We start from the raw sequence: 72,089 nt of genomic DNA, 5'->3' as shown, positions 1-72,089 counted from the left end.
TTCGCGAGCATCACATTCCTCAGGCCCTCATCGATCGCAAGAGAGAAGAGTTCTATAGTTTCACCCAGAGTAAGATGGCTGTTGATGCTTACAGCAGAGAGTTCGAGAACCTCGCCCGCTATGCTTCAGAAGAGGTGTCCACGAACGCCAAGAAGTAGACTAGGTTCTGGAAGGGTCTCAACCCCAAGTTGCGTCACGATCTCCACCTGCATCATTGTGATACATTCCAAGCTCTCGTGAACAAGGCCATTAGTGCAGAGACAACTCAGCTCACTTACGAGGAGTCTCGTAAGCACACCCGTGATTTGGGATCCTCCACTGGATCTAGTTCGCAGAAGCGCCGGATTTGGGTTCCAAACTCCGCTCTTCCTTACATATATTCACCAAGACCATCTTATGTGGTGCCTTACTCAGCTCAGTCATATGCTCCACCCAGGCCTATTGGTAGAGCGCTTGTCAATGCGGGTCCACGTCCAACCTCAGGGACATGCTTCACATGCGGGAAGCCAGGACACTATGCACGTGACTGCTCTCAGACTAGTTACGTTCCACCCTAGCCCGAGAAGTCCGTAGTATGTGTTAAGCCATCAAGCAAGATGATCAGTGCCAAGCTAGCTCGCACTAAACATGGAAGTTTGCATCACGTCTCAACTAAAAACGCTCATGATGATCCGGATGTCGTTCTTGGTACACTCCTTGTCAATTGTCATCCAGCATCAGTTCTGTTCAATATTGGAGCATCTCACTCCTTCATTTCTGAAGGCTATGCTCGTTTGCACGACATGTCATTCTGTGATATGCCAACTCCACTTGAAATCCAAACCCCAAGGTCTATATGGAAAACCACCAGAATAAGCTATGGTAATGAAATCCTTGTTGATGGACTTGTATTCCTTGCATCACTTTTAGCCCTCAAGTCCTCATATATTAACATCATCTTGGGTATGGACTAGATGACAGCTCATCATGCTAAGATTGATTGTTACACCAGATTTGTTCAGCTTACACACCCATCTGGCAAGGTAGTCACCGTCTCCACTAGAGTTGCAAAGCATAGCTCTATTCTCTTAATGCCAACCCTCTTCCAGACCTTGAAGATATTCCGGTAGTCCGTGACATTCCGGATGTCTTTCCAGAGGAACTGCCAGGTGTTCCACCTGACAGAGATGTAGAGTTCGTCATAGATCTTATCCCAGGAACCGCTCCAATCTCTAGTAGACCTTATAAAATGGCACCCTTAGAACTAGCCGAGCTTAAGAAACAACTTGATGAGTCCATGCAAAAGGGTTTGATCCGTCCTAGTTCTTCTCCTTGGGCTTGCCCCATCCTCTTCGTCAAGAAGAAGGATGGTACGGACCGGATGGATGTAGATTATCATCCCGTTAATTTGGTCACGATCAAGAACAAATATCCGCTCCCTAGGATCAACGACCTGTATGATCAGCTCGTTGGGTCCTCAGTCTTCTCCAAGATGGATTTGAGGTTAGGCTACCACCAAATCAAGATTAGAAATGGGGTAATCCCCAAGACAACCTTTGTCACTCGTTATGGCCAGTACGAGTACACCGTCATGTCCAACGCTCCAGCTACTTTCTCCAGCTTGATGAACTCGATCTGCATGGTGTACTTAGATAAATCCATCGTGGTTTACCTTGATGATATTCTTTTTTACTCGAAGAATGAGGAAGGGCATGCTGAACATTATAGACCTATGTTAGAAAAACTCAGAGAGCACCTCCTTTATGCCAAGTTCTCCAAGTGTGAATTTTGGTTGCCAGAAGTGACCTACCTAGGCCACGTAATCTCTGGTAAGGGCATTGCTATCAATCGCAAGAGAATTAAGGCCGTTCTTGTTTGGACTCCACCTGAAACCGTTAAACAAGTTAGGAGTTTCCTTAGTCTAGCTAGCTATTGTCGCCGCTTTGTTGAAAACTTCTCGAAAGTAGCCAAACCCCTCACGGAACTTCTCAAGAAGGATAAAAAGTTTGAGTGGTACCCACAGTGTGAGTACAGTTTTCAGGAACTGAAAAGACACCTAACTTCTGCTCCCATACTTGTGCCACCGGATTTCACTAAAGACTTTGTTATCTACTGCGACGCCTCACGACAGGGACTATGCTGCATTCTTATGCAAGATCGTCATGCAATTGCCTATGCATCTCGACAGTTGCATCCACATGAGGAGAATTATCCTACACATGATCTAGAGCTTGCAACCGTAGTCTATGCACTCAAGACCTGGCGACATTACCTTCTTGGTAAACGTTGTGGGATCTACACCAATCACCAGAGTCTCAAGTATATCTTCACCAAACCAGATTTGAACCTTAGGCAAAGACGTTGGTTGGAGGTGATCTCAGATTATGATCTAGGGTTTACCTACACTCCAGGCAAAGCCAATGTTATGGACAATGCGCTAAGTCGTAAATCCTATTGCAACAATCTCATGTTGCAGCAAGGCCAACCACTACTCCATGAGGAATTATGTAAGCTTAACCTTCACATTGCTCCTCACGGATTCCTTTCTACCTTGGTGGCGAAACCTGACCTAGAGGATCGGATTATCGCTGCTCAAAAGCAGGACACGGGAATTTCCCGGATCAAGAGAAACATTAAGAAGGGAGTTGGTGGATGTTTCTCTATGGATGATCGAGGTGTTGCTTTCTTTGAAAACCGCTTGGTGGTTCCCAAGAATCAACATCTGTGAAAATTGATTCTTAAGGAGGCGCATGAATCTCCTCTCACGATTCACCCCGGTAGTACTAAGATGTATCAAGACCTACGCCAGAGGTTCTGGTGGACTAGGATGAAGAGAGAAATTGCTCAATTTATTGCTAACTGTGATGTTTGTCTTCGCGTTAAGGCAGAGCATCAAAGACTTGCTGGCACCCTTCAGCCTTTAGCTATTCCTGAATGGAAATGGGATAAAGTTCATATGGACTTCATCACCGGCTTTCCCAGGACCAAGAGAGGGAATAATGCTATCTTCGTAGTCATTGATCGTCTCTCCAAAGTGGCGCACTTCCTACCTGTTCGAGAGAGTATCACTGCTAGTCATCTCGCTGACTTATATATTTTTCGAATAGTGTCACTTCATGGTGTTCCACTAGAGATCAATTCAGACTGTGGTAGGCTTTTCACTTCTTATTTCTGGGAGAGTTTCCAAACTGCCATGGGAATCCATCTTTCCTCCAGTACCGCTTTCCACCCTCAGTCGAGTGGTCAGGTGTAAAGGGTCAATAAAATTCTCGAAGACATGCTTAGAGCTCGCGTTATCTCATTCGGTATGGATTGGGAGAAATGTCTTCCTTTTGCCGAGTTTGCTTATAACAATAGCTATCAATCCAGTCTCAAGAAAGCTCCTTTTGAGATTCTCTATGGACGAAGATGTCAAACACCCTTGAACTGGTCAGAAACCGGTGAAAGACAATTCTTTGGGCTAGACATGATCCAGGAGACAGAAGAGCACGTTCGCATCATTCGTGAGAATTTGAAAACAGCCCAGTCTCGTCAAAAGAGCCAGTATGATCGTCATCATAAGGATATGACTTATGAAGTTGGAGACAAAGCTTACCTTCGGGTTACTCCTTTGAAGGGTACCCATCATTTCGGTATCAATGGAAAGTTGGCTCCTCGTTACATTGGTCCTTTTTGCATTCTCACTAAACGAGGAGAGGTTGCCTACCAGTTGGAACTACCCCCAAATCTTTCTAGAGTGCATGATGTCTTCCACGTGTCTCAACTCAGGCGTTGCTTCTCGGATCCTATCCGTGGAGTGGACCACGAAACGCTTGATCTCCAAGATAACCTCACATACCGAGAGTACCCGGTTCGCATTCTTGATCAAGCAGAGCGTGTCACCCGATGTCAGAACATCAAGTTTCTCAAGGTTCAATGGTCTCATCATTCTGAGAGAAAAGCTACTTGGGAGCGAGAAGATCGTCTTCAACTGGAGTACCCCACTTTCTTCCCATCGACCCCTGAATCTTGGGACGAGATTCTTCCAAGTGGGGGAGAGTTGTCACATCCCTAGTTCTGGTATGCTCAAGGCGAGCTAGTCATGTGTGCATCATGTTTAAATTCCATTTAAATTTGAAATGGGGATTTGTGAAACCCTCAGAATCATTTCTGGAAATGACCCAGATAAAAATTGCTCCAAAAAGGTCCAAGAAAATGTTCATGTTGCTCTCTGAAAATATTGGACAGAGATAAAAATCAAACCAATATTTTTACGAGCTCATAAGTATTTATTTTGGGCATTTGAAATTAATGCAGTAATTATTTGCTTTGGATATATATTGTTATATATATAAAATATTGTCCAAAAATTATGCCAGTTGTTGAGGAGCTCTGGAATAATACCACTAGCCCCTACAAAAATTGGCATAAGAAAATAAAATGGTTTAGTATTTTTATTAAATTAAAACAAATGTCAGAAAATAGAAAAGAAAAACAAATTGGAAAAAATGGGAGCTTACTTCCCTGTGCAGCCCATCACTGTGCAGCCTGGCCTGGACTAGCGGCCCAGCATGCCGGCCCAGCCAGCTGGCCGTGCCAGCCGTCCCCTTCATCGCGCCAGGAGGACAAGGGCACGCGCTCGGTGCGCACGGCCATGCGTCCGGGCGCCTCCTGCCAGTCTGCCTCACCCCCCTCGTCGCCCTGGACGACCTGGACGACGCCACGACACACCCGGACCTCTCTCACTCTCTCTCGTTCTCCCCCTCTCCTGGTCTCTCTCCCACGCGCACGGCCGAACGCTGCCATCGCCACCGACCACCGTTGCCATAGCTACCGCCGTCCCTTCGCTCCTCCGTCGTGCCTAGAAGCTCTGCCACGTCGCCGGCTACCTCTCTGTCAAGCCTCGCCCCCCGGGAGGCCCTGGAGCGCCTCCATCGATGTCGTCTTCATCTCCGGCCACCGGAGATCGTCTTCGCCGCCCCGTCATCTCCAGTGCGTCCCCGAGCTCGCCGTCAAGGCCGTCGAGTCCGTTGTGAGCTTTTGCTCCGTTCCCCTCTCTCCGTTCCTCCGTTCTCGCGCCATAGCTCCCTCTCCCACCACGACGGTAGCACCTCGCCGCCGTCCATGTCGCCGCCGTCGCGCTAGCTGTCATAGCTCACGCCCATGCATGCCAACGTGGTCAATACGTCTCCAGGAGACGAACACATCCAACCCCGGCCCATGTCGTGCACCGTAGCCCCTTCTCCCCTCCTTGCCGAACTACGGACGCCGCCCAAGTGGTCGCCACCATCGATATAGGCCATCTCCGGTGAAACGGAGGGCACTAGTGGATGCGCGCGAGCACCACCTCCTCAGAGATGGTCTCCGCGGCCCATTTGGTCGCCAGAGACGCAATCCCGCAGGCCGCTGCCACGTCTGGCCTCGCCGGTGTCGAGTCGCCGGTGCGGTTAGCCCCGGTTGACCGGGTTTGACCCTGTATGACCAGGGTTTGACCACCCTGGGTCACTGACGCGTGGGGCCAACCCCATTTCAGATCTGTACCTATTATGTTTTCATGAATATATGTGTGTTCTTGATCCTATCTTGCAAGTCTATAGTCACCTATTATGTGTTATGATCCAACAACCCTGAAGTGACAATAATTGGGATACTTCTCGGTGATGGCCATAGTTTGAGGAGTTCATGTATTCACTATGTGTTAATGCTTTGGTCCAGTTCTCTATTAAAAGGATGCCTTAATATCCCTTAGTTTCGGCTAGGACCCCGCTACCATGGGAGGGTAGGACAAAAGATGTCATGCAAGTTCTTTTCCATAAGCACGTATGACTATATTCGGAATACATGCCTACGATGAATTGGAGATAGTTCTGTGTCACCCTATGTTATAGCTATTGCATGTGGAATCGCATCCGACATAATTATCCATCACTGATCGATTGCCTACGAGCTTTTCATATACTGTCCTTTTCTTATTTACTTTTCTGTTGCCATTGTTACAATCACTACAAAATCCAAAAATATTACTTTTGCTATCATTACCATTACTATCATACTACTTTGCTACTAAATACTTTGCTACAGATACTAAGTTATCCAGGTGTGGTTGAATTGACAACTCAACTGCTAATACTCAAGAATATTCTTTGGCTCCCCTTGTGTCGAATCAATAAATTTGGTTTGAATACTCTACCCTAGAAAGCTGTTGTGATCCCCTACACTTGTGGGTTATCAAGACTAATTTCTGGCACCATTGCCGGGGAGCATAGCTCTATTCTCTGAATCACTTGGGATTTATATCTGTTGATCACTATGAAGAACTTGAAAGATGAAAGAACTAAAATTTATCCCTCAACTACGAGGGGAGGTAAGGAACTGCCATCTAGCTCTACACTAGATTCTCCTTCTGTTGTTAATAAGCTTGTGACACCTAAACCTGCTACTGCTATGAATTCTGATATGTCGCATGTTATTGATGATGCCACTTCTGCTATGCATGATACTTATGATGAAACTACTTCTGTGTGTGATACTACTTTGCCATTAGGTGAATTTCTTGATGAACAACTTGTTAGGGCTAGAGAGAATGAAATTATTGAAGATGCTATTATTGATGATAGTGATGATGAAAGTTCTCCGAATGATTATGAATTGCCTGTTGTTCCTGAGGGTTATGTCATGGATGAAGAAACTGGTAGAGATTTTCTTGCTTGTAATGATATATCAGACCTTAAGAAATTGTTAGCTAAGCTGAAACAAAAGACTTTAAATGCTAAAATGAAACATGACCCTTCTTTTGCCACTTCACCTATCTTTGTTACTGATAAGGAATATGAATTCTCTGTTGATCCTGAGATTATTACTTTAGTTGAATCCGATCCTTTCCATGGCACTGAATCTGAGACTGTTGTGGCACATCTTACCAAGTTAAATGATATAGCCACTCTGTTTACTAATGATGAGACGTCTCGCTATTATTACATACTTAAGATATTTCCTTTCTCATTAAAGGGTGATGCTAAGACTTGGTTTAATTCTCTTGATCCTGGTTGTGTGCGTAGTCCCCAGGATATGATTTATTACTTCTCTACTAAGTATTTTCCTGCTCATAAGAAACAAGCTTCCTTGCGGGAAATATATAATTTTGTGCAAATCGAAGAAGAGAGTCTCCCACAAGCTTGGGGGAGGCTTCGCCTATTACTTAATGCTTTGCCTGATCATCCACTTAAAAAAATTGAAATACTTGATATCTTCTATAATGGACTAACTGATGCTTCCAAGGACCACTTGGATAGTTGTGCTGGTTGTGTTTTCAGGGAAAGAACAGTCGACGAAGCTGAATTTCTATTGAACAATATGTTGACTAATGAGAATAGTTGGACTCTTCCTGAGCCAATTCCTGAGGCAATTCCTAAACTAATTGAGCCAACTCCTGAGCCTATACCTAAACCTACTCCGAAGAAGAGAGGTGTTCTATTCCTCAGTCCTGAAGATATGCAAGAGGCAAAGAAATCAATGAAAGAGAAAGGTATTAAAGCTGAAGACATTAAGAATTTACCTCCTATTGAAGAAATACATGGTCTTAATATACCGCCTGTTGAAGAATCACATCGTCTTGATAACCCGACACAGGTAGTGAAGGTAAATCCTTTCTATAGATATGATAAAGATGAAATCCCATCTACTAAATTTCACAGTCCATGCTTAGATGAATTTCGATGATTTCATGGACAGACAAGCAAATTTCAATGATTATGTTAGTAGACAATTGAAGAATAATGCCTATATGATAGGACGCTTGAATGATTATATAGCTAGAGTTAAAGGTGAACTTAAACTCACTAGTAAACATGCTTCTATGGTTGCTACTCAAGCTGAACAAGTACTTAAAGCTCAGAATTAATTGCTAGTTGAATGAAAAAATAAACATGACTTTGCTGTTAGAGTGGCTACTAGAACTGGTAAAATGACTCAGGAACCTTTGTATCCCGAAGGCCACCCTAAGATAATTGAACAAGATTCTCAGAATAATAACCTAGATGCTCCTAGTTCTTCTAAGAAGAAGAAAAAGAAGAAGGATAGGACTTTGCATGCTTGTAGTGAACATAATGTAGAAACACCTGAGAATCCTAATAATACTTCTTTCTCTGATGTTGAAACACAATCCGGAGATGAACATGAACCTGATGATAATGCTAATAATGATGTTCATGTGGATGTTGAACCAAGTAATAACAATGATATAGAAACTGAACCTGTTGTTGGTCTTGATAAGCCACAATCAAGAAACCAACGTTATGATAAGAGAGATTTTGTTGCTAGGAAGCATGGTAGAGCAAGAGAAACATGGGTTCAGAAACCCATGCCTTTTCCTCCTAAACCATCCAAGACAAAGGATGATGAGGACTTTGAGTGTTTTGCTGAAATGATTAGACCTATTTTCTTGCGCATGCGCTTAACTGATATGCTTAAAACAAACCCTTATTTGAAATATATGAAAGATATCATCACAAATAAGAGGAAAATACCAGAAGTTGAGATTTCCACCATGCTTGCCAACTATACATTTAAGGGTGGAATACCTAAGAAACTCGATGATCCCGGAGTACCCACTATACCATGCTCCATAAAAAGAAATTATGTTAAAACTGCTTTATGTGATTTAGGAGCCAGTGTTAGTGTTATGCCTCTTTCCTTGTACCGTAGACTTGAATTAAGTTAGTTGACACCCACTGAGATATCCTTGCAAATGGAAGATAAATCGACCGCTATACCTGTCGGCATTTGTGAGGACGTGCCTGTTGTTGTTGCGAACGTCACTATCTTAACAGACTTTGTCATTCTTGATATTCCTGAGGATGACAGTATGTCGATTATCCTTGGTAGACCCTTTTTAAATACTACATGAGCTGTTATTGATTGCAACAAAGGCAATGTCACCTTTCATGTTAATGGAAATGAGCATACGGTATATTTTCCGAGGAAACAACCTCAAGTTCATAGCATAAATTCTATTGAGAAAATTCCATCAATTATTATCGAAGGTTTTGAATTTCCTCTCCCTACTGGAAAGAAAAAGTATGATATTCTTATTATTGGGATGTTCATATCCCTGTTGAGGTAACCTAGTATCACTTTGAAATTTCTCCAATTCCATGTTATTCGGAATGAGTTGGTTAACAAGACTTGATCAACCTTGTTAGTGGATTCATTTTTGATGATCATGAGATGGATGAAATTAGAAGGCACAACCTTCTGTACCCTCTTTTTACTTTCTGTTATTTATAATAAATAAAGCAAAAATAGTATTATCTATCTATTTTCTCAATTACCCATGCAATAAAAATATATCCCGAAAATAAAAGTGCTCCAAATGCCCTGCGAATTTAGTATGAATTTTTATGGAATATTTGAGGATTTCAGGCACTGAAATCACTGCAGGAGGGGCAAGCACCAGGCCACGAGAGTGGAGGGCGTGCCCACACCCCCTGGGAGCGCCTCTATCCCGTGGGCCCCTAGTGGCCCCCCTCCATTTATGCCAGCACCCACACACTCCATCTTCTTCCCAAAAAAATCCCCATCCAGCTCAAGCACGAGTTCTAGCTCATTTTGCTATGATTTTCGATCTTCTTGCTCAAAGCTCCATTCACAAAACTGTTTTGGGAGATTGTTGCTTGGCATGTGACTCCTCCATTGGTCCAAATAATTTTTGTTGTAGTGCTTTATTCATTGGAAATCCTTTCTGTCTTGGTGACCCTATTCTTGAGCTTGCATGTTAAATTTATGAGGTCCCAAGTAATTCTAATGCATGATATAGGCTCTAGGCACTTGTAGGAATAGTTGCTATCAATCTTGTTTAGTTTTATTCACTTTTATTTAGAAGTTACTAAAATTAAGAAATATTGCAGAAAAAGAAATATGTTCAGGAAAATGTACCAAGGTGGTTCCTCAGTAAAGAAAGGACCTAGGATTGCTATGCGTGAGCAAGACGATGAGCCACCAAGGGAAGCTGAAGTGCGGTCTTGTGAATGGCCGTCAGAAGAATTTATGGTCAATGCAGGCATTAAGGATGAATTTGATACATATGTGCGTAATGCCGATCTTGAGGGCTTCATACAAGATAAGTGTCCTCAGTACTACTATCTAACTGATTCGTTCGTGAGAAGGTTTAAATTTTCATCTTCGTGTAATTCTCATAGTGTCTTGTTTGATATTTATGACAAATCATATACCATGGACTTAGAAAATTTTACTACTGCTTGCAAACTCCCGCAGTGGGGAAGTGTTAATGATCCCCACAAATCTGAATTTAGAGATTTCCTTGCTTGTATTACTGTGGGAGAATCCAGGGATATTACACAAGCTACCATAGGGAGCATTCATTTTCCTGCTATACATTATTTTGCTCTCTTCATTGGTAGATGCATTAATGGTAAAGATGAAGCATGTCATGTGTGTGTCCCTGGTCTTTGTGTCCTCAAGAGTGTCGTGTTAGGTTATATAGATTATAACTTGGGGGCAATAGTTGCACGTAGGTTGCATAAAAATGGTAGAGCTGGAGATTTATTTGGAGGAATTTATGCGACCCGTGTGGCCAATTATCTTGGTATAGCCCCACGAGAGGGTGATGTGATGTTGCCTCCTGCTTATTTAGATTATGACGCTATGGTGAAACATCATTTTCTTAAGAGGAATGAACAATTCCTCCAGTATCGACTAATCTTTGACAAACATAGCTCTGTCCATGTTACTCTTCCTGCTCCTTTCCCTTTTGATTACCAGGCAAAAGGAAGATATGTTGTTACCAGGGAGGAAGCAGCTGAACACGAGGGGAGAGCGGAGGCGGCTAGACAACATGCCGCAGCTCAGGAGGCATTTGCTACTGCTTCTCAGTACGACCCCAGTTACAACTACGGATATCAGCCAGGCTATCATGGCCATAGACCAACTTAGGCCAAAAGCCTAAGCTTGGGGGAGTACGTATTTCTCACTAACTTTACATTCATGTTCACACACTATCCTAGTCGTCGGTGCTCATACTCTTTCGTTGTATTATCCATGCTAGTTTAATTTTATTTTTCTAGTTTTCTTCTTGTGTGTTTGATAAACCTTAAGAAAAACCAAAAAAAATTAGTTAGTTTAATTTCCATGCTTGCAGTAGAAATTAAATTGAAAACCCAAAAAGATTTCTCGTTCTTCTTTTTACTTGTTGGGAGCTTTCCCGTGTAAATAGTTTTATTTTCTTTTCTTACCTTTGGAGGGTTGAGATTAGAAGACCATATTGAAAATGTTTAGTGGCTCTCATATGCATAGTTGTTTATTTAATTTAGAGCCATATTACTTTGTCTTCTCTCTCGAGTTGAATGCTTGCAGATTCCAGCTTAGTCCAATGCATGTGCACTATTATTATTATACACATCGTTCGGTCATGCATGTGAAAGGCAATAATGATGATATATGATGGACTGATTGTGATGAGAGAAGCTGGTATGAACTCGACCTCTCTTGTTTTTTTAAATATGATGAGTTCATCATTCTTGATTCAGCTTGTTGTGAAGTAAACATATTTGCAATAACATTTAGAGATTATAATTGCTTGTGCCATGCTTGATTAGCTATGAGTTATAATGGTTTACCTTGCATGCCAACATGATATTAGAATGATTATGATGTGGTATGATGGGATGGTATCCTCCTTTGAATGAATTGAGTGACTCGACTTGGCACATGTTCACGCATGTAGTTGAAACAAATCAACATAGCCTTCATGATATTTATGTTCATCATGGATTATATCCTACTCATGTTTGTATTCAGTGTGAATTACACTACTAGAAAAAGGGCTACTAGTGGCGCACCTGTTTTCGCTACTAATGGTGCACTACAGGTGCGCCACTAGCACCACGCCATTAGATTTTTTTTCTAATGGTGCACCCGTGGTGCGCCATTAGTATCTGGTATACTAATGGCGCACTGCTGGTGCACCATTAGAATAGCCCACGGTGCGTCATTAGTATCTGGTATACTAATGGCGCACCACATAGAAGTGCGCCATTAGTAACAATTTTTTTTCAATTTTTTTGTTTTTTTCTTAATCTGAGGGCAATATGGCTTAATCTCGGGTCAATATGCTTAATCTCAGGTCAAATTGCACTGTGTGGTCAAACTTCCCAAAAGGTCACCCATCCTCACACTACTCCAGCCCAAGCACGCTTAACTTCAGAGTTCTATCCAACCCCAGCAACAACTTACTTCACAGGCACTTGTTGATATATCTAGCATATCAATCCTATTATACCTTGTTGATGTCTAGGAGTTTGTTCATGTTCATGACTATGATGACATTTTGAAAAATATTTCAAACTTCCCGGTCATATTACGTATCATTTTCTGAAATTTTTTTAAAGAAAATTCAAAACCATTTTTTTCTGTTACTAGTGGCACACCACATCCACGGTGCGTCACTAGTAAGTTTGAATTTTTTTGAATTTTTTTGCCTCTAGATCTTGAAAGACCCGTAAATTTTTCTGTTAGGTTTTTGGGGATTTTGAAAATGTTTAATGGGTGTAACTTTTCGGATGTAACTTTTCGAGTAGATGATTTTTCATATAAAAAACTTTTTAATCCAAGTTCATATGCAAAAGTTATACCCATTTTACAAATTTCCAGAGAGATTTTGCAAATAAAGTCGAAATTCATATTTGTAAATTTTCCCAACAACTAGACCACATATCACATGGGAAACTTATTTTCTTTTATTTTTTTTGACATTTCCATCATTTTCTTTTATTATTTTTAAAACTGAAAAGGTGGTCCCCCCGGGGGGGGGGGGGGGTGCATTCGCTGTTGGGCCAAGTTATGTTGGGCCAACTTTTTTCAAATTTTCCCAAAATTTCATTTTTTTCAAAACTAGTAATGGCGCACCGTGGGTGTGGTGCGCCATTACTAGTTTAACTAGCAATGGCGCAAACTAGTAATGGCGCACCACACCCACGGTGCGCCATTACTAGTTTTGAAAAAAATGATTTTTTTTTGATTATTTTTGAAAAAACTTAGTAATGGCGCACCTGTATGTGGTGCGCCATTACTAGTAATGGCGCACTGTCCACAGGTGTGCCATTACTAACAATTTTTTTACTTTTTTTTCAAAACTACTAATGGTGCACGGTGGGTGTGGTGCGCCATTACTATGTCAACTAGTCATGGCGCACTGTCCCACGGTGCGCTATTAGTAACATTTTTTTTATTTTTTTCAAAACTTCTAATGGCGCACCACACACGAGGTGCGCCATTAGTAATATATTACTAATGGCGCACCTGTATGTGGTGCGCCATTGCTATATACTAATGGTGCACCACATATGTGGTGCCCCATTAGTGTCCATTTCATCTATAGCCGTTTTCCTAGTAGTGTAAGTTTTAATGCATGTTTATGACTGTTGTCGCTCTCTAAGTTGGTCGCTTCCCAGTCTTTTGCTAGCCTTCACCAGTACTAAGTGGGAATACTGCTTGTGCATCAAAACTCCTTAAACCCGAAAGTTATTCCATATGAGTCCACCATAGCTTCCTATATGTGGTATCTACCTGCCGTTCCATGTAAATATGTATGTGCCAAACTCTAAACCTTCAAATGAAATTCTGTTTTGTATGCTCGAGCAGCTCATGTTTCAACTAGGGCTGCCTATATCTTCCATGCTAGGTGGGTTATTCTCAAGAGGAGTGGACTCCGCTCCTCATTCACGAGAAAGGGCTGGTAACCGGGTTGCACAGTCACATGATCCAAAAAGATCAAAGTAAATCAATATAATTAAACAAAACTCCCCCAGGATTGTTGTTAGTTGGTGGCACTCGTTGTTTCGAACAAGCCATGGATTGATGCTTGTTAGAGGTGGGGGAGTATAAACTTTTACCATTATGCGTGGGAACAACCTATAATGCATGTAGTATGGAAGATACATCCATCTCATAGTTGTTGCGTTTACAGTGAAAGTATGCCGCCCAAAATGTTATTCAATCTCTATTTTAAAATCGAGCTCGGGCACCTCTACAAATCCATGCTTCCCTCTGTGAAGGGCCTATCTATTTACTTTTATGTTGAGTCATCACCATCATATTAAAAAGCACCTGCTCCAGAGCACACTGTCATTTGCATTCATTATTATTGGTTTATATTGGGTATGATTTGACTGGATCTCTTTTACCATGAATTACAATGTTTAGTCAGTCCTTGATCTTTAAAGGTTCTCTGCATTTATGTTTTGCGGTCTCAGAAAGTGCTAGCAAGATACCAATTTGTTATGTCATGTTATGATTCTTTTGAGAAAGTGTTGTCATCCGAGTTTTATTATTATCGCTCGCTAGCTAATTATGCTATTGATATTAGTAATTGTGAGACCAAGGTGTTATTGTGAGTATGGTTAGTTTATAATATTTGTTGAAACCTGAATGCTGGCTTTGCACCATGTCATGATTGCTATAGCTTAGAGTGTGTCAGGTCTGGTTCATTGGGAATGAATTGGAGTGCAGTGCTCTATGTTCTGTTGCTGAGAGTGAAGTGTGTGAACACGATTTGGTAAAGGTAGCGGTGAGAGGCCATGTAGGAGTACATGGTGGGTTGTCTCACTGGAACCGTCCTTAAGCACTAAGTTCTATGTATGTTGTCCAATGACTCGATACTACCACACATTGGGTTCCGGTAACTTGATCCCTCTCGACTTATTAACCAACTTGATCTCTGTCCAGGAGTCGCAACTAGTCTCTAGTGTTTGTAGGTAGTGCTTTTTTTCTACCAAGTGGCACCCGGCAGGGTGGGCTTGGGATAGACTAGGCACACGTGGCCTGGTGTACCGAGTGGCACCCGGATGGTGGGCTCGGGAACCCTGCACACATCGTTTGGGGCCATGATGGAAACCTCGGCCAGACTCCCTTGCGGATGGAACCTGAATAGGCGATAAACCTGGACAAGAGTCTTGTGTGGTTAGTCAGGTCGTGGCCGACACCCTCGCCAGCCTTCCGCTTGAAGGTTGCCGAGATACATGATGTGTACATGGCAGTAAGTGGCGAGAGCGTGTGTGAAGAAGTACACCCCTGCAGGGTTAACATCATCTATTCGAATAGCCGGGTCCGCGGATATGGACTTCTTGGATGCTTACATGGTACATAGACAACTTGAAGTGGATACTCTAAAATGATCAAGACAAGTGTGAGTGGTATGGATGGCCTTCTCGTAGGGAGACGGGGATGAATCCATAGTAGTGTATTGTGTGGTGATTAGTGGACTCGTGTGCGCCATCTCACCACAAAGAAGTTTCTCGTAGTCGTAGAACATGATAGCCACTGAGTCAAAGTTGGCTTGTTGCAACTAAACCCCACATTACCTTCTTGATAGAAATGCATGTATGATAGGATCTGATGTAAGTCTTGCTGGGTACCTTTGTACTCATGTTGCTTTATTTTTGTTTTTGCAGCGGAGACTTCGGTCTTACTAGTTTACGTGGACTTCGACAAGTAGCTTGTACCTTAGCTACGATCTTGATCGAATGTTGTAGATAGTCAGGCTCTTCAGCCTTTTTCATTTGTAGATGTTTGTACTCAGACATGTAATGCTTCCGCTTGTTGCTTGTATGCTCTGAATGTTGGGTCATGTGACCCCTGTTTGTCTAAATGCTATGATGGCTCTTCTGAGCCTTTATCTATATGAGTTGTTGAGTTATGTTGTGATGCCATGTTGTACAACACATACTTGCATGTTATGCGTACGTGTAATGTGTATTGCTATGTGGGAGATCTAACTATCTAGTTGTTTATCCTTAGTAGCCTCTCTTACCGGGAAATGTCTCCTAGTGCTTCCACTGAGACCTGGTAGCTTGCTACTGCTCTGGAACACCTAGGCGGGCCGGCATGTGTCGTTCTTCGTTCATGTGTCTGTCCCTTCGGGGAAATGTCACGCGGTGTCTACCGGAGTCCTGTTAGCCTGCTACAGACCAGATTCTCCAGAGTCCTGCTAGCCTAGCTGCTACAGCCCGGATTCACTCGTTGCTGGGTCATGTATGCATGTCCCTGTAAGTTAGTTCCACTTTGGGTTCACGACTAGCCATGTCAGCCCGGGTTCTTTGTCATATGGATTCTAGTGACACCATCATATACGTGTGCCAAAAGGCGCAAACGGTCCCGGGCATGGTAAGGCGACACCCGTGGGAATACCGTGCGTGAGGCCACAAAGTGATATGAGGTGTTACATGCTAGATCGTTGTGGCATAGAATCGGGGTCCTGACAGCTTACCATGTGTACATACCTATATTCTCCCTTCAGCAATCAATGGCTAGAATAATATCCTCACAAAATTTTTTCCCACAGAACACGAGTATATAACAATGCATGGTCTGTTAGTTACCTTGAAGAATTTGTTTTTGAGGACAGAACATGATTACATAACATGCATGACATGGTAGTTTCCTGTGAAGAATCGATTGCGAGATAACATGAGTATAACCATGCATGGCACTTCTATATTTTCGAACCCAGTACACATTTCCCTGTATTTTCCTCCCAGTTCCAACAGGGACATATCAATGTTGTTTCTTGCATTATCCTACTCATACTCTGAACAATTATGATCTTACATTAACAATGCATGTCCTTTTTGATATGATGCAGTGTCCCTACAGTTACTGCCCTTTGTAATCACACCACCTTTGCCAAAAGCATGGAAGCACAGCTGGTTCCTCGCTCGATCAGACGACGGCAAAAACAGGGAACAGTTATATTGCAAAAACTCCACTGTATACAACCACCGTGAAATACGTGAGTATCCAGACAGTGGCTGTTACGTCTATGAGCAGGATACCAGCTTGTTGGGGCCTTCAGGATTTTTTAGTTGGAGGCGGGTAAACAGCCTTGGTTCACACTCTTTGTTTCTCGGACTCAATTATCTGATTAACTAGGAGATCACCGTTGGCAAGGACCTTGATGGCAGAGAGGCTCTATTTGCTATGGAAAACTGTGACTACATGGCGAGCCCTAGGAGTTCGGGAGGAAACTCCCCTGATTGTCAACGATACAACCTGCAGCCAAAAGAAGGTGAGGATGACAAAGGCATCCGGATTAAATTTGATCCTTGGATGTCTCAATTACAACAGGTAGTGTTGTGGTTCAAGCCTTCAGGTTGATAGGTAATTGGGTTGTTGCATCGAAAGGGTGGAGTACTGGTGTCTCCGGATCACTGGTCGCTGAAGCGGGGCTGCAAATTATGGTGCTGGATCATCTCTTCGAATGACTTTGTTGTCTTTGCTGCTAGTTCTGGATGGGTAGTTCTTTCTTTTGTTATGCACATTCTTTGTCATTTGGTCATTGACGGTGTCCTCGACTAGGGGGTACTCACCATGTCGTCCCCCAATCAGTTAGATTGGGCCGAGGACCCCCATGGCCATATACTCATGGGCCAGTTCGGACAGTTGCCACATACAAGGAAGATTCCACAAGACTTGGTGATCAAGACAAGGACTCCTCCCCCACCGGCATATTCGGCTAGGACTCTTGTTACATTAGGCCTATGGTACATTATATAAACCGAGGCCAGGCTAGTCGATAGATTATGACATTACTCATCATACCTCTAGGGTTTAGACCACAATGTATGATCTCGAGGTAGATCAACTCTTGTAACCCCTATAATCATTATAGTCAATCAAGCAGCATGTAGGGTATTATCTCATCAAGAGAGCCCGAAGCTGGGTAAAATCCCATGTTCATGTTACCATTGATCCTAAGACGCATAGCTTGGGACCCCGTACCCGAGATTCGCCGGTTTTGACACCGACATTGGTGCTTTCATTGAGAGTTCCGCTGTGTGATCGGCAAAAGGATCAATGGCTCGATTGCAGGTTAAGACGTCGGTTTCTTTGTTACCAGCTCGACTGGTCACCTTGGCTTGACTGAGGGCTGCACCCTACCTCCGATCGTCATGTTCAGATGAGTGCTTTCATTAACATCACCTCCGATCTCTATAAAGATCATGGAGGAGTCATTCATGGAGCTCGGGGGCTCAACGTCAACATTGCTCGCGAGCGACCGTGCTGTGTTTTTGGACAGCAAAATCGTATCCGCCGCCACCACCTCCTTGAGTGTCGCCTAGACGATTGCTTCGGTGGAATTATGCGGAATTAAGTCTACAACAACCCTGCAAAAATTTCGTCGAGTTCCGATGGAGGAATCTCTGGCAATCTCCGATATACCGGAGCCAAGTTGAATCTGGACAAGAATCCGGACAAGTTTGGAGCAGGGTGTCAGGCATCTAGCTCGGATGTCCTTTGGAAGAGCCAACCGTTGGTCGTCGGCGGAATTCCCATATCTACCACCTGCCAAAAATTCAGCTCGATCCGACTGTCCAAACTCCGGGAACATTCGATTAGTGCACCACTTTTCGGATTTGTTTTCGACACGAGAACGAATCTGACCCAAGTTCATATTCTTTACAAACGGGATTTCAGACATCCTTTTTGAAGGACGTTTTCGTATGGGGTATTGTGTTTTATTCTCAAACACATCCCATTATTATTAAAAGTATTTTTACAATATGATCTTCACCATCGCGGCGGTGTGAAACTGGCCCGACAACATCACTCCACGACGGCCGACCTACGCTATACACATCGTCGCTTTGTTGAGCCGAGCTCAACTTCTTCGGATTGTCATCTCGGCCGGCCAAACAATAGTTCGGCATCGCGAAGGATAAATTATCACCAACATCGTTGCCCCATGGATTACACGAAGCGGGCACACCGGCATTGCCGCACGGTCACTTCTTCAAGCCAGCATTGATAACGTCACAAGCTACGACCTGCATGGGCATGGTCGAACTATTGCTTCATCGAGCCAATGTCCATCACGCCAAACTACTTCAACACTTCGGCTGACACATCTCCTCACCGACCTGCTCAGTCTCCTCGCCTGGACTGAGGGCTTCTTCATCCCTTCATCAACTTACCTCGGAGACTCAGGCGTCACTGGCCGACCAACTTCATTACATTAGCTGGACCACGGGCTTTGACTCGGCGAGCCAGCCTTTGCCGGCATCGTCATGCCTTCGCTTCATCACCCATCAGGCAATGGGTGTGTGGATCGAGTCCCAATTTTGGGAGTAACCTTTCTTCGGACCGCTACAACAAATAAACCAGGTGCTATTAATCCCAGCAATTTTTGCTTGTTTGGGTTTATTTTTCCCAAGGAATTATTACTCTACTTTGTTCCATCATCTATACACAAGCCCATCAAATGGTGGCCGCATTAACGACGGTCGTATGGTGGTTCGGTCAATTTCCGTACATAGTTCGACGAACGCCGTATCTGGAACTTGGACCGATCTGTGAATTCGGGCTTTGCCATGCCTTTACCACATCACGCCCTGCATCGACATTGACCTCGATGCTCAGGCCATATCTCTCTCATTATTTACTTCACTTGTATTAAACAAGTAGAAGAATTATATATATCTATATATATATACATTATTATCTTTATTTGTCATTACTTTTTGGTTTGCACTATTTTTTCTGTGCAACCAACTGACTCAGACTGAGCCGTGCTGTCACCTCCTTCAACCGAATTGTGTTGTCACCTTGGCGCGCCGACCTGCTCCGTCACCGCGGCTGGACTGAGGGCCTCATCTTCTCGGAGTGCCGAAGTGTAAGAAGCATCTTCGATACCTTATGGCCTGAGCGCGAAGTGTAAGAAGCATCTTCGTTAGTAATATAGCATAAGTTCTCTGAGCGAGCTTTGTCTGTTATAGCCTTATGGCCTGATTGCCTGGGTATCGGAAACACCGTCGATATTCTCGACAGATGGAGTACATAACACTTTTCGGCCCTTGGCCGAAGAGGGAGAAGTCGACGGCCGGTTAAGACGCGTTCAAAGTTCGGGTGAACACATATATGATATAAGTACTTCGGTACATACATAAAATTCTTTTTACCCAAGTCACTTGGGGCCTCTTAAATTTATATGAGCTGTTTTATAATAAGTGTTCTTCTTCCTAGTCGTTGCAAAGTTTTTTTTTCTATCACTCCTTTTTTCGACGCAAGTGTGTGGTCAATAGCCCGATTTCCCTCTCATCCACCTTCGGGATAGGAGGTTGAAGCCGTAGGCTGACCCGCTTGAAGTCTTGAGATAGGATGTGTCATGTTAAAGCACGACAAAAGCACAATTTTTTCTCTAAGACCAATTTTCTGATTGGCACCGAACAATTAATCTAGTTCGGACGTCGAGTTTTTACTGAGGTTTTTTAGTTTTCCAATCCTATGGCACTTTTCAACTATTTGTGTGTTTTCCGCATAAGTCTCGCAGTGCAATGCCGGACACCTTTAGAGATTCGGAAAAAATTCTCGAATATTGCTATATATGCATCAGTTTCAAATTGTATCTTTGGTCGATAGTTGGGTTGCCCGGCTCCTGTGCTTGCCTCCTAGATTTCGCTTTGTTCGGTTAGGTGTGCAAAAGGAGAACCACTGCGATTGTGCTTCCAGCTCGGATGGTTAAGCACCTCGGTGGAGAAAGCTGAAAACTGACTGTCACAATAAAGCATACACCGGTCAGCGATCCGATGACTATATTAAATGACGGGCCATTCAGAACATTGGCCGAAGTGTTTACGGCTTGACCTAGGTTGTCACCGAACACTAAACGGGGGGCTACTTGCTGGCCTCCCAACTTTAAGATCCTATGACTAAGTGAAAGTCATAAAGTCCGCATATCTGATTGCCTCATTTCCACCAACACAACCGCCTTCGGGCACCGAGACGTCGGCTAAGGGTTGTTTTGTTATTTCGGAAACACCCTGCGTAGCATCTACAAGGGGGTAGAAGCCGACGATGGGCCACTTTCAGATTATAAACGGTCGCAACGGAAGTGAAAATTTAGGTTCATCTAGACCATAGTGTTTGGAAGCTTTTCCCGAACTAAATCCTCAGTATTTTCCTCCCACATTGATTGGAGCGGAGGTTTCATGATCATGCTTAGCATGACAACCCAAAGAAAGGAACCGATAGCGGGACTATTTTCTTTGGATGATGTTTCTTATGTTAAACAATAATATAACATGTCTCTCTGCGTACCTTTGTTTATAAAACCGTATGGCCGGATTGCCTTGTTTGCCGCAAATCTTTGCTCTCATCAAGGCTTTATAAAGTGGGACAAACACTCTCCGGCTACTGGCCAAGGAGGTTGAAGCCGATGGCCGGTCAACAAAGTTTTGTACAATGTGGATCCGAGAATAGATGATGTAAAGTACTTGGATACATAGAATCATTACACATAATTTGTGATTTTACTTTGGACATCGATCCTTAATTCGGCCACCCGTGTCCACATTAAGGCTCGGGGCTACTGGGCTTCATGCTTATTATTTACAAATATTAAAGGGGTACATCGATCCCCTGATCTGGTGTCACCACCCGACTAGTGTCTCGGGGGCTACTGCATTGTTTGTCCAATGTAGAAAATTTAAAGTGCAACATAGTTTTCGAGGAGATTATTATCCTTAGGTTGGTCGGCCGCACCCAACCTGAGTCCCGATGACTTTGCACACCGTGTTTCTATTACTATGTATGCTGCCAAGCTAGGAGTTGATCCTCAGGCCAATTTCGTGCATCGACCTGCAACTAGGATCAGCTGTTTCATGTTTTCCTTCAGGTGCATCTCGGGTTTTAGACCGACGCACACATCTTGAGCGCTACTCGCTATATATCTCGGCAGAGAATAAATCGCACCAATCAAAAAAATCAGCCCGCAGTCAGGGGTGGTGCACCACCTCGGAAGCAGTCCGGCAATAAGCTCGGGCGCCAGTGGCTGGCTCCATAGAGGGCATTTCCGGCATTAATCTCGGCTAAACTCCTTCAACTTTTTGAACCCAGATGACCTATGACATCTTGGGTATAGTTCGGCGTTGGAGATCGGATACAGTCCGGCGTTGGAGATTGGACACAGTCCGGCCTTAGAGCTTGGATATATTCAGGCGTTGGAGCTCGGAAGCAGTCCGACATTGGTGCTTGGCTGCAAAAGATACCTCGAATGCAATCCGACGTTGGAGCTCGGACGCAAGAGGACACTGCCGCCCGGGAATAACTTCAAACCTGAGGTGTGGCATAATAATAACAAGGCATTGATAAAGGCCGGAAACTTAAAGGGGCTTCATGGATACCCGACATATAAACTCTTTGGATTTACTTCGCGATCCTCAAGATCGGAGATGAGAAGATTTGTTGAACCAGTTTTCAAGACCGACGACTGAAGATGAAGAACAGTTCGGAAGAATCGAGGAGCGTCCCCAACTTGAAGACCGGTTCAGGGGGCTACTGACGGTGTCCTGGACTAGGGGGTACTCACCACGTCGTCCCCCGATCAGTTAGATTGGGTTGAGGACCCCCATGGCCGTATACTCATGGGCCAGTTCAGACAGTTGCCGCATACAAGGAAGATTCCACAAGACTTGGTGATCAAGACAAGGACTCCTCCCCCACCGGCGTATTCGGCTAGGACTCTTGCTACCCTAGGCCTATGGTACATTATATAAACCGAGGCCAGGCTAGTCGATAGATTATGACATTACTCATCATACCTCTAGGATTTAGACCACAACGTATGATCTCGAGGTAGATCAACTCTTGTAAACCCTATACTCATTATAGTCAATCAAGCAGCATGTAGGGTATTATCTCATCAAAAGAGCCCGAAGCTGGGTAAAATCCCGTGTTCATGTTACCATTGATCCTAAGACGCACAGCTTGGGCCCCCCTACCCGAGATCCGCCGGTTTTGACACCGACAGTCATCCTCGTCTATGTCACTCTTACTATGTAATAGTTGCCTCTGTTTAGAATATCATTCTCGTCTGGATCACGAGAGTCTGAGTGCTGCAGATGGGTGCGTTTTGGTGGTGTAGCAAGACTTATTATGAACTATCATATCTTGCTCTTTATGTCAGTAGTAGTCACTAGTCAGTGTTTGAATGTTGTATATATCGTTGTTTAGAACTGTTTATTGTCTCGAACTACTGGTGGGCTAAATGAGGGCATCACCATTCTCCAGTGATCAGAGTATATCTCCTTTTTTCAAGTTATATAATTTGAGCTCAGTGTCTTTTCAATGATGTACACTTGTTTGGGACAATGAGGTGTCGTTGAATATGGGACGAGTAGTAACGCAATGCCAACAGGTCAATTATGACTCTCAGGCCGAGCTCTCAAAAGATCCTCAAAAAAAGGCTAGGCTCTCCAAAAAAAAGAATAAGGACTCTTAGGCCGACATGTGGGCGCCACCGGTGTTTTCGTGCACTTGAGCACCGAGAGCATATTGGCGCGTGCTCGAAATTCATGCTACCTTTTCATCCCCAATCTCCCTCCCCTCCCTCACCTCTGGAATTTCGATTCCTACTCCAGTTCCCCCAAATCCCCCTCCTGTACTCCCTGTACTCAAGCGCACTATCTTGTCACCGGTCAACGTGGATCTCCGAGCCAGAGATCCTGAGGTTCGTCCTTACTTCAGTCGCTGCATGCTGTCGCTCAACAGTGGCATGGCAGCGCTTGACGACCAGTTTGACGGCAAAGTGCTGATGGTAACCATCAAAGGCGACCGGCCTCCCGTCTCGCCGGACGACCTTGTCAAAGCTCTTGGCATTGCGCACAACATCCAAATAAGTGACTTGCTCGTCGAAGTCTGTCCGCCACCGGCTGATTTCTTCGTCAGGTTCTGGACAACTTTCAACTGTAGTCGTGTGTTCGAATCTTCCCGGTGTTTGTTCTGCGATGGTGCGGTGGTGAGCTTTGATCGGTGCCCTTTGAGCTTGAGTTTTTAACAAAGCTTACCTTCCACGGCATGCCTCGACGTGCTTGGAACAGTGAGTCCATGAATGAGCTTATCAACGACCTTGGAGGGGCTCGTAAGTATGTTTGTTCCTCCGGACAGCTGGGCTCTAACGGTTATGGCATGGATGAAGAAGCCGTCCACCATACCGAAGGTGATTGGTGTTGAGATACCAGTGCAGGAATTGGGGTTGTACTATTCGTCGCCAACAAGGCCGCTGCGGACCACGTTAGGGATGTACCTGTATCGAGTGTTCGTGCATGTCGAAGAAGTGGTTAATCCATCAATCGAAGTCCTGCCACCGCTGCTGGTGCTAGGGTCCATCGACGGCGTCCATTATAGGATTCAACATCAGACTTTCCCTGTGTTGCTCAGAACGATGGATGGCATAGGGCCTACTCCATCGCGCGGTGGAGGCCACTGCTTCTTTGGGAGAAGAAGTAGGGCTGGCTGCCTGGATGTGCTCTAATTTGAGATAACAACAGAATCTTATCGGATACTAGTTAAATCCGAGCTATGGGTGTGAAGCTCTGATATGCCAGTACATTTAATTGTGACCTGTTCTAATATTGTACCTGAACTTTTTTTAGAAAGGGTTGTACGTCAACTTAATGTGCTAGCAGAACTTATTGTGTTGTCTGTCTGTTTTCTTTGCACATCATTCAAGATATTTCCCCGTCATTGAGAAAGACGATGAACCATTATGTACGACTTTGTTGGTTTCAACATAGCCCTACCCGTAGCGATCCACTGCTTCAATCATGATTTGTACCGCCTACATGAAATTTTTGTATGCAAGTTCAGTGTGCTACGATGTTCTATATGACTGTGTCAACTATATAAGTTTTTACTGAGCATCAGCAATGCATGTGGCTGAAAGATGTATTTACGATCATTGACCGATGGGTATCTCTCTCTCCCTATCTCTCTCTCTCTCTCTCACACACACACACGCACACACGCACACACGCACAAGTGGGACCCGTTGAATTATTTATTTGCTCGTGACAGCTTTTAATTATGTTCCACTGTAATCTAACTTTTTTCTTAAGTTATTAATTGAGCTCAGTGACTTCAAAAATTTGTACATAAGCCTTGTTTTGGCCTTTCCGGTGTCGCTGAATGTGGGCTGAGTAGCCATGTTAGGTTGTACTGTGCTACACATGCCTTTTTTCCAACATCAGTAATGCAATTGGGCCAACAGTTGTACACAATATCCGGGTCAACTTGTTATTCTCCGCCCCGCCAGGCTGCAAACTTTCCTAGGAGGTATGTGATACGTCTCCAACGTATCTATAATTTTTTATTGCTCCATGCTACTTTATCTACTGTTTTGGACTATATTGGGCTTTATTTTCCACTTTTATATAATTTTGGGACTAACCTATTAACCGGAGGTCCAGCCCAGAATTGCTGCTTTTTTGCCTATTTCAGTGTTTCGAAGAAATGGAATATCAAACGGAGTCCAAATGGAATGAAACCTTCGGGAACGTGATCCAGGAGACTTGGACCTTACTCCAAGAAGTAACAGAGGCGGTCACGAGGGTGGGGGCGCGCCCCCTGCCTCGTGGCCCCCCCTATTGCTCCACCGACGTACTCCTTCGTCCTATATATACCTACGTATCCCCAAACGATCTGAAGAGGAGCCAAAAAACCTAATTCCACCACCGCAACTTTCTGTATCCACGAGATCCCATCTTGGGGCCTGTTCCGGAACTCCGTCGGACGGGGAATCCACCAGGAAGGGCTTCTACATCAACGCCATAGCCTCTCTGATGAAGTGTGAGTAGTTTACTTCAGACCTTCGGGTCCATAGCTAGTAGCTAGATGGCTTCTTCTCTCTTTTTGGATCTCAATACAATGTTCTCCCCCTCTCTCGTGGAGATCTATTCGATGTAATCTTCTTTTTGCGCTGTGTTTGTTGAGACCGCTGAATTGTGGGTTTATGATCCATCTTATCTATGAATAATATTTGAATCTTCTCTGAATTCTTTTATGTATGATTGAGTTATGTTTGCAAGTCTCTTCGAATTATCCTTTTGGTTTGGCCAACTAGATTGGTAGTTGTTGCAATGGGAGAAGTGCTTAGCTTTGGGTTTAATCTTGCGGTGTCCTTTCCCAGTGACAAAAGGGGCAGCAAGGCACGTATTGTATTGTTGCCATCGAGGATAACAAGATGGGGTTTTTATCATTTTGCATGAATTTATCCCTCTACATCATGTCATCTTGCTTAAAGCGTTACTCTATTTTTAACTTAATACTCTAGATGCATGCTGGATAGCGGTCGATGAGTGGAGTAATAGTAGTAGATGCAGAATCATTTCGATCTACTTGTCTCGGACGTGATGCCTATATACATGATCATACCTAGATAAACTCATAACTATGCTCAATTCTGTCAATTGCTCAACAGTAATTTGTTCACCCACCGTAGAATATCTATGCTCTTGAGAGAAGCCACTAGTGAAACCTATGCCCCCGGATCTATTCTCATCATATCAATCTCCATTATTTTATTACTTGCTTTGTTTTTACTTTGCCTTTTACTTTTCACTTTGCATCTCTATATCAAAAATACCAAAAATATTATTTATCATTTCCATCAGATCTCACTCTCGTTAGTGACCGTGAAGGGATTGACAACCCCTAATCGCGTTGGTTGCGAGGAGCTATCGTTTTGTGTAGGTACGAGGGACTTGTGTGTGGTGTCCTACTAGATTGATACCTTGGTTCTCAAAAACTGAGGGAAATACTTATGCTACTTTGCTGCATCATCCTCTCCTCTTCGGGGAAATCCAACGCAGTGCTCAAGAGGTAGCAGTATGCATTAGGCTTAACAAGAAAATGGACTTTAAGAAATAATAAATGGTATGTATTTATATTAACTGGGTAGTAACTATGCACCAAACGCGTAATTAGTTTAAAAAATATATTATTTTTGGAATTTAATTTTTTTAATTTCATTACTTGTTGCGCGCGCAATATTTCGTTGGATTTTAACGTAATACAGCTTTATTTTAAATTATATTTAACCTGACTAGAAATTTCGGATAAAAAATATTTCGGATCCCATCAAAATGTGGGAATTTTTTTTGAATTCTGTTTTGAGCGGTTGTTTGAAATTATTAATCGCTGTCCTAGCTAGAAGTTGGGCTGTACTTTTAACAAACTGTAAATGGGCTCTAGTAAATTCCATTAGAATTAAAAAATGGGTTCTACATTCTTGCAAATCGCAAATGGGCTATATGTTCTCTGCCAAATCTGAGCTGTGGGCCCACTAAGTTGACGCGTACCAAGGGCTTTGTCAACTTAGTCAATATAAACGATTCTAGCTGCAGTGACCGTACGATGTCCATCCAACGGCCGTAATGCTTCTTCAACCTCTGATCTTCTTGCTCTAGCCGCCCAAAGGAGCGCCGGTCGTGCCGCGTGCTCCAACCTCCCGTGGACGGCTGTGATGCCGCGGAGGCCTCACCGCCCCGTACTACTCCCACTGCTGGCCAGGACATCCCTTTACTCACCCACACCCCCTGTTATTCTGCAGCAACGACAGCCTCACACCGCAACCGAACCAATGAACCCTCGTACTCCTCTCCGCGCGGGCTTCCACTGCTGCGTCTTCCCCGGCTCCATGTCGTCCCCTTCCGAGACCTCGCCGTCATCCACCAGCCTGGTGCTCTCGGCGTGGCATGGTCAACAAGGTCAATGGCCGACTTCCATCAGAAGAGTATTGTATGTGGAGAGGCTGACAGCTGGGTCCATGGCGGCCGCAAGGAAGTGCCTCCTTATTACGTGCAAAATAATTATTCCTCCACGTGACAGTAGGGACCCACCAGACGGGCCAACTTATTTTGCCAAAAAAACGTTTCCCCCCAGACTGCTGGGACCCACCGGACGGACCACCATATTTTGCGAAAAAACATTCCCCCCGCTGTCAGCTAGGACCCACCGGAAGTGCCTCCTTATTACGCACAAAAAAAATGAATACTCCCCCTGCTAGCTGGGACCCACCATGGTGGGAGGCTGACTTGTTGTCCTACTAAGTTGATGGGGACGGAGGGCTTTGTCAACTTAGTCAATATGAACGATTCTAGCTCTAGTGACCGTACAATGTCCATCCAATGGCCGTAGTGAAGGAAATATGCCCTAGAGGCAATAATAAAGTTATTATTTATTTCCTTATATCATAATAAATGTTTATTATTCATGCTAGAATTGTATTAACCAGAAACATAATACATGCGTGAATACATAGACAAACAGAGTGTCACTAGTATGCCTCTACTTGACTAGCTTGTTGATCAAACATGGTTGTGTTTCCTAACCATAGACATGTGTTGTCATTTGATTAATGGGATCACATCATTAGGAGAATGATGTGATTGACATGACCCATTCCCTTAGCTTAGCACACGATCGTTTAATATAGAGCTATTGCTTTCTTCATGACTTATACATGTTCCTATGACTATGAGATTATGCAACTCCCGTTTACAGGAGGAACACTTTGTGTTCTACCAAACGTCACAACGTAATTGGGGGATTATAAAGGAGCTCCACATGTGTTTCCAAAGGTACATGTTGGGTTGGCGTATTTCGAGATTAGGATTTGTCACTCCAATTGTCGGAGAGGTATCTCTGGGCCTTCTCGGTAATGCACATCACTTAAGCCTTGCAAGCATTGCAACTAATGAGTTAGTTGTGAGATGATGTATTACGGAACGAGTAAAGAGACTTGCCGGTAACGAGATTGAACTAGGTATTGAGATACGGACGATCGAATCTCGGGCAAGTAACATACCGATCACAAAGGGAACAACGTATGTTGTTATGCGGTCTGACCGATAAAGATCTTCGTAGAATATGTGGGAGCCAATATGAGCATCCAGGTTCCGCTATTGGTTATTGACCAGAGACGTGTCTCGGTCATGTCTACATTGTTCTCGAACCCGTAGGGTCCGCACGCTTAACGTTACGATGATAGTTTCATTATGAGTTTATATATTTTGATGTACCGAAGTCTTGAACATGATCACGGACTTGACGAGGAGTCTCGAAATGGTCGAGACATAAAGATCAATATATTGGACAACTATATTTGGACACCGAAAAGGTTCCAAGTGAGATTGGGACAATACCGAATCAACGGGAGGTTATCGGAACCCCCCGGGAGGTATATGGGCCTTATTGGGCCTTAGTGGAAAGGAGGGGAAAGGAGCAAGGGAGGGGGCGCCCCCCCAAGCCCAATCCGAATGGGAAATGGGGCCGGCCCCCCCCTTTCCTTCCTCCCTCCTTCCTCTTCCTTCACTCTCCTACTCCTAATAAGAAAAGGGGGAGTCCTACTCCCGGGGGGAGTTGGACTCCCCCCCTTGGGCGCGCCACCCCCCTTGGCCGCCCCCTCCTCCACTCCTTTATATACAGAGGAGGGGGGCACCCCATAGACACAACAATTGATCCTTTGGATCTCTTAGCCGTGTGCGGTGCCTCCCTCCACCATAGTCCACCTCGATAATACTGTAGCGGTGCTTAGGCGAAGCCCTGCGATGGTAGAACATCAAGCTGAAAGAACTCTTCCTCGACACTTTGCTGGATCGGAGTCCGGGGATCGTCATCGAGCTGAACGTGTGCTAGGACTCGGAGGTGCCGTAGTTTCGGTGCTTGATCGGTCGGGCCGTGAAGACGCACGACTACATCAACCGTGTCGTTATAACGCTTCCGCTATCAGGCTACGAGGGTACATGGACAACACTCTCCCCTCTCGTTGCTATGCATCATCATGATCTTGTGTGTGCGTAGGATTTTTTTTTGAAATTACTATGTTCCCCAACAGTGGCATCCGCGCCAGGTTTTATGCGTAGATGTCATATGCACGAGTAGAACACAAGTGAGTTGTGGGTGATATAAGTGATACTGCTTACTAGCATGTCATACTCTGGTTTGGCGGTATTGTTGGATGAAGCGGCCCGGACCGACATTACGCGTACGCTTACGCGAGACTGGTTCTACCGACGTGCTTTGCACACAGGTGGTTGGCGGGTCTCAGTTTCTCCAACTTTAGTTGAACCGAGTGTGGCTACGCCCGGTCCTTGCGAAGGTTAAAACAACACCAACTTGAAAAACTATCATTGTGGTTTTGATGCGTAGGTAAGAGCGATTCTTCCTAAGCCCGTAGCAGCCACATAAAACTTGCAACAACAAAGTAGAGGACATCTAACTTGTTTTTGCAGGGCATGTTGTGATGTGATATGGTCAAGACATGATGCTAAATTTTATTGTATGAGATGATCATGTTTTGTAACAGAGTTATCGGCAACTGGCAGGAGCCATATGGTTGTTGCTTTATTGTATGCAATGCAATCGCCCTGTAATGCTTTACTTTATCACTAAGCGGTAGTGATAGTTGTAGGAGCATAAGATTGGCGAGACGACAACGATGCTACGATGGAGATCAAGGTGTCGCGCCGGTGACAATGGTGATCATGACGGTGCTTCGAAGATGGAGATCGCAAGCACAAGATGATGATGGCCATATCATATCACTTATATTGACTGCATGTGATGTTTATCTTTTATGCATCTTATCTTGGTTTGATTGACGGTAGCATTATAAGATGATCCCTCACTAAATTATCATAGTAAAAGTGTTCTCCCTGAGTATCCACCATTGCGAAAGTTCTTCGTGCTGAGACACCACATGATGATCGGGTGTGATAGGCTCTACGTTCAAATACAACGGGTGCAAAACAGTTGCACACGCGGAATACTCAGGTTAAACTTGACGAGCCTAGCATATAACAGATATGGCCTCGGAACATGGAGACCGAAAGGTCGAGCATGAATCATATAGTAGATATGATCAACATAGTGATGTTCACCATTGAAACTACTCCATCTCACGTGATGATTGGACATGGTTTAGTTGATTTGGATCACATAATCACTTAGAAGATTAGAGGCATGTCTATCTAAGTGGGAGTTCTTAATTAATATGATTAATTGAACTTCAATTTATCATGAACATAGTCCTGATAGTATTTTGCAAATTATGTTGTAGATCAATAGCTCGCGTTGTTGTTTCCCTATGTTTATTTTTTGATATGTTCCTAGAGAAAAACTATGTTGAAAAATGTTAGTAGCAATGATGCGGACTTGGTTCGTGATCTGAGGTTTATCCTCACTGCTGCACAGAAGAATTATGTCCTTTATGCATCGCTAGGTGACAGACCTATTGCAGGAGCAGATGCAGACGTTATGAACGTTTGGCTAGCTCAATATGATGACTACTTGATGGTTTTGTGCACCATGCTTTATGGCTTAGAATCGGGACTACAAAAACGTTTTTGAAACGTCATGGAACATATAAGATGTTTCAAGATATGAAATTGGTATTTCAGACTCATGCCCGTGTCAAGAGGTATGAGACCTTTGACAAATACTTCGCCTAAAAGATGGAGGAGAATTGCTCAACTAGTGAGCAAGTACTTAGATTGTCTGAGTACTACAATCGCTTGAATCAGGTGGGAGTTAATCTTCCAGATAAGATAGTGATTGGTAGAGTTCTCTAGTCACCATCACCAAGTTACTGGAACTTCGTGATGAACTATAATGCAAGGGATGACGAAAAACGATTCCCGAGCTCTTCATGATGCTGAAATCGACGAATGTAGAAATCAAGAAAGAGCATCAAGTGTTGATGATTGACAAGACCACGAGTTTCAAGAAAAGGGCAAAGGGAAAGAAAGGAAACTTCAAGTAGAATGACAAGCAAGTTGTCACTCCCGCGAAGAAGCGCAAAGCTGGACCAAAGCCTGAAACTGAGTGCTTACACTGCAAATGGTCACTGGAGGCGGAAATGCCCTGAATATTTGGTGGATAAGAAGGATGGCAAAGTGAACAAGGGTATATTTGATATACATGTTATTGATGTGTACCTTACTAGTGTTTATAGTAGCCCCTGAGTATTTGATACTTGTTCAGTTGCTAATATTAGTAACTCGAAACAGGAGTTACAGAATAATAAGAGACTAGTTGAGGGTGAAGTGATGATGTGTGTTGGAAGTGGTTCCAAGATTGATATAATCATCATAGTGCATTCCCTATACTTTCGAGATTAGTGTAGAACCTAAATAAATGTTATTTGGTGTTTGCGTTGAGCGTAAATATGATTAGATCATGTTTGTTGCAATACAATTATTCATTTAAAATCAGAGAATAATTGTTGTTCTGTTTACATGAATAAAACCTTCGATGGTCATACACCCAATGAAAATAATTTGTTGGATCTCGATCGTGGTAATACACATATTCATTATTGTGACACTCCAAAAATTTTGTGGTTTTTGTTTTCAGAAAGAGCCTTGCTTGGTTTGAAGAAGGTCATTTAAACCCTTCTTAAAAACCTCTCTTCTAAGTTTTCCCTCAAAAAAATCTTTTCTTGGATTTAGTTTCTTCTAAAAAGAAAACCTTTTTGGTTTTGGGCTTTTATTTGGGTTTTGATCCATTCTTGTTTTACCATGGCTCTTATGGTAAAACTCCCCCAAAACCCCTCCTTCCACTTTGGAACAACCCAAACATTCTGTCCAAACTAATAAAATCCATTTTTGGATTTTATTCCAATTATTTCTTTTCCCAAAACAATTCTGTCCATTATTTTGAACCTAGGTGTTTTGCAAAGCAAGTACCATAATGCCTTTGAGGTTTGGTCTCAAATCAACTCCTCTGGATGGTCATTAGCACCCACAACCTAGAACCATCAAGATCCACTCTTCTTCTTTTCAAAATTTTCAAATTTCACCCTCTGCAAGTTTGGACCAGATTTGTAAAATTTGGTGAGATTCATATCTCCTCTTCTCCAAAAATTCCACCAAAATTCAGGCAACCTCTAGTTGCAATGAGAGACCACTCCACCAAAAACCAGCTCAAGGAAAAATCCCCACATTCCAAAATCATTCTGTCGAACACCTGGCATGCACTGTTACTGTTCATATTCAGTAAAATTCAGAAATTCAGTGTCGTTCCTGGCGTCGGTGGCACCCTGGCCCGCCTGCGCCGGCGTGTCTTGCGGCGGCAGAACCACCGTAACGGCCGACAAGCGGGCACCCTGCAGCATAACGCCGTTTGGCACCGCCCAAACCTCCTGAGAGCTCCCCGTGGCCATCTCCTCGCCAGCGCACGCATGCAGCACCGTCGCCGTGGCCTGGCACGCGCAGAGCGCGTTCTCTGCCGCCGACGTGCCGTGCGGCCGTTCAGTCGAGGACAGGCCGTAACCACCCCTTCCTTGCTGAGTTGGACACTGGAATGGCACCAATGCTTCATCTAGTCGATGCTCAAGCCTCTAATCCAACCGTCCAGCCACAACGCCGCCGTAATCGCTCGCCGGACTTATCTATTCACGGCAACCGCCTCGGGCCGGCTATAAATAGCACCCCCGAGCTTGTTCTCGCCCCCGCACAACTCCACCACCTCACCAGCCCCCGCCTAGCCACTAGAAGAGCCTCGAGGGGCCCTTCTTCCTCAACTCCGGCCACCTCCGTCCGCCTCGGGCTCCGGCAACGTTCTCTTTGGTGAGAACTCCTCCGCCGCCCTACTCTCGCTCGTAGCCTCGTACCACCTCTAGGAGGCTAAAACCCACCTCAATTTGTCCTCCGCAGCACTCTCCGACGAGGCCCACGACCACCCGAACCGCCGTCCGCTGGAGCAAGGGCCGCCGTCGACGTGGTGCTCGCCGTTGACCTCTACCACCACCCACCGACGCGGAAAGGTGCACTGAACACGAAGGTAACCCCCGATCCCCCTGCCTCGCCGTGGATCACCTGCGGCGACCACCGCGGCTCTCGGGCACCGTCGAGCTCTGCCGCCTCTTTTGAATTTTCAAACCTGGCGGGGGGAGCCCACCTGTCAGCCTCTCAGTTCTTTTCTTTTAATCGAACCGTTTTCTGGACTTTTCTGCAGAACCCCCTGAGAGTTTTCTGTTTCATTACAGATGGGTCCTTGGATCAAAACCCTTATATCTTTTAAACAGAATAGTATTTTTGTTTGATTCTTTTTCTGTTCTCTTTAAAATTTTGTCTAGTTTTTTAACAGATTTATTTGAAAATTATTTGGATTACTTTTCGTGCACCTCGCGGTATTTACGTTACGTGCATATTTTTCTTATACCGTAGATACCGAAGGAGGTGACGGAGCCGCGAACTTCACACAATTAAACTCTGACTATTCCGAACCAGGCAAGCATGTTTGAACTTTTGATATGATGAGTGGTTGTTGCATGTTTGCATTTGTGTATGGTCATGGCATGTTTTTGAACATTTCGTTGAATGTTATATTTCATGCACATAAGTGGAAAGTAAGTTTCGGAAAGCATTATGTTGTTGGATACATATTTGCATGGCCATGTGATGGCATGAGGATGGGTAAGATGGCAATGTTGTGGCATGTTAGTCTGATGCCAGTCTATTTGATTTCAGTGTCATCGTGAATCAAATTCACATTTCCTTTCATTTCCTTCCTGTACTACCACTTGTTTTCCGCAAGGAATATGGCGTAGTAAGTTGCAACCGTTTTCCTGGTACACACCAAAAAGAGAGGCCGGGATGAGGGTTCCATGGCCTTGGATTAAAGCCCGTCATCTAGTCAGGGGGCATGGGTGTTTCCGGTTGGGACCGAGAGGGGGGCACCCCTTAGAGCGCGCGTATAGAAATTTGATCCCATGCTATTTGAGGTTGTGACCTCCCCGTCTCAAAGTTTTTCTTGGACGTTGTCCTGGGTGATTCCTGGCATCGTGAGGTGAAATGGGTGTGTACTAGTTAAATGTGTTTCTACCGAAATACCGTAAACGGAACTAGTCCTTCATGACTACGGAAATCCGTTGGCTGTTGTCAGTTAGTACAAACTCTGCAGAGTCACAAATCTTTAAATCATCTTGTACTGGTCCAAGTACTATACTCATCTTATCTTGTCAGATATCAACCTCAGTGACAAAACTCCGGTGGACTACATGTGTGTAAATCCGATTAAAGGTTTATTCTTGTGGATGGACTAACATGTTATTACTTTTGGTATAAGCCCTTTCTGTGACGTCGCTCAGACATCCGATTGTGGTATATTTGTTATTTAAATTTGTTATAAAGCCCTTTCTGTGATGTCGCTCAGACATCCGACTGTGGCATACTTGTTATTTACTTTTGTTATCAAGCCCTTTCCGTGATGTCGCTCAAACATCCGACTGTGGCATACTTGTTATTTACTTTTGTTATCAAGCCCTTTCTGTGACGTTGCTCAGATGTCCGACTGTGGCATTTCTCTTACAAGCCCTGTCTGTGACGTAGCTCAGATGTCCGACTGTGGCATTTCTTTTATAAGCCCTGTCTGTGACGTCGCTGAGATGCCCGATTGTGGCATTTCTTTTATAAGCCCTTTCTGTGATGTCGCTCAGACGTCCGACTGTGGTATTTCTTTTAAGCCCTTTATGTGGTGTCTCTAAGATGCCTGACTGTGGTATTTCTTTTAAAGCCCTTTATGTGGTGTCGCTTAGATGCCCGACTCCGGCATATACTTTATTTGTTTACCTTTCGAGGCGTCGCTCTAGACACCCGATCGGTTTTCAGTTATTTATTTATTTATCAAGTCTTGCAATAATATTATTATTGGGATGAGCATCATTATTTTTGTTCATGACGCATTCATGCATACTTTTATTATATCTTTTGTCTGAACTGTCTTGCGAGTACTTTCAAAGTACTCACCGGGTTTGTTTATTTGGCCAAATGTTGATGAAGGCGATCTCATGGATGAAGAGTTCGATAGCGAGTCCGACGCCTAGAGGAGTCCCAGTCAGTCCCGTGCGATCCTGCATTTGGTCACTATATTATATCCGCTTCCGCCACCCCAGAAATAAATTCATCGAGCCTCACCTCGACTCTCGATGAGCTGCCAGTTAGGATTCAAGTTATCCACCACCACTCTTACCTCGATCTAGTAGCATGCCACCACACCCTTGTGTCATAACCGCCCTTATGTAAGATATTGGCGAGTTTCTCATAAATTGTTGAGCAACCTCAGCTCAACCCCTGTAATATATTTAGTGCTACTGGTCCTCTGTTTATCAAGTATTTGTCTACCAGTGAGGATGACTTTTCCTATACTGGGATCTAAAGATCGATTTTCTCAATAATTATTTTATTGAAAAACCGGTCGTCACAGACTTGGTACCAGAGCCAGGCTGACTGTAGGAAGCCACTAGGTGCGATCGCTAATTGGTTATTAGCATGATAGAGTTTATTTATGTTTTTAGAAATGTAGTCATTTTTTTGACAGTCAGCATAAAATTTATGATCTGATCGTTTAGAAATTATGCTTACTTTTGTAGATGGCTGGCAACGACTGTGAGTCACAAATGTTCGCCAACGTGCCTGAGGGGTTCGTCAAGCTCCTCTCCTTCATCGTTCAGGCCGCGATGGGGCCATCCGTGCACCCAGTCTTCACACTTTATCCACACAAGATCAACGACAGTCTGACCATGCACCAGGCCGCGGTGTAATTCAGGGGAGCGCGTGCTGAGATACGCCACTTGCGATTCTTGGGGAGAGCCATGCCTACAGAAAGGCATGCTATGCAGATGGCTGCACGCGAGGCGATAGCTCGTCTTCGGGATGTCCTTCCTGCAATGAAGACCCGTCGCTACCGCTACCTTCCATGCCACGTGCCTTACACCTGTCACTACTCATTCTCTTGCCCCAGAGGAGAACGAGACAAGGCCTTTGAGATGCTTGTCGAGTACCTCCGAGCCCTGGAGGCAGCCTTCGACAGCATGGTGGACGACCTCGTAGCTTCCCGCATGGACTCCGTCCATGGCTGTGCCTCCAACAGGAGGGAACTTCTGCACACCGCTCCACCGCTGACTTTTATCTCATCCTAAGCTTCTCATTCGCCTACCATTCTCGCCACTGCTCGTCGTATCCCAACCACTAAGGAATTTAACCAAGCTATTGCACCCACTCCCGTTCGCGTTGCACCACTTATTGCACCCACTCCCATACGTGCTACTCCACCTATTCCGCCCACTCCTATTCAGGTTACTCCGCCTCTGGCACCTGCTCCATCAGCTCAGCGCAGCGTTCCTCGTCTGGAACCTATTAGCGAGGAGGAGGTTGATTCCCCAGCGTCACTGCGTCTCACCTTCGGCAGGCCAAGGGAGATCCTCACCATCTCCGACTGAGTACGCGTAGACGCCATGCGATGCAACGACTTGTGTGATATGTTTATATGTACATAGGTTGTGAGAAGTAGCCAGTTTGCGCATCGTGTAGGATCTGGAGAAGTGCACTAGTCTTAATAACATGTCAGGATTATGTACGCATATCCTGAGTGATGTAATGTATAATTATGCTTGCGTGTAAGCTGTGTAATAGTCCTTCTCCGCGCGCAATCGTGTATTTTCAAAAAAATATCCTGGAGTTTTAAAATTTTCTTTATGTGTGATTTTATTTGACTTTTGCGACTCTCTCTTTCTTGTCTTACGAGTTTCACAAAATATATCCCCAGAGTGAAACATGTCTCGTCCGTGGACGCGCTCTATGCCAAATCAGCCTGAAGAAAATTATGGCACACCACCAAACAACAATTTCACTCAGGGACAGACAAGTCAACAGGGCAGTGAAACAGCTTTTACCCAAGTGTGTCGTCTGTATGAACAGAGTCAGCAACAACACTAGGAAATGATGAACCAATTCATCAATATGGGAAATCACCATGGTCAGTATCAGCAGCAATCCAAATTATCTGAGTTACAGAAGATGCGTCCTCCAACATTTTCTCACACTGACAAGCCTCTTGAGGCCGACGACTGGCTTCGAGACATGGAGAGAAAATTAATTATTGCACAGTGTTCAGACCGTGAAAAAGTATTGTATGCACCTCATTACCTCACGGGAGCAGCCGCATCATGGTGGGAAAACTTCCTGCACATGCACCCCAACGAAAATGAAATAACCTGGGAGGATTTCAAAGAAGGTTTTCGTGGGGCACACATTCCTAAGAGTGTTATGAAAATCAAGAAGAGAGAATTTGATGACCTCAAGCAAAGGACCATGACAGTGTCAGAATACAACAACCAATTTACTATGTTGTCTCGCTACGCCAACGAAGAGCGCATGACCGAGAGCAAGAAGATGGAAAAATTCTTGGAAGGCCTGGCACCCGCCCTTAAATGCCAGCTGGTTGTGCATACCTTCCCAGATTTTAAAACACTGGTGGATAAGGCCATTACTCTGGAAAATGAGCGACGTAGCCTGGAAGATTTCCGCAAACGCAAAAGGGACCAGACTACTTTTGCTCGCAACCACAGAAGCAAGACGGAATTTCAGAAGGGTGGAACACACAAAACCCCGACGGATAATTCACGCCCAATCAAGAATTTCCATGCAAGAGACAAGGAGTTCACCTATCGCCCAGGCGTTACTTGTTACGCTTGTGGAGAAGAAGGGCACTATGCCAAGCAGTGCCCCAAGCCAAGGAACTCAACCCCGAAGCCTAACAATGGTGGAAATAATTCAGCGCCAAAGCGAAACAATTTCAACCCCAATAACAACCACCGGAAAGGTCACCTGAACCACGTGACCCGAGAGGAAGCACAGAACGCCCCAGATATCGTACTCGGTACGTACCCTGTCAACACAATACCTGCCATGGTTTTGTTTGATTCTGGAGCTTCTCACTCATTCATTTCGAAGAGTTTTGCTTTGCAAAATAATTTTTCGATGCTTCCCTTGGAAAAATCAATGATCATCAAGTCCCCTGGAATTAAGCAAGTGACCCAGAGTTACTGTCAAGGTGTGGTTATTGAATTTGAAGGATTGAAGTTTTACGCCAACCTTATTGTATTGGAAAGCAAAGGACTGGATGCCATCCTAGGGATGGATCGGTTAATCACCAACAAAGGTTTTATTGACTGCTTCAACCGGACCGTGATTCTCACACACCATCACGGGAAGAAATAAAAGTTTCAGCCAAAGAGAGACAAATACCTCGGCAACCAAGATTAAACAAGGTGGACGTTTCTGAGCTGAACAAGGTTCCAGTAGTGTGTGAATTTCCAGACGTATTTCCAGAAGAACTACCAGGCATGCCACCGGACCGAGAGATAGAATTCAGCATTGAGCTAGCACCCGGAACCGCTCCTATTTACAAGAAACCATACAGAATGGCACCATCCGAATTGGTAGAATTGAAGAAGCAAATAAAAGAATTATTGGAGAAAGGATACATTCGAGCCAGTTCCTTACCTTGGGGTTCTCCAATTTTATTTGCCAAGAAAAAGGATGGAACACTGAGATTGTGTATTGATTATCGAGCTCTTAACATGGTCACAATCAAGAACAAATACCCAATGCCCCGAATAAATGATTTATTTGATCAGCTCGCACAGGCCAAAGTCTTCTCCAAAATTGACTTGAGATCAGGATACCACCAATTAAAAGTGCGAACAGATGATATTCCGAAGACAACCTTTACTTCCAGATATGGACTGTATGAGTTCACAGTAATGCCATTTGGGCTAACCAACGCCCCCGCATATTTTGTTCACCTCATGAACAAAGTATTTATGAAGTATATGGACAAGTTTGTTGTGGTATTCATCGATGATATTTTGATATACTCCAAAACACCAGAAGAGCACGCCGAGCATCTCAGGATTGTACTAGGAGAACTCTGGAAACATCAACTATACGCCAAATTCAGCAAATGTGAATTTTGGCTAAGACAGGTGGGTTTTCTGGGCCACGTACTCACCCAAGAAGGTATTGCAGTAGACCCGGAAAAGGTCAAGGCCGTACTTGGCTGGAAACCACCAGCTAGCGTAACGGACGTACGGAGTTTCTTGGGAATGGCAGGCTATTATCGAAGATTTATTGAAGGATTCTCCACCATAGCAAAGCCAATGACGCAGTTGCTCAAGAAAGGCAAGAAGTTTGAATGGACGGAAGCATGTGAGAAAAGCTTCCAAGAGCTAAAAAGCAAATTAACAACGGCACCAGTATTAATTGTGCCAGATATACACAAGAATTTTGAGGTATATTGTGACGCATCCCGGAAAGGCCTCGGATGCGTATTGATGCAAGAAGGCAAGGTAGTCGCGTATGTCTCCACACAACTCCGCAAGCATGAGGAGAATTATCCCACTCATGACTTAGAATTGGCAGCGGTCATCCATGCACTCAAGGAATGGAGACACTTCCTACTTGGAAATCGTTGTGAAATATACACAGACCATAAGAGTCTTAATTATATTTTCACACAGCTGGAACTTAATTTACGACAACGATGCTGGTTGGAGTTGGTGAAGGATTATGATGTGGGGATCCACTATCATCTCCGAAAGGCAAATGTTGTGGCAGATGCCCTTAGTCGGAATCCCAGCACGGACGACGACAGTATACCAAAGTTGAGGCCAGAATTTCAACAGGAATTTGCCAGACTCAATTTAATAATGGTTACCGAAGGCAGTGTGTCGAATCTGGAAATACAGCCTACCCTGATGGAAAAGATTAAGGAGGCCCAGCACGGACACCCCAGCATTGAAGGCATAAAAAGGAAAGTGATTTTGGGCAAGGCCTCAGAATTCAACGTAGACGAACAAGGAATATTGTGGTACGGAGAGAGACTTTGCGTACCAAATATCAAGGACCTCAAACGAGCAGATTGTGGCTGAAAGTGACACAGCTCCGTATTCTATCCATCCTGGAGGAACAAAAATGTACAAAGACCTTCAGGAAAATTTTTGGTGGCACGGTATGAAGAGAGATATAGCCACGTTCATTGCATGCTGTGACTCTTGTCAACGTATCAAGGCCGAGCACCAGAAACCAGCCGGGCTGTTACAGCCAAACAAGATACCCGAGTGGAAGTGGGACGAGATTGGGATGGATTTCATTGTTGGACAGCCACGGTCACGACACGGAAACGATGCCATATGGGTCATAACCGACAGATTAACCAAAGTGGCACATTTTATTCCGGTGAAGACAATTCACACCACTCAGAGGCTGGCCAGACTTTATCTTGCCCGTATCGTCTGCCTACATGGAGTCCCAAAGACTATCATATCTGACAGAGGCACACAGTTCGTCTCTAGATTTTGGGATCACCTACAACAGGCACTGGGAACCCAACTAGCATTCAGTACCGCATACCATCCCCAGACTGATGGGCAGACTGAACGCGTAAACCAAATTCTAGAAGACATGCTGAGAGCCTCTGTCCTCACCTACGGAACCAGTTGGGAAGAAAGTTTGCCATATGCAGAGTTCGCATACAACAACAGTTATCAAGCCAGCTTGCAAATGGCACCCTTTGAAGCTCTGTATGGCAGAAGATGTCGTACCCTGCTAAATTGGTTAGAGACCAGAGATAGCCATATCTTCGGCCCAGATATGCTCAAGGAGGCTGAGGAGAAAGTTAAGACGATTAGAGATCGACTCAAGACAGCTCAAAGTCGGCAAAAGAGTTATTACGATCGAAAGCATCGGGAAATCAGTTTTGAACCCGGAGAAATTGTATACCTAAGAGTTTCTCCTATGAGGGGTCTGCAGCGATTCAGGATTAAGGGAAAGCTAGCACCAAGATTCATCGGACCATTCCGTATAGTGGCCCGAAGAGGCACGGTAGCCTACCAGCTAGACCTATCTGGAGATTTATCCGGTATCCACAACGTGTTTCACATCTCGCAGTTGAGAAAGTACGTGAGCAACCCAGAGAAGCAAGTATCACATGAAAATATTGACGTGCAACCAGACCTCACCTACCGGGAGCACCCAATAAAAATATTAGAAGAGTCTGAGAGGAGGACCCGACAGAAAACCATCAAGTTTTTCAGAGTTCAGTGGAGCAATCACACCGAGAATGAAGCAACTTGGGAGAGCGAGGATTTTCTTCGGACAGAGCACCCACACCTGTTTAAGGATCAGCTGAAATCTCGGGGACGAGATTTTTCCTAAGGGGGTAGGTGCTGTGACACTCCAAAATTTTTGTGGTTTTTGTTTTCAGAAAGAGCCTTGCTTGGTTTGAAGAAGGTCATTTAAACCCTTCTTAAAAACCCTCTTCTAAGTTTGCTCTCTAAAAAAATCTTTTCTTGAATTTAGTTTCTTCTAAAAAGAAAACCTTTTTGGTTTTGGGCTTTTATTTGGTTTTGATCCATTCTTGTTTTACCATGCCTCTTATGGTAAAACTCCCCCAAAACCCCCCTTCCACTTTGGAACAACCCAAACATTCTGTCCAAACTAATAAAATCCATTTTTGGATTTTATTCCATTTATTTCTTTTCCCAAAACAATTCTGTCCTTTATTTTGAGCCTAGGTGATTTGCAAAGCAAGTACCTTAATGCCTTTGAGTTTTGGTCTCAAATCAACTCCTCTGGATGGTCATTAGCACCCACAACCCAGAACCATCAAGATCCACTCTTCTTATTTTCAAAATTTTCAAATTTCACCCTCTGCAAGTTTGGACCAGATTTGTAAAATTTGGTGAGATTCATATCTCCTCTTCTCCAAAATTTCCACCAAAATTCAGGCAACCTCTAGTTGCAATGAGAGACCACTCCACCAAAAACCGGCTCAAGGAAAAATCCCCACATGCCAAAATCATTCTGTCGAACACCTGGCATGCACTGTTACTGTTCATATTCAGTAATATTCAGAAATTCAGTGTCGTTTCTTCATCAAAGTTTCAGTCACAGGTAAACTGTGCACTTGGCACGTTGCTCACAGCCCCTCCTCCTTGTCCGGAGCACCACACGCGCGCTTGGCTCGTTCCTAACGTCGGTGGCACCCTGGCCCACCTGCACCGGCGTGTCTTGCGGCGGCAGAACCACCATAACGGCCGACAAGGGGGCACCCTGCGGCATAACACCGTTCGGCACCGCCCAAACCTCCTGAGAGCTCTACGTGGCCATCTCCTTGCCAGCGCACGCATGAAGCACCATCGCCGTGGCCTGGCACGCGTAGAGCGCGTTCTCTGCCGCCGACGTGCCGTGCGGCCGTTCCGTCGAGGACAGGTCGTAACCACCCCTTCCTTGCTGAGTTGGACACTGGAATGGCACCAGTGCTTCGTCTAGTCGATGCTCAAGCCTCTAATCCAACCGTCCAGCCACAGCGCCGCCATAATCGCTCGTCGGACTTATCCGTTCACGGCAACCACCTCGGGCCTGCTATAAATAGCACCCCCGAGCTTGCTCTCGCCCCCGCACAACTCCACCACCTCACCAGCCCCGCCTAGCCACTAGAAGATCCTCGAGGGGCCCTTCTTCCTCAACTCCGGCCAGCTTCGTCCGCCTCGAGCTCCGACAACAATCTCTTCGGTGAGAACTCCCCCGCCGCCCTACTCTCGCCCGTAGCCTCGTACCACCTCTAGGAGGCTAAACCCCACCTCAATTTGTCCTACGCAGCACTCTCCAACGAGGCCCACGACCACCCGAACTGCCGTCCGCCGGAGCAAGGGCCGTCCTCGACGTCTTGCTCGCCGGTGACCTCCACCACCACCCACCGACGCGGAAAGGTGCACTGAACACGGAGGTAACCCTCGATCCCCCTGCCTCGCCGTGGATCGCCGCCGGCGACCACCGCGGCTCTCGGGCACCGTCGAGCTCTGCCGCCTCTTTGGAATTTTCAAACCTGACGGGTGGAGCCAACCTGTCAGCCTCTCAGTTCTTTTCTTTTAATCGAACCGTTTTCTAGACTTTTCTGTAGAACCCCCTGAGTGTTTTCTGTTTCATTACAGATGGGTCCTTGGATCAAAACCCTTATATCTTTTAAACAGAATAGTATTTTTATTTGATTCTTTTTCTGATCTCTTTAAAAGTTTGTCTAGTTTTTTATCAGATTTATTTGAAAATTATTTGGATTAATTTTTGTGCACCTCGCGGTATTTACGTTACGTGCATATTTTTCTTATACCGTAGATACCGGAGGAGGTGACGGAGCCGCGAACTTCACACAGTTAAACTCCGACTACTCCGAACCAGGCAAGCATGTTTGAACTTTTGATATGATGAGTGGTTGTTGCATGTTTGCATTTTAGGAGTTTCATGGCATGTTTATGAACATTTCTTTGAATGTTATATTTCATGCACAAAGTGGAAAGTAAGTTTCGGAAAGCATTATGTTGTTGGATACATATTTGCATGGCCATGTGATGGCATGAGGATGGGTAAGATGGCAATGTTGTGGCATGTCAGTCTTATGCCAGTCTATTTGACTTCAGTGTCATCGTGAATCAAATTCACATTTCCTTTCATTTCCTTCCTGTACTGCCACTTGTTTTCCGCAAGGAATATGGCTTAGTAAGTTGCAACCGTTTTCCTGGTACACACCAAAAAGAGAGGCCGGGATGAGGGTTCCATGGCCCTGGATTAAAGCCCGTCATCCGGTGAGGGGGCATGGGTGTTTCCGGTTGTGACCGAGAGGGGGGCACCCCTTAGAGCGCGCGTATATAAATTTGATCCCATGCTATTCGAGGTTGTGACCTCCCCATCTCAAAGTTTTTCTTGGACGTTGTCCAGGGTGATTCCTAGCATCGTGAGGTGAAATGGGAGTGTACTAGTTAAATGTGTTTCTACCGAAATACCGTAAACAGAACTAGTCCTTTGTGACTATGGAAATCCGTTGGCTGTGGTCAGTTAGTACGAACTCTGCAGAGTCACAAATCTTTAAATCATCTTGTACTTGTCCAAGTATTGTACTCATCTTATCTTGTCAGATATCAACCTCAGTGACAAAACTCTGGTGGACTACATGTGTGTAAATCCGGTTAAAGGTTTATTCTTGTGGATGGACTAACCTGTTATTACTTTTGGTATAAGCCCTTTCTGTGATGTCGCTCAGACGTCCGACTGTGGTATATTTGTTATTTACATTTGTTATAAAGCCCTTTCTGTGATGTCACTCAGACATCCGACTGTGGCATACTTGTTATTTACTTTTGTTATCAAGCCCTTTCTGTGATGTCGCTCAGACATCCGACTGTGGCATATTTGTTATTTACTTTTGTTATCAAGCCCTTTCTGTGACGTCGCTCAGATGTCCAACTGTGGCTGCTCAGCTGTCCGACTGTGGCATTTCTTTTATAAGCCTGTCTGTGACGTCGCTCAGATGTCCGACTGTGGCATTTCTTTTATAAGCCCTTTCTGTGACGTCGCTCAGACGTCCGACTGTGGTATTTCTTTTAAGCCCTTTATGTGGTGTCGCTAAGACGCCCGACTATGGTATTTCTTTTAAAGCCCTTTATGTGGTGTCGCTTAGACGCCCGACTGCGGCATAAACTTTATTTGTTTACCTTTCGAGGCGTCGCTCCAGACACCCGATCGGTTTTCAGTTATTTATTTATTTATCAAGTCTTGCAATAATATTATTATTGGGATGAGCATCATTATTTTTGTTCATGACGCATTCATGCATACTTTTATTATATCTTTTGTCCAAACTGTCTTGCGAGTACTTTCAAAGTACTCACCTGGCTTGTTGATTTGGCCAGATGTTGATGAAGGCGATCTCATGGATGAAGAGTTCGATAGCGAGTCCGACGCCTAGAGGAGTCCCAGTCAATCCCGTGCGATCCTGCATTTGGTCACTGTATTATATCCGCTTCCGCCACCCCAGAAATAAATTCATCGAGCCTCACCTCGACGCTCGATGAGCTGCCAGTTAGGAGTCAAGTTATCCACCACCACTCTTACCTCGAGCTAGTAGCATGCCACCACACCCCTGTGTCATAACCGCCCTTATGTAAGATATTGGCGTGTTTGTAATAAATTGTTGAGCAGCCTCAGCTCAACCCCTGTAATATATTTAGTGCTACTGGTCCTCTGTTTATCAAGTATTTGTCTACTAGTGAGGATGACTTTTCCTATACTGGGATCTAATGATCGATTTTCTCAATAATTATTTTATTGAAAAACCGGTCGTGACAATTATATTAAAGCCAAAAGATGCAAAGTTCATAATGATATTGCAACATATTTGTGGCACTGCCATTTGGGTCATATCGGTATAAAGCGCATGAAGAAACTCCATTCAGATGGAGTTTTGGAATCACTTGGTTATGAATCATTTGATGCTTGTGAACCGTGCCTTTTGGGCAAGATGACTAAAACTCCGTTCTCCAGAACAATGGAACGAGCTAGTGACTTATTGGAAATAATACATACTAATGTATGCGGTCCAATGAGTATTGATGCTCGTGGTGGGTATCGTTATTTTCAGACCTTCACAAGATGATTTGAGCAGATATGAGTATATCTACTTAATAAAACACAAGTCTGAAACAATTGAAAAGTTCAAAGAATTTCAGAGTGAAGTGCAGAATCATCGTAACAAGAAAATAAAGTTTCTATGATCTGATCGTGGAGGAAAATATTTGAGTTACGAGTTTGGTCTTTCATTTAAAACAACGTGGAATAGTTTCACAGTTCACGCCACCTGGAACACCACATTGTAGTGGTATGTACGAATGTCATAACCGCACATTATTAGATATGGTGTGATCTATGATGTCTTTTACCGATTTACCAATATTGTTTTGGGGCTATGCATTAAAGACAGCTAGATTCACTTTAAATAGGGCACCATCAAAATCCATTGAGACGACGCCTTATGAACTGTGGTTTGGCAAGAAACCAAAGTTGTCGTTTCTTAATGTTTGGGGCTGCGATGCTTATGTGAAAAAGTTTCAACCTGATAAGCTCGAACCCAAATCGGAGAAGTACGTCTTCATAAAATACCCAAAGGTAATTATTGGGCATACCTTCTATCACAGATCCGAAGGCAAGTTATTCATTGCTAAGATGGATCCTTTCTAGAGAAGGAGTTTCTCTCGAAAGAACTGAGTGGGAGGAAAGTAGAACTTGATAAGGTAATTGTACCCTCTCCCGAATTGGAAAGTAGTTCATCACAGAAACTAGTTCCAATGATGCCTACACTGATTAGTGAGGAAGTTAATGATGATGATCATGAAATTTCGGATCAAGTTACTACCGAACCTCGTAGGTCTTCGAGAGTAAGGTCCGCACCAGAGTGGTACGGTAATCCTATTCTGGAAGTCATGTTACCAGACCGTGATAAACCTATGAACTATGAGGAAGCGATGATGAGCCCAGATTCCGCGAAATGGCTTGAGGCCATAAAATCTGAGATAGGATCCATATATGAGAACAAAGTGTGGACTTTGGTTGACTTGCTCGATGATCAGCAAGCAAAGTTAAATAAATGGATCTTCAATAAGAAGACGGACACTGATAGTAGTGTTACTATCTACAAAGCTCGAATTGTCGCAAAAAGGTTTTTCAACAAGTTCAAGGAGTTGAGTACGATGAGATTTTCTCACTCGTAGCGATGCTTAAGTCTGTCTGAGTCATGTTAGCAAATTGCCACATTTTATGAAATCTGGCAAATGGATGTCAAAACTACATTCCTTAAATGGATATTTCTTAAAGAAGTGTTGTATATGATACAACCAGAAGGTTTTGTCAATCCTAAAGGTGCTAACAAAGTGTGCAAGCTCCAACAATCCATCAATGGACTGGTGCAAGCATCTCAGAGTTGGAATATACGCTTGATGAGTTGATCAAAGCATATGGTTTTATGCAGACTTTTGGAAAGGCCTGTATTTACAAGAAAGTGAGTGGGAGCACTACAACCTTTCTGATAAGTATATGTGAATGACATATTGCTAATCAGAAATAATGTAGAACTTTTTGGAGAGCATAAAGGAGTGTTTGAATAAGAGTTTTTCAAAGCAAGATCTTGGTGAAGCTGCTTACACATTGAGCATCAAGATCTATATAGATAGATCAAGATGCTTGATAAGATTTTTCAATTAGTACATACCTTGAAAAGATTTTGAAGTAGTTCAAAATGGAACAATCAAAGAAAGAGTTCTTGCCTGTGATGCAAAGGTGTGAAGTTGAGTAAGACTCAAAACCCGACCATGGTAGAAAATAGAAAGAGAATGAAAAGTCATTCCCTATGCCTCAGTCATAGGTTCTATAAAGTATGCTATGCTGTGTACCAGACCTATTGTACACCTTACTCTGAGTTTGGCAAAGGAATACAATTTTGATCTAAGAGTAGATCACTGGACACCGGTCAAGAATATCCTTAGTGAGGACTAAGGAGATGTTTCTCGATTATGGAGGTGATAAAAGAGTTCGTCGTAAAGTGTTACATCGATGCAAGCTTTTACGCGGATCCAGATGACTCTAAGTCTCAATCTGGATACATATTGGAAGTGGGAGCAATTAGCTAGAGTAGCTCCGTGCAGAGCATTGTAGACATAGAATATTTGCAAAACCTGTTGACTAAACTTCTCTCACGAGCAAAACATGATCATACCTTAGTACTCTTTGGTTGTTAATAAAATAGCAATGTGAACTAGATTATTGACTCTAGTAAACCCTTTGGGTGTTGGTCACATGACGATGTGAACTATGGATGTTAATCACATACAGATGTGAATATTGGTGTTAAATCACATGGTGATGTGAACTAGATTATTGACTCTAGTGCAAGTGGGAGACTGAAGGAAATATGCCATAGAGGCAATAATAAATTTACTATTTATTTCCTTATGTCATGATTAATGTTTATTATTCATACTAGAATTGTATTAACCGGAAACATAATACATGTGTGAATACATAGACAAACAGAATGTCACTAGTATGCCTCTACTTGACTAGCTTGTTGATCAAAGATGGTTATGTTTCCTAACCATAGACATGTGTTGTCATTTGATTAACGGTATCACATCATTAGGAGAATGATGTGATTGACATGACCCATTCCGTTAGCTTAGCACACGATCGTTTAGTATATTGATATTGATTTTTTCATGACTTATACATGTTCCTATGACTATGAGATTATGCAACTCCCGTTTACCGGAGGAACACTTTGTGTGCTACCAAACATCACAACGTAACTGGGTGATTATAAAGGATCTCTACAGGTGTCTCCAAAGGTACATGTTGGGTTGGCGTATTTCGAGATTAGGATTTTTCACTCCGATTGTCGGAGAGGTATCTCTGGGCCCTCTAGGTAATGCCCATCACTTAAGCCTTGCAAGCATTGCAACTAATGAGTTAGTTGTGAGATGATGTATTATGGAACGAGTAAAGAGACTTGCTGGTAACGAGATTGAACTAGGTATTGAGATACCGACAATCGAATCTCGGGCAAGTAACATACCGATGACAAAGGGAACAACGTATGTTGTTATGTGCTTTGACCGATAAAGATCTTCGTAGAATATGTGGGAGCCAATATGAGCATCCAGGTTACGCTATTGGTTATTGACCGGAGATGTGTCTCGGTCATGTCTACATTGTTCTCGAACCTATAGGGTCCGCACGCTTAACGTTACGATGACAGTTTCATTATGAGTTTATATATTTTGATGTACCGAGGGTTGTTCGGTGTCCAGATACGATCATGGACTTGACGAGGAGTCTCGAAAAGGTCGATACATAAAGATCGATATATTGGACAACTATATTTGGACACTTGAAAGGTTCCGGGTGAGATTGGGACAATACCGGATCACCGGGAGGTTATCGGAACCCCTCGGGCGGTATATGGACCTTATTGGGCCTTAGTGGAAAGGAGGGGAAAGGAGCAAGGGAGGGGGCGCCCCCCAAGCCCAATCCGAATTGCGAAGGGGGCCGGCCCCCCTTTCCTTCCTCCCTCCTTCCTCTTCCTTCCCTCTCCTACTCCTAATAGGAAAAGGGGGAGTCCTACTCCCGGGGGGAGTTGGACTCCCCCCCTTGGGCGTGCCACCCCCTTGGCCGCCCCCTCCTCCACTCCTTTATATACGGAGGAGGGGGCACCCCATAGACACAACAATTGATCCCATGGATCTCTTAGCCGTGTGCGGTGCCTCCCTCCACCATAGTCCACCTCGATAGTACTGTAGCGGTGCTTAGGCGAAGCCCTGCGACGGTAGAACATCAAGATCGTCACCACGCCGTCGTGATGACAGAACTCTTCCCCGACACTTTGCTGGATCGGAGTCCGGGGATCGTCATCGAGCTGAACGTGTGCTAGAACTCGGAGGTGCCGTAGTTTCGGTGCTTGATCGGTTGGTCCGTGAAGACGTACGACTACATCAACCGCGTTGTTATAACGCTTCCGCTATCGGTCTACGAGGGTACGCGGACAACACTCTCCCCTCGCGTTGCTATGCATCACCATGATCTTGCGTGTGCGTAGGATTTTTTTTTTGAAATTACTATGTTCCCCAACACGTAGTGCTTCTTCAACCTCTGGTCTTCTTGCTCCAGCCGCCCAAAGCAGCACCGGTCGTGCCGCATGCTCCTGCCGCCCGTGGCCGGTTGTGCTGCCGCAGAGGCCTCACTGCCCCCTACTATTCCCACCACTGGCCAGGCCCTGCGGGGATGGTAGCCTTGCACCGCAGCCGAACCAGTGAACCCTCGTACTCCTCTCCGCGCGGGCTTCCGCTGCTGCGTCTTCCCCGGCTCCGAGTCATCCCTTCCTAGGCCTCGCCGTCGTCCATCGCCCTGGTGATCTCGGCGCGGCATGGTCAACATGGTCATGGAACGACTTCCATCGGACGTGGACTGTACGTGGAGAGGCTGACAGCTGGGTCCATGGCCGCAGCAAGGAAGTGTCTCCTTATTACGCGAAAAATAATGATTCCTCCACCTGATAGCAGGGACCCACAGGACGGGCCACCGTATTTCGCAAAAAAAATGTTTCCCCCTGACTGCTGGGACCTACCAGCTACATGTTCGCACGCAAGGAAGTGCATCCATATCACGGGCAAAAAAAATGATTCGCCCCCTGACTGCTGGGGCCCACCAGCTACATCTTCGCATGCAAGGAAGTGTGTCCGAAAAAAAAACGATTCACCCCCCTGACTGCTGGGGCCCACCAGCTACTTCTTCACATGCAAGGAATTTCCTAACACTCGGGACCCACCTGGTCGAAGCATACGTAGTGTTGTCATTCTGGTCGCCAACGTGTATGTACATACTGGTGGATGTAGAGGCGTGCACATGTCGTAGTAGAGGCGCGCACTTAGCATGTACACGTACGTAGAACGGCCAGTGTGCAAGAAAGAAAATACGGCCACATACGTACATATGCGCGGGGTCTCGAACGCCTACGCGCGCATACGTACGGCCAGGGCTCGTGTACATGGCTGGGTCGGAACAGAGAAATAGCATCATCGTCGTGTTCATGGGGAGCCAACCGGCTGGGTCGGAACGGAATGCGTCGCCGTGTTCATCGGGAGGGCTTGGAAGGAACAGGCGATGGAAACGAGGCCTGGCGTACCACACAACAGAGGAAACGACCTTGTGTTCGACCGACCACGTTCGAAACGGGATCATGTTCATCGGGAGGGGTCTCGCGTACCACAAAACGGAGGAAACAGACTTGTGTTGGACCTCCTATGGTCGAAACAGGGCCCTGTTGATTGGGACGGGTGTGGCGTACCGCAAAATGGAGGAAACAGACTTGTGTTGGAGCCGTACAGTCGAAACGGGGGTCCTGTTCATCTGGGGGAGTGTGGTGTAGTGCAAAACGGCTCTCCACGGGATACTGTTCATCTCCACCGTTGACCTCCTCCAGCCTCACGAGCTACTGTTCATCCACCGTCGACCTCCTCCAGCCTCCACCAGCGACTGTTCATCTAAGGGCTCCTGTTCATCTAGCATGCATCATGCGCTACTCCACCGGCTACTGTTCAACCACCCCTCTCCACGGGCTCCTATTCAACCACCCCTCCACGGGCTACTGTTCATCCACCCCTCCACCGTCTACTGTTCATCTAGCCCTCCACGGGGTCGTCCTGTTCATCCATCCCTCCACGGGACTCTGTTCATCCAGCCCCAACCGGCTCGATCGATCGGCGCCCTGTTCACCTAGAGGCAACGCCACGGGGTCCTGTTCATCCACCCCCACCGCTAGCTATTCATCCACCCCCCCCCCCCCCCCCCGCACCTCGCAACGCTCACAGTTCATCCAGAGGCAACATCGATCGACTTCAGTTAGCTGCAGTAGCGAAGGAATCGCTCGATCGGATTCAGTTAACAGCCATCGATCGATCGCCCGGGTTCAGTAACGCGTAGCTGATAACCCACAAGTGCAGGGGATCGCAACAGCTTTCGAGGGTAAAGTATTCAACCCAAATTTATTGATTCGACACAAGGGGAGCCAAAGAAACAGTAGCAACGGAGAAGTAAATAAGCGAAGAACAATATGCGAAAAGCTCGTAGGCAATGGATCAGTGATGGATAATCATGCCGGATGCGATTCCTCATGCAATAGTTATACATAGGGTGATATAGAACTATCTCCAATTCATCAATCTAATGTGGGCATGTATTCCGCAAATAGTCATACTTGCTTATGGAAAAGAACTTGTATGACGTCTTTTGTACTACCCTCCCGTGGCAGCGGGGTCCTAGCGGAAACTAAGGGATATTAAGGCGTCCTTTTAATAGAGAACCAGACCAAAGCATTAGCACATAGTGAATACACGAACTCCTCAAACTACGGTCATCACCGAGAAGTATCCCTATTATTGTCACTTCAGGGTTGTCGGATCATAACACATAATAGGTGACTATAGACTTGCAAGATAGGATCAAGAACACACATATATTCATGAAAACATAATATGTTCAGATCTGAAATCATGGCACTCGGGCCCTAGTGGCTAGCATTAAGCATAACAAAGTCATAGCAACATCAATCTCAGAACATAGTGGATACTAGGGATCAAACGCCAACAAAACTAACTTGATTACATGGTAAATCTCATCCAACCCATCACCGTCCGCAAGCCTACGATGGAATTACTCACGCACGACGGTGAGCATCATGAAATTGGTGACGGAGGATGGTTGATGATGACGACAGCGACGAATCCCCCTCTCCGGAGCCCCGAACGGACTCCAGATCAGCCCTCCTGAGAGAGATTAGGGCTTGGCGGCATCTCCGTGTCGTAAAACGCGATGAAACTTTTTTCTCCTATTTTTTTCTCCCCGAGACGAAATATATGGAGTTGGAGTTGACGTCGGGGGAAGTCCAGGGGGCCCACGAGATAGGAGGCCGCGCCCTAGGGGGGGGCGCCCCCTGTTGGGTGGACAGGCTGTGGGCCCCTTGGCATTAATTCTTTCGCCAAAAATTCTTATTAATTCCAAAAAGTGCCTCCGTAGATTTCTAGGACATTCTGAGAACTTTTCTTTTCTACACATAAAACAACATCATGGTAGTTCTCCTGAAAACAGCGTCAGTCCGGCTTAGTTTCATTCAAATCATGCAAGTTAGAGTCCAAAACAAGGGCAAAAGTGTTTGGAAAAGTAGATACGTTGGAGACGGATTAACTCCCCCAAGCTTAAACCTTTGCTTGTCCTCAAGCAATTAAGTTGATAAACTAAAAGTGATAAAGAAAACCTTTTACAAACTCTGTTTGCTCTTGTTGTTGTAACATGAAAAGCCAGCATTCAAGTTTAAGCAAATATTACAAACTAACCATACTCACAATAACGCATAGGTCTCACAATTACTTAAATCAATAGCATAATCAGCTAGCGAGCCATAATAATAAAACTCGGATGACAACACTTTCTCAAAATAATCATAACATGGTATAACAAAATGGTATCTCGCTAGCCCTTTCTGAGACCGCAAAACATAAATACAGAGCACCTTTAAAGATCAAGGACTGACTAATCATTGTAATTCATGGTAAAAGAGATCCAGTCAAGTCATACCCAATATAAACCAGTAATAATGAATGCAAATGACAGTGTGTTCTCCACTGGGTGCTTTTAATAAGAAGGATAATGACTCAACATAAAAGTAAATAGATAGGCCCTTCGCAGAGGGAAGCAGGGATTTGTAGAGGTGCCAGAGCTCGATTTTAAAATAGAGATTGAATAACATTTTGAGCGGCATACTTTTGCTGTCAACCCAACATCTATGAGATGGCTGTATCTTCCATACCAAATGCATTATAGGAAGTTCCCAAACAGAATGGTAAAGGTTTATACTCCCCCAACCACCAACAAGCATCAATCCATGGCTTGCTCGAAACAACGAGTGCCTCCAACATACAACAGCCCTGGGGGAGTTTTCTTTAATTATTTTGATTTGCTTTGATCTTTTTGGATCATGGGACTGGGCATCCCGGTTACCGGCCCTTTCTCATGAATGAGGAGCGGAGTCCACTCCTCGTGAGAATAACCCACCTAGCACGGAAGATATAGGCAGCCCTAGTTGTAACATGAGCTGCTCGAGCATACAAAATAGAATTTTCATTTGAAGGTTTGGAGTTTGGCACCTGAAAATTTACTTGGAACGACAGGTAAATACCACATATAGGTAGGTATAGTGGACTCATATGGAACAACTTTGGGGTTTAAGGAGTTTGGATGCACAAGCAGTATTCCCGCTTAGTACAGGTGAAGGCTAGCAAAAGACTGGGAAGCGACCAACTGAGAGAGCGACAACAGTCGTAAACATGCATTAAAATTAATTCACACTAAGTACAAGAATGAGTAGGATATAATCCACCATGAACATAAATATCATGAAGGCCATGTTGATTTGATTCAACTACATGCGTGAACATGTGCCAAGTCGAGTCACTCAATTCATTCAAAGGAGGATACCATCCCATCATATCCCATCATAATCATTCTAATAGCATGTTGGCACGCAAGGTAAACCATTATAACTCATAGCTAATCAAGCATGGCACAAGTAAATATAATCTCTAAATGTCATTGCAAATATGTTTACTTCATAATAGCTCACTCAGGAACGATGAACTGAGAGAAGACAAGTAATATGGGCTCTAAATTGAATAAACAATCATGCATATAAGAGCCACTAAGCATTTTCAATATGGTCTTCTCGACCCCCAAAGGAAAGAAAATAAAATAAAACTATTTACACGGGAAAGCTGCCAACAAGTAATAAGAAAAACTAGAAATCTTTTTGGGTTTTCATTTTAATTCCTACTACAGGCAAGGAAATTAAACTAACTATTTTTTTTGGTTTTTCTCAAGGTTTATCAAACACACAAGAAGAAAACTAGAAAAAGAAATTTAAACTAGCATGGATAATACAACAAAAGAGTATGAGCACCGACAACTAGTGTGTGAACATGAATGTAAATTCGGTGAGAAATACATACTCCCCCAAGCTTAGGCTTTTTTCCTAAGTTGGTTTAATACCAAGGACAGCCTGGCTGATATCCATAAGTGAAACTGGGGTAGTACTGAGATGCAGAGGCGACCGCCTCCTGAGCAACAGCGTGTTGGCGAGCTGCCTCCATTCCCCTCTCATATTCAGTTGCTTCTCCCCTGGTGACAACATATCTTCCTTTTGCCTGATAATCAAAAAGGTAGGGAGTAGGAAGAGTAACAGGGACGACGTTGCGTCTGTCATAGATTAGTCGATAATGGAGGAATTGTTCATTCCTCTCAGAAAATGATGATCAAACATAGCTTCTTTATCCAAATAAATAGGAGGTACAATCATATCCCCCTCTCGTGGAGCTATATTAAGAAAATTAGCCACACGGGTTGCATAAATTCCTCCAAAGAAATCTCCCCTTCTACAATTATTCTGCAACCTACGTGCAACTATTGCCCCCAAGTTATAACCTTTATAACCTGACACAGCACTCCCGAGGACACAAAGATCAGGGGCACACATGTGACATACCTCGTCCTTACCGTTAATGCATCTACCAATAAAGAGAGCAAAGTAATGTATAGCAGGAAAATGAATGCTCCCTATGGTAGCTTGTGCTACGTCCCTAGATTCTCCCACAGTAATATTAGCAAGAAAATCTCTAAATTCAGATTTGGGAGGATCATTAATATTACCCCACTGCGGGAGTTTGCAAGCAGTTGTGAAATCCTCTAAATCCATGGTATTAGATGTATCATAAATATCAAACATGACACTAGGAGAATTATGCGCAGAAATATATTCGAACCTCCACACAAAGGAATCGGTCAATTGATAATATTGAGGACACTTATCTTGTAAGAAGTCCTCCAGTTCGGCATTACGCACATACGCGTCAAATTCTTCCTTGAAGCCTGGTTCGACCATAAAATCATCGGATGGCCACTCGCAGGCTCGTATATTTGCGTCCCTTGGCAAATTAATATCTCGTTCACGTATAGCAATCCTTGGCCCTTTCTTTGCCGAGGAACCTCCTTGGTATATTCTTCTAACCATATTTCTTTTTCTGAAAATTTCTAAAATTTTAGTAACTTCAAAATAAAAGTGAACAAGACTAAACAAGATTGATAGCAACTACTCCTACAAGTTCCTAGAGCCCATATCATGCATTGGAATTGCTTGGGACCTCAAAATTTTAACATGCAAACTCAAGAACATGGTCACCTAAGCAGCACAAATTTGCAATGAATAAAGCACTAGAACAAAAACTAATTGGACCAATGGACACATACCAAGCAACAATCGCCCAAAGCAATTTTGTGAATGGAGCTTTGAGCTAAGAGATCAAAAATCACAGCAAAACGAGCTAGAACTCGTGCTTGAGCTGGATGGGGACTTTTCTGGGTAGAAGATGAAGTGTGTGGGAGCTGGCATAAGTGGAGGGGAGCCACCAGGGGCCCACAAGACAGGGGGGCGCGCCCTATAGGGGGGCGCGCCCTCATCCCTCGTGGCCTGGTGCTTGCCCCTCCTGTAGTGTTTTCAGTGCCTAAAATCCTCAAATATTCCAGAAAAAATCATACTACATTTGCAAGGCATTTGGAGCACTTTTATTTTCGGACTATTTTTTTAATGCACGGATAATTCAGCAAACAGACGGATAATACTATTTTTGCTTTATTTATTCTAAATAACAGAAAGTAAAACGAGGGTATAGAAGGTTATGCCTTCTAGTTTCATCCATCTCGTGATCATCAAAATGAACTCACTAACAAGGTTGATCAAGTCTTGTTAACAAACTCATTCCGAATAACACAGAACCGAAGAAATTTAGAATGACACTAAGTTACCTCAACGGGGATATGAAAATCCCCAACAATAAGAATATCATACTTTTTCTTGACAGTAGGGAGAGGAAATTCAAAATCTCCAAAAATGATAGTTGGAACTTTTTCAATAGAATTGATGCTATGAACTTGAGATTGTTTCCTCGGAAAGTGTACCGTATGCTCATTGCCATTTACAGGAAAAGTGACATTGCCTTTGTTGCAATCAATAACAGCCCCTGCAGTATTAAGAAAAGGTCTACCAAGGATAATAGACATACTATCATCCTCAGGAATATCAAGAATAACAAAGTTCGTTAAGATAGTGACATTTGCAACCACAACAGGCACATCCTCACAAATACCGACAGGTATAGCAGTTGATTTATCAACCATTTGCAAATATATTTCAGTAGGTGTCAACTTATTCAATTCAAGTCTACGATATAATGAGAGAGGTATAACACTAACACCGGCTCCAAGATCACATAAAGCAGTTCTAACATAATTTCTTTTAATGGAGCATGGTATTAGTTGGCACACCCGGATCTCCAAGTTTCTTTGGTATTCCACCCTTAAAAGTGTAATTAGCAAGCATGGTGGAAATTTGAGCTTCCGGTATCTTCCTTTTATTTGTAATGATATCCTTCATATACTTAGCATAAGGATTTACTTTAAGCACATCAGTTAAGCGCATACGTAAGAAAATAGGTCTAATCATTTCAGCAAAGCGCTCAAAATCGTCATCATCCTTTGACTTGGATGGTTTAGGAGGAAAGGGCATGGGTTTCTGAACCCATTGTTCTCTTTCTTTACCGTGCTTCCTAGCAACAAAATCTCTCTTATCATAACATTGATTCTTTGATTATGGGTTATCAAGATCAACAGCAGGTTCAATCTCTACATCATTATCTTTGCTAGGTTGAGCATCAACATGAACATTATCATTAACATTATCACTAGGTTCATGTTCATCACCTGATTGTGTTTCAGCATCAGAAATAGAAATATCATTGGGATTCTCAGGTGTGTGTACAGTAGATTCACTAGAAGCATGCAACGTTCTATCATTTTTCTTTTTCTTCTTCTTAGAAGAACTAGGTGCCTCTAAATTATTTCTCTGAGAATCTTGCTCGATTCTCTTAGGGTGGCCTTCAGGATACAAAGGTTCCTGAGTCATTCTACCAGTTCTAGTAGCCACTCTAACGGCAAACTCATTTTTATTATTCAATTCATCAAGCAAATCATTTTGAGCTTTGAGTACTTGCTGAACTTGAGTAGCAACCATAGAAGCATATCTGCTAATGCGGTGAAGTTCATCTCTAACTCTAGCCAGATTATCACCTACGCGTTCTATCTCGAAAGCATTATTCTTTAACTCTCTACCAACATAAGCATTAAAACTTTCTTGTCTAGCCATAAAGTCATCAAATTCCTCTAAGCATGGGCTATCAAATTTAGTAGAGGTTATTTCAACTTTATCATATATATAGAGAGAATTTACCTTTACTACCTGTGTCGGGTTATCAAGACAATGTGGTTCTTCAGGCGGTAAATTAAGACCATGTATTTCTTCAATAGGTGGTAAACTCTTAACATCTTCAGCTTTAATACCTTTTTCTTTCATTGATTTCTTTGCCTCTTTCATATCTTCAGGACTGAGAAATAAAACACCTCTCTTCTTCGGAGTGGGTTTAGGAATAGACTTAGGAGTTGGCTCAATTGGTTCAGGAATTTCTTCAGGAACTGGCTCAGGAAGGGTCCAATTATTTTCATTAGTCAACATATTATTCAATAATATTTTAGCTTCGTCGACTGTTCTTTCCCTGAAAACACAACCAGCACAACTATCCAAGTAGTCCTTGGAAGCATCGGTTAGTCCATTATAAAAGATATCAAGTATTTCATTTTTCTTAAGAGGATGATGAGGCAAAGCATTAAGTAAGAGGAGAAGCCTCCCCCAAGCTTGTGGGAGACTCTCTTCTTTGATTTGCAAAAAAATATATATTTCCCGCAAGGCAGCTTGTTTTTGATGAGTAGGGAAATATTTAGCAGAGAAGTAATAAATCATATCCTGGGGACTACGCACACAACCAGGAGCAAGAGAATTATACCAAGTCTTAGCATCACCCTTTAATGAGAACGGAAATATCTTAAGAATGTATAAATAGTGAGACTTCTCATCATGAGTGAACAGGGTGGCTATATCATTCAACTTGGTAAGATGTGCCATAACAGTTTCAGATTCGAGGCCATAAAAAGGATCAGATTCAACTAAAGTAATAATATTAGGAACAACAGAGAATTCATAATCCTTATCAGTAACACAAATAACTGAAGTAGCAAAAGCAGGATCGGGTTTCATTCTAGCATTAAGAGACTGCTGCTTCCATTTAGCTAATAATTTCTTAAGATCATTTCTATCATTGCAAGCAAGAATTTCCATAGCAGCTGCTTCATTCATAACATAACCCTTAGGAACAACAGGTAATACATAATCATTGGGGGAACGTTCATCATCACTATCATCAATAATAGGTTCTTCAATATTTTCATTCCCCCTAACTCTAGCAAGTTGTTCATCCAGAAATTCACCTAATGGCAAAGTAGTATCACACACAGAAGTAGTTTCATCCTACATAGCAGTAGTGGCATCATCAATAACATGTGACATATCAGAATTCATAGCAGTAGCAGGTTTAGGTGTTGCAAGCCTACTAATAATGGAAGGAGAATCTAGTGCAGAGCCAGATCGCAGTTCCTTACCTCCTCTCGTAGTTGAGGGCAAAATCTTGGTCTTAGTGTCTTTCAAGTTCTTCATAGTGATCAACAGATATAAATCCCAAGTGACTCAGAGAATAGAGCTATGCTCCCTGGCAACGGTGCCAGAAATTAGTCTTGATAACCCACAAGTGTAGGGGATCGCAACAGCTTTTGAGGGTAATGTATTCAACCCAAATTTATTGATTCGACACAAGGGGAGCCAAAGAATATTCTTGAGTATTAGAAGTTGAGTTGTCAATTCAACCACACCTAGATAACTTAGTATCTACAGCAAAGTGTTTAGTAGCAAAAGTGGTATGATAATAATGGTAGCGGTAGCAAAAGTAAAGATAAATGTTTCTAGGTTTTTGTAGTAGTTGTAACAGTAGCAACGGAAAAGTAAATAAGCGAAGAACAATATGCGAAAAGCTCATAGGCAATGGATCAGTGATAGATAATTATACTGGATGCGATTCCTCATGCAATAGTTATAACATAGGGTGATATTGAACTAGCTCCAATTCATCAATGTAATGTAGGCATGTATTCCGTAAATAGTCATACGTGCTTATGGAAAAGAACTTGTATGACGTTTTTTGTCCTACCCTCCTGTGGCAGCGGGGTCCTAGCGGAAACTAAGGGATATTAAGGCCTCCTTTTAATAGAGAACCGGACCAAAGCATTAACACATAGTTAATACATGAAATACTCAAACTACGGTCATCACCGAGAAGTATCCCGATTATTGTCACTTCGGGGTTGTCGGATCATAACACATAATAGGTGACTATAGACTTGCAAGATAGGATCAAGGACACACATATATTCATGAAAACATAATAGGTTCAGATCTGAAATCATGGCACTCCGGCCCTAGTGACAAGCATTAAGCATAACAAAGTCATAACAACATCAATCTCAGAACATAGTGGATACTAGGGATCAAACCCGAACAAAACTAACTTGATTACATGGTAAATCTCATCCAACCCATCACCGTCCAACAAGCCTACAATGGAATTACTCACGCACGGCGGTGAGCATCATGAAATTGGTGATGGAGGATGGTTGATGATGACGACGGCAACAAATCCCCCTCTCTGGAGCCCCGAACGGACTCCAGATCAGCCCTCCCGAGAGAGATTAGTGCTTGGCGGTGGCTCCGTGTCGTAAAACGCGATGAAACTTTTTTCTCCTATTTTTTTCTCCCCGAGACGGAATATATGGAGTTGGAGTTGACGTCGATGGAGGTCCAGGGGGTCCACGAGATAGGAGGCCGCACCCTGGGGGGGAAGCCCCCCATTCTCGTGGACAAGTTGTGGGCCCGCTGGCATTAATTCTTTCGCCAAAAATTCTTATTAATTCCAAAAAGTGCCTCCGTGGATTTCCAGGACATCCCGAGAACTTTTCTTTTCTACACATAAAACAACATCATGGTAGTTCTGCTGAAAATAACATCAGTCCGGGTTAGTTTCATTCAAATCATGCAAGTTAGAGTACAAAACAAGGGCAAAAGTGTTTGGAAAAGTAGATACATTGGATACGTATCACTAGCCTGTAGTGCAATCGCTCTGGTTTAGTTTGAGCCCAACACCTCGCTCAGGTTCAGTTACAGCCAATGCCTCGCACACACGCGCGTACATGTACGAGAGATACGCGCATCGCTCGGCTCCGACCACCCACCGTAAGCAGGAACACACCGATATTTTCCTCGCCCTCGCTTCTATCACGGTTTTTTCGGTCATGGACGGCCCAAAGAATGTCATGCAACTGCGTCTCCGGCCCGCCCAGGACAAAAAGCCAATTTTCTATCATGATTTTTTGTCATAGAAGTAGGAGCCCACCACATCTATGATGATACCGGGTTTTGTCATAATTATCGTCATAGAAATGACATAAGTATGACAAAAACAAATTCGTTCGACCCAAAATGTCACGGATGTGTATTTTTTTGTAGTGCACCCTGGAAGAACACGAGGCACGCCAGGCTCCATTGCGTGAAAGGTTGGGTTTCCCGACGCAGGCGGTTACAAAACCTAAGAGAGGAGGAGGAAAGTGGAGCTGAGCGAACTGCAGAAGTTTCAGGCAAGGGTACGAAAGCTAGAGGAACGACAAGCTGAGAACCAGCCAGATCCTACCCAAGCTACCCCAGAAACTACCCCACCATCTCAGCGGAGAAGCAGCATGGTTTCCACCATGCTCGTTCAGCATCATGACTTCACGGGTTCTAGCTACCCCATGGATTCTATCATAGATTCACACTAGTGCCATCTTATGACGCAATGGCAGAACCTCAAAGTAAAGGTGGTTCACGGCTCTATGTTCCCTCCTTCACCCGAATCAACTTTTCACTGCCGTCTGATTCCACAAGGGTATGCTATTGTGATGGTGGATGAAATAACGGAGCAATCTGAGGACTTCCAGCTTGACCACCCTACAGGTGATGGGGAGACTCAGCTGGGTCTTGCTCTGAAGACTCTGTGTCTATGGCGGAAGGAGCACATCAAGCTTCTGAACTTCACACCTCCGGTGAGTCAGCTGGGCACTCCGCCTCTTCCGCCTCCTCCTCCTCCTACGGCGAGTGATCTGGGCACTCCGCCTCCTTCTCCAGTGTGTGAGGGCGGTAGTACTTTGCCTGCTTCTCCTCCTGCTCCAGCGCGTCCGAGCAGCCCGCCTCCTCCTTCGACGCCTCGTAAGCAATGGCGACGGCGGAACACACAGGTCGCCGCTCCGGCTGCTCCGGCGCGTCATAGCAGTCCGCCTCCATCTTCTCCTCCTCGTAAGCAATGAAATAAGATAGCCGCAGCCGCCCCGGCTGCTCCGGTGTCTAGAAGTATAGCTAGAGGCGGGAGGCAATACAGATTCGGTCCATCGTCTCTCAAGCCTCTAGAGAAGTTTCCATACAAGAGGAGCGAGGAGGTAAACCAGAAGATCTATGAAGGCCAAGTGAGGGACTTCTTTGAATTGGTAAAAGCTAAGAAACATCCACCTCCAGAGGAGAATATAGATCCAGTGAATGAGGAGCGCACTTTGGATGCCCTGAAGCGACCATCACCGCCTTCGCTGCAAACCAACTATGACCGCGTTATTGAAAGGACATATAAGGAAGCGGAGCGGCCGGGAAGTACTTGCACTGATCAAAGGTTAGCAGAACAAAGAAGTGGGAAAAATAATTTCCCAGCTAGGCGAACCAGCGAAGCAATCATGCCCCCCGCTCAAGGTGTCTAGCGATTTCGTCGCTAATCTTCCAGGGATGCTGCCCAGGACCAATCCTGGAGATTACATGCCCAATGATGCACTTTTTGATACAACATAGGTGGGCACATTCAAATTCCAGCACGGGAAGTCTCTCGTCAAACCCGGTACTCCTCTAACAATGATGATGCGAAGATTCCATGATTGGTAGATGGACATCTGTAGCAAGTCTAGGACGGATACTTTGACGCTGAGAGTTAAAAAGGAGCACAACCTCATTGGAATTGATGTGTTGTCCGTTCCATATGAGGAGTTCTTCCAGTTTTTCAATCAAAAGGCCCTCGATAAAACAATCATCACTTGCTAATGTCTGTAAGCACTACTTCTGTAATTAAGTCTCTATATATAGCTCAGCTCTTTCATTGCATGTATATATAATTATCATCACTATATTATGCAGATTGAAGATCACCAAATTGAAGAAAACACAAATCTCATGGATGAATGGAAATAAGCATGATGCCAAAGAAACCAAGGCCAACTTGCTACAATTGTTACTTCGAAATCAAAACAAAGTTACAATACTCTTTCCTTACGAATTCAGGTGAGTGTTACTGTCTTGTGCATATTCGGTTTCCCTTATTACTCGAGGTTATAGTAATGTAATTGATCAGTTATGCATGCAAGCGCAGCTTCCACTTTATTCTGCTAGAGATTAAGCTTGAGCAGGGACTAGTAACTGTCATAGACTCGAAATGAAAAATTCCCGAGGAGTATGCGACCATGACTAAAATGCTTGAGAAGTAAGTTCAATCGATCATTATCACACCATATCGGCAACTTTGTTCATTTCCTGATATCAAGTAATTGTTTTCTTTGTTTGGTAGGGTTTGGAAAAAGTTCAACGCACAAGTTTCAGGACTGCCGATGGAGCTGCGATTTAACCACCCGAAAGTAAGTACTACTAGCTAGTTCCACGCATCTCCCATTGATTCTAGATAGTTTCATCAATACCATTTAGCATGCTTTCTTATCAGTTTGACTGACCTCTATTTCTTGTAAAGTGTTTGTGGCAGGTGAGGGAGTTCTAGTTTAAGGGGTCCTCAGATAGCCGGACTATATACGCGTGCCGGATTGTTGGGCTATGACGATACAAGATAGAAGACTTTGTCACGTGTTCGGGTGGGACTCTCCTTTACGTGGAAGGCAATCTTGGCTATTTGGATATGTAGATTCCTTTCTCTGTAACCGAACCCTAGCCCCCTCCGGTGTCTATATAAACCGGAGGGTTCAGTCCGTAGGACAACAACAATCATAATCATAGGCTAGCTTCTAGGGTTTAGCCATTACGGTCTCGTGGTAGATCAACTCTTGCAATACTCATATTCATAAACATCAATCAAGTAGGAAGTAGGGTATTACCTCCATAGAGACGGCCCAAACCTGGGTAAACATTGTCTCCCCTGCCTCCTATTACCATTAGCCTTAGACGCACAGTTCGGGACCCCTACCCGAGATCCGCCGGTTTTGACACCGACATTGGTGCTTTCATTGAGAGTTCTGCTGAGTCGTCACCAGAAGGCTTGATGGCTCCACCAATCATCTACAACAATGCAGTCCAGGGGGAGATCTTCCTCCCCGAACAGATCTTCATTTTTAGCAGCTTCGCACTGCGGGCCAACTTGCTTGGCCATCTGAGCAGATCGACAGCTATGCCGCTGGCCATCAGGTTAGATTAGGAAGCCTAAATTTTGTAGCCGATATCCGTGCAGACTTGATCTTAGACGGATTCGAGCCCATGACAGCTGTCCCCAGCCAACACGATGATCATGACCTAAATCTGACATCTGGCCACACTCAAGAGATAGCGCCTGTAACCGCTCTGGACCTAGATCCGGAGCAGACCGCGCCGTCCGAAGACGGGAAGCTTAACCCCGACACGGAATCCGCGGACTCAGCGGTGCTCGAGACGCACACAGACCTAACATCAAGTTGGGCTTGTGTCACCGGAACCTCAGGCTCATCGCCGGCCATAGGTTCCGGACTGCATGTATCAGCGTCCATCGAACCTGTTTGGGCGTCAATCTTGGAGTTTAGCTCTGCGGAGATCTTCCAGCACTCACCTCTAGGTGATGTGCTAAACTCATTGAAATCCCTCTCCTGCTCAGGAGACTCTTGGCCGAACTATGTCCGGCTCGAGTGGGAAGCGGACGACGAAGAATTTTGTTACCCACCCTCCACCTACTTGATAGTCACTGTCAACAACTTAACCGACATGCTTGATTTCGACTCTGAAGACATCGACGGTATGGACGACGATACCGGAGAGGAACAGGAACCACCGCCTATAGGGCGTTGGACAGACACCCCCTCATATGACATATACATGGTGGATACACCCAAAGATAACAAAGACGACAATGAAAATCCAGTCGAGGATAAACCTCCTAAGATATAGCCAAAGTGCCGACATCAACGACGCCAATCTAAGCCAAGTCGTAGTAAAAGCAGCAACACCATCACAGGAGAAAACAATACTCTGGACGATGCCGAAGATAATGAAGACCCCGTCGAGCCAACCTCCGAACAGGATGAACGGGAATATGGGCAAGCTAGCCGTGAAGAACAGGCCATGAATTAAGACACGGAGGACATTAATTACCTTCCACTCTCTGAGGATGAGGTGAGCCTTGGCGACGAAGACTTTATCGTGCCTGAGGAGCCCGCTGAGCAGGAGCGCCTTAAGCGCCGGCTAATAGCCACTGCAAGGAGCCTAAAATAGAAGTAGCAGCAGCTTCAAGCTGATCAATATCTGCTCAATCAAAAATGGACTGATTTCAGCAAGCTAATCAAGAGCCTAAAACAGCAGCAGCAGCAGAGGAATATGGCCTTGAGCTCCCAACCAAAAGTTACCCAAAGCGCAAACTGCTACCACAGTTCGATGATGAGGCAGCAGAGCCCGTCCTACCAAGGCATAATGCGGCTGACTGACCACCACGTGGCCGAGACAAAGCGGCACCTCGAGCCGAACACCAGCCCGCACTACCTTGGCGTAGAAACGAAACTACAACAGCTCTAGGATACACACATGACCTGCGGTGCGACTTGGAAAATACAGCAGGTCAGACAAGATCAATCTATGTATCACGGGGGTGTGCCCCGATGCGCGACAATGTCTATCCAGCTGAACGTGACAAACATGACCACGTCCGGGCCAAAAACCGCAGACGAACTCCATCCGAGCTACGTCACGACTTGGCCTGATATAGAGGCTCCACACACCCCCTTTGCTTCACTGATGGAGTAATGGGACATGAATTCCCAAAAGGGTTCAAACCCGTGAACATCGAATCATATGCTGGCTCAACAGACCCCGCTGTATGGAGTGAGGATTTTCTTCTCCATATTCACATGGCCCGCGGTGATGATGTTCACGCCATCAAATATCTCCCGCTCAAACTCAAGGGGCCAGCCAGGTACTAGTTGAATAGCCTGCCCGAAAACTCCATCGGCAGCTGGGAGGACTTAAAGGATGCCTTCCTCGACAACTTTCAAGGCACATACGCCCAACCTCCGGTTGCCGAGGACGTAAGTCACATAATTCAATAGCCCGGAGAGTCAACTAGGAAATTCTGTACTAGGTTCTTAACTAAAAAGAACCAGATCATCGATTGTCCGGAAGCTGAAGCCTTAGCGGCCTTTAAACATAGCATCCATGACGAGTGGCTCGCCCGACACCTCGGCCAAGAAAAGCCGAAATCCATGGCGGCTGTTACGGCACTCATGACCCGCTTTTGTGCGGGCGAAGATAGTTGGCTAGCCCGTAGAAATAACAACACAGGCAAACCTTGCACTTCTGAAGCCAGGAACAGCAACGGCAAGCCACGACGCAATAGACACAAGCATCGAAGCAACGGTGACAACACCGAAGACACGACTGTTAATGCCGGATTCAGTGGCTCTAAGTCCGGTCAGCGGCAGAAGCCATTTAAGAAAAACAATCCGGGCCCGTCCAGTTTGGACCGCATACTCTATCGTCCATGTCAAATACACAGCACTCCTGATAAACCAACCAATCATACCAACCGAGAGTGTTGGGTTCTTAAATAGGCCGGCAAGTTAAACACCGAGAACAAGGAGAAGTGGTCGCAAAGCAAGGACGATGATGAGGAACCCCGGATACCGAATACGGGGGAACAGAAAAAGTTTCCTCCCCAAGTGAAAACGGCGAATATGTGTGACACCCCAAAATTATAACCTTGTTTTAATTAATTAAAATTTGGCCAGGAAACTTAAACTTTTGTTTTCTGGATTTTCTTTTGATTTCAGAATCTTTCTTCCCTTTATTTTTATGGAGTTTTTACCTCAAGTGAAAAACTTCCCAATTTTATTGGACTCAGTTGCCCTCTCAAATAAAAGAATTCTTTTATCAGTGGGATTATCTATATAATCATTTTTCCCCTGAGCTTTATTTCTCTAATTTGGTTTTTCATAAGTTTAGGGTTCCATTTGCACTACAACCTATTTAAATATTTCTTTAAAACTTCTACCAAAATTTTGGGATGTCAACAGGAGTATATTAATTAACGTTTTGCAAAAACCTAGTGATGTACTTTGAAAGATTTGAGTGAACCATCCTCATCTTCATTCTGGTCCAACTTGATGAATTGTACTACAACTATATTTTGACTTGCTCCTGTTGCTGTGATTTCTTTTCCTACTTGTAGCCCTCCCTGCTAAAACCTTAAGTCCAAGAGGTTGGACTCATTGGAGAAATTCTAGTTCTTGCAATCATGCCCTGTTCTTTCTGTCCAAATCTGAAGATTTGCAAAACTTGCACTAGCAAGTTTCTTCTTTTGCCCAAATTACATTACCACTCTCTTTTTCACCCAATGAGGCACTAATCTGGAAATTATGACCACTCCAAGAACTGCCTAGGTGCATGTGGCATTTTGTCGAACACCTTGAGTGCATGAACAGCTTTGACATGACTTTTGTCATTGCACTGTGACCTTGCACCTCTGGGAAAACTAACCTGTCCACTAAGCCTCTAGATGACTTTAACCTAGGAATGTTAAACCCCAACCTCACCCGATACCTCTAGCATGCCCTGGCATTTTGTCGAGCACGTCCCGTGCGTGCTCTGGGCGCCAGCAAAGCACGCGTTTTGCACGTGTCGCGCTCGAGCCGCCGCGTCGCGCCCCTGGTTTTGCCCACACTGCAGAGTCGCGCCACACACTCTCCCTCTCACCTGAACACGCCAAGCAGTCCCCTCGCCACGTCTCCGGCAAGCCAGGAGCTAGCCGCCACGGCCGCCCGACAACCCCTGCTCAGGTCGGCACCGCCCGAGCCTCTCCCGCTCGCCACCTGCCCCTGGGGCAGCTCCGACTCATCCACAAGCGCGTCCTCTAGCTCTCGTCGCCGCCACGACGCCCTGCCGCAATAGAGATTCGGTTCACCGGTGAACTTATCCCCGGCCACCGCGGAACCGCCTTGACTCGCCTATTTAAGGAGCCCCGAGCTCCTCCGAGCACTCGGGCAGCCTCACACCGTCCTCCTAGTGCCCCCGTTGCCGTCAATTGAAGAGGAAGATGCCGTCTTCCCCGACTCCGGCCAGTTCGGCCACCGCCGCCTCCCGGCTCCGTTCGTCACAACCCAAACCTCCCCGACCCTCCCAACGCCACCAAACGACTCCACTTCATCTTGCGGAGCCCGCCAGACCCCCAGCTACGACGGAAAGCCACCGTAGCCCCAAACACACTTTGCCACCGAAGCCACCGTCCGCTGTGGAGCTCGCCGCCGGCAGCTCCGTCCACCCCAGAGACCAAAGTCGACCAGCGATAGGACCGCCTCGATGCCCTGAGCCCACGGATGGCCTCGGTTTCCCGAACAGTGCCGCCATTCGCTGACAAGCATCGCAGGAGTCCCGCCTCCGCTCGGGCAGAGGAAGAAGGGGGAAGGTCGACTGGTCAAACCTGACCAGTGGGCCCTTGGACCCACTGTCAGTGACCCACGCACGGCCCCCGCTGGAGTAAGTGGAGGCATAAATCCAAAATACGCCTTCGATGTGGTCAGTAATCGAAACATTTTTTCTTTTTCTGATTTTTTTTAGAAACAGATTTTGACCAAAACTTTGACTGTCCATAACTTTTTAAATATAACTCCAAATGAGTTGATTCTTTTTCCTACCTTCCTCAAATTTTGTCTAGTTTGTTTTAAGATTTATTTCAAAAAAATTCAGACAACTTTTTGGTACTGTTTTTGAAACTATATATTGATTCAAAAATATTTTAAATAGTAGTTTTGGAGAGAGGAGAAATCTTTCAAAAGTTTTGGAGTGCACCCTGCCTTTCCACACCTTGAAGGCAAGCATTCTGAACCCTGGCATAATATTTTGCATGCATTGTTTGACACGATTATGACACCACCTCAATACGTGGAACTCGTTATTTTGTGTGGTGATGTGATCATTTGCATAAATGCTTATTTGAAACTTCCTTGCTGTTGGAAATGGACATGCTTGTGATAGTGATCATCCTCGTATGCCCTTCGTGCCTACAGGAAGGAAAACGGGAAAGTCTCTGTCTTGGGTAGACCCGAGCTTGTCCCTAGTTCCTCGACGAGACGAGTGTGTCCGGCATGGCATGAGGGGTATGATGAGTGGTGATTCTGTCTGTTGGATGAAATATATTCGTTATGCTAATCATGCAGGGAGTACTTAAAACCTCCTGAGTCGACCATAGATCGAGTCTTGTTCCAGTAACCCACATACTTATTTTGTACTACCACTTGTCTCTACAACAAGTAGGGTACGGTTCAGTAAGTCGTCAACCCGTTTCTAGCACACACCGTACAGAGAGGCCATGGTGGAAGATACCGGTTGTAGCTGGTAGGCAGGCCACCTGGTCCAGGGGCATGGGTGTTTCCGGTTGAGACCGAGAGGGGAGGCCACCCCTTAGAGCGTGCGATATTTGATCCCATGCTACGCGAGGTTGTAGCCTCCCCACTTAGAGTTTTGCTTAAAAGTGTCGTGGGTGATTCCAGACACCGGTAAGTTAAGCTGGTGTGTGCAAGTTAGGTGTGTTTTCAAATAAAAGGCCGTAGACGGAATTAGTCCCGATGGACTAAAGGAATCCGTTACTCGTGGGTAAAGAGTACACCCTCTGCAGAGATTAAACCTATTCGAATAGCCGTGTCCTTGGTTAAGGATTACAGTCTGGGATGGGTCAAGTGTCGGTCTTAGTGTCTGTCTTCGGAGGAGAAACTGTTAAACCAGAACTGGGATCACGACTTGAGACTTGTGATGATTGTTGTGGACTAACCCATTATATTATTGGCATTATCGAATATCCCGGGTTGGTTCTACCTCCTGGACATTCACTATGATTATTTATAAGCCCTTTATGTGGTGTGGCTGAGACGCCCGACCGTGGCATGCTTGTTATTTATTTACTTTATAAGCACTTTATGTGGTGTCGCTGAGACGCCCGACTGTGGCATGCTTGTTATTTATTTACTTTATAAGCCCTTTATGTGGTGTCGCTGAGACGCCCAACTATGGCATGCTTGTTATTTATTTACTTTATAAGCCCTTTATGTGGTGTCGCTGAGACGCCCGACTGAGGCATGCTTGTTATTTATTTTATAAGCCCTTTATGTGGTGTCGCTCAGACGCCCGACTGAGGAATTTCTCATTGTTTACTAACTTTTCGAGGCGTCGCTTCAGACACCCGATCGGTGCATTTTAATACTATACTGTTATTGCATACTTATATATATAAATGACCTGCTTGCATGCATCAGAGATTCTAATTTGTGACTGACATCATGATCATAAAATATTTCAGTACATAATTATCGTTGTTATATTATACCCGTGTTCATAATGTTTGCGAGTACATTCAAAAGTACTCACTGGCTTGTCCCTGGCTATTGTCTTGGCCAGATTTCTTGCGCGGAGAGGAGCGACCGTGATGACAGCCCCGGAACCTAAGCAATGGTGATAGCAGCCTCACGAAGATAGGAGTTATCCTGGTCAGCTATTCCTGTGGGAAATGGAGTCCCATAGACGCTGATGATCCAGAAACTGCTTCCGCCATCAACCACTAGAAACCAAATTGTTGTACTCACAGGCCAGAATGGTCTTGTACTACATATTTTTCATTTTGCTTGGAATTTCTGTATCAAGTTGGTGCGTCATCAGCTAACAGTAATCCTGGGGCTGGTGAGAACAAGGGCCATTTTCTGGAAATTAATACCCGGAAAACCGGTCGTCACAAACTTGGTATCAGAGCCAGGCTGACCATTGGCTAATCCTATCTTAGCCAGGTCGAAAAACCTAGGTAAACCAACCCATCAGACCTTAACCAAACCCCGACCAAGCTTCTCGTGCAAGATAGCCACACAGTGAGCCTGACACCTTTTTACAGTCGGTGCCCAACCTATCATCTTAGCCTGTCGATCACGCGCCAGTGACCGATGCCCAATATGTCCCATCCGCGAGCGTGCAAAGGAAGACTCCTTCCCCTTTTCTATAAAAAGGGCATGCTAGCCTCAACCCAGCACAACACAGCCTCTCCCCCGAACCAAGCCATAATGTCTGGCCCCGTAGTGCACAATGAGACCACAGCAACCAACCTTGGAGGTTTTGTGACCATAATCGCAAACCTCACCCGTCGTGCCTATGCGTTAGAAGAGCCCCCAGAATATGTTGTGTACCAAGGACTCATGAGCGGTGAGAGCCATCAATTCTGGGCCACTGTGCACATCTACGGCAGGGGTCTGTCGCCAGAACGCCCCTACAGGTTCACCGGAAGGACAACTTCCTTCGAGCCACAAGCCATCCAGCTAGCTGCTCGAGAGGTTATAGTTCAACTCCGGCAGTTGTCCCCCAGAGTTAACTAGAGCTCATTCTACTACTACCCCAGACGTGAAGGGTATTGTAGACCACCCCAGGTTGCCAACGGAGATCACGAGACGGATCCTGCATTGTTGCACCTAGTGCACTATGTAGGTGCACTAGAGGAACTGTTCGATCAAATCACCATTGATCTGATCGCAGCTCGTGGAGAACTGGTTCGTCGAGCCCCGGCGAGAGGAGAAGACGAGCCCGATGTCGACAGCCCAGTCGTGCTGTTCGAACAACCAATCGAGACCTTGAGATTAGCCCCAGCCATCAACCAAGGCGCTTTGATGACCCCAAAAGTGCTTCATTGCCTTTTGGGAGCACACTCCAACGGGATTGTGGCCAACAATCCCCGCGATAGTCATCATCGCTACCCCGAC

The sequence above is a fragment of the Triticum aestivum genome, chromosome 2B, assembly GCF_018294505.1.
Source record: "Triticum aestivum cultivar Chinese Spring chromosome 2B, IWGSC CS RefSeq v2.1, whole genome shotgun sequence".
Taxonomy (NCBI): Eukaryota; Viridiplantae; Streptophyta; class Magnoliopsida; order Poales; family Poaceae; genus Triticum; species Triticum aestivum.
This window is presented reverse-complemented; position numbering follows the sequence as displayed.